This window comes from Punica granatum, chromosome 5, assembly GCF_007655135.1.
Source record: "Punica granatum isolate Tunisia-2019 chromosome 5, ASM765513v2, whole genome shotgun sequence".
NCBI classification, from domain to species: Eukaryota; Viridiplantae; Streptophyta; class Magnoliopsida; order Myrtales; family Lythraceae; genus Punica; species Punica granatum.
Window position 1 is genome coordinate 30,219,195 of NC_045131.1, and position 68,607 is coordinate 30,287,801.

At 36.9% G+C, this 68,607-nt stretch overlaps 6 protein-coding genes and 1 non-coding gene across 10 annotated transcripts; 4 read left to right on the forward strand and 3 right to left on the reverse strand.

The window, feature by feature from the left end:
- Nucleotides 1-23,554: 23,554 nt before the first annotated feature.
- Nucleotides 23,555-25,969, forward strand: LOC116208438 (mitochondrial pyruvate carrier 4). The gene is made up of 5 exons (XM_031541885.1): nucleotides 23,555-23,713; nucleotides 24,481-24,579; nucleotides 24,821-24,873; nucleotides 25,432-25,505; nucleotides 25,691-25,969. The coding sequence occupies exons 1-5, from the start codon at nucleotides 23,659-23,661 to the stop codon at nucleotides 25,734-25,736; spliced, it is 327 nt and encodes a 108-aa protein (XP_031397745.1). The 5' UTR covers nucleotides 23,555-23,658; the 3' UTR covers nucleotides 25,737-25,969.
- Nucleotides 25,970-26,050: 81 nt separating this feature from the next.
- LOC116208437 lies at nucleotides 26,051-29,603 on the reverse strand. Its single transcript, XM_031541884.1, has 3 exons — nucleotides 29,015-29,603; nucleotides 26,917-27,084; nucleotides 26,051-26,385 (listed from the first exon to the last, which is right to left on the reverse strand). Exons 1-3 carry the CDS (start codon nucleotides 29,402-29,404, stop codon nucleotides 26,323-26,325), a joined length of 621 nt encoding a protein of 206 aa, XP_031397744.1. The 5' UTR covers nucleotides 29,405-29,603; the 3' UTR covers nucleotides 26,051-26,322.
- A 3,447-nt stretch (nucleotides 29,604-33,050) lies between these two features.
- LOC116209733 lies at nucleotides 33,051-33,158 on the forward strand. Its single transcript, XR_004157324.1, has one exon. It is a non-coding gene; the product is annotated as a small nucleolar RNA snoR109 (small nucleolar RNA).
- An 8,872-nt stretch (nucleotides 33,159-42,030) lies between these two features.
- LOC116209151 lies at nucleotides 42,031-42,794 on the reverse strand. The gene is made up of 2 exons (XM_031542707.1): nucleotides 42,536-42,794; nucleotides 42,031-42,368 (listed from the first exon to the last, which is right to left on the reverse strand). Exons 1-2 carry the CDS (start codon nucleotides 42,792-42,794, stop codon nucleotides 42,031-42,033), a joined length of 597 nt encoding a protein of 198 aa, XP_031398567.1.
- Nucleotides 42,795-44,055: 1,261 nt separating this feature from the next.
- Nucleotides 44,056-47,250, forward strand: LOC116208695 (alkaline ceramidase). Of its 3 annotated transcripts, XM_031542239.1 has the most exons (4): nucleotides 44,057-44,307; nucleotides 44,568-44,645; nucleotides 45,618-45,887; nucleotides 46,474-47,250. In XM_031542239.1, the coding sequence occupies exons 3-4, from the start codon at nucleotides 45,634-45,636 to the stop codon at nucleotides 46,985-46,987; spliced, it is 768 nt and encodes a 255-aa protein (XP_031398099.1). In that variant the 5' UTR covers nucleotides 44,057-44,307; nucleotides 44,568-44,645; nucleotides 45,618-45,633; the 3' UTR covers nucleotides 46,988-47,250. The 3 variants fall into 3 exon arrangements, with proteins under 3 accessions (XP_031398102.1, XP_031398099.1, XP_031398101.1); XM_031542242.1 differs by lacking the exon at nucleotides 44,568-44,645 and having other exon boundaries at nucleotides 44,056-44,307; XM_031542241.1 differs by lacking the exon at nucleotides 44,057-44,307 and having other exon boundaries at nucleotides 44,566-44,645.
- Nucleotides 47,251-47,793: 543 nt separating this feature from the next.
- Nucleotides 47,794-51,815, reverse strand: LOC116208734 (phosphatidate cytidylyltransferase 2). Of its 2 annotated transcripts, none has more exons than XM_031542285.1 (12): nucleotides 51,573-51,815; nucleotides 50,693-50,828; nucleotides 50,360-50,613; nucleotides 50,090-50,241; nucleotides 49,852-49,993; nucleotides 49,511-49,667; nucleotides 49,345-49,392; nucleotides 49,165-49,251; nucleotides 48,897-49,025; nucleotides 48,745-48,801; nucleotides 48,450-48,533; nucleotides 47,794-48,344 (listed from the first exon to the last, which is right to left on the reverse strand). In XM_031542285.1, exons 2-12 carry the CDS (start codon nucleotides 50,759-50,761, stop codon nucleotides 48,255-48,257), a joined length of 1,269 nt encoding a protein of 422 aa, XP_031398145.1. In that variant the 5' UTR covers nucleotides 50,762-50,828; nucleotides 51,573-51,815; the 3' UTR covers nucleotides 47,794-48,254. The 2 variants fall into 2 exon arrangements, with proteins under 2 accessions (XP_031398145.1, XP_031398144.1); XM_031542284.1 differs by having other exon boundaries at nucleotides 51,654-51,812.
- A 2,119-nt stretch (nucleotides 51,816-53,934) lies between these two features.
- Nucleotides 53,935-54,477, forward strand: LOC116209152 (axoneme-associated protein mst101(1)-like). The gene is made up of 2 exons (XM_031542708.1): nucleotides 53,935-54,160; nucleotides 54,248-54,477. Exons 1-2 carry the CDS (start codon nucleotides 53,935-53,937, stop codon nucleotides 54,475-54,477), a joined length of 456 nt encoding a protein of 151 aa, XP_031398568.1.
- The last annotated feature ends 14,130 nt before the right edge of the window (nucleotides 54,478-68,607 follow it).

Here is a 68,607-nt window from a genome sequence, read left to right on the forward strand (position 1 = left end):
ATGAATTAAGAATAAATTATAAGCTTCCTACTTTAATTTATTTGAAAAGCAATATTACTAATTATATGAAACACTCTCGTCACATGCGAGGCAGAATTCCATGTTTTGGAATATTGAAAGTGAGACAAAAAGCCCTTATTAGCCTTTACAGTTTACAGTAGTAGGTCAAGTTTGTTTATTTCCCAAATCTAGCATGATCATCTCACAAAAATACATCAACTTTCATTTCCATCTCAAATTTGGCTTTCGTCAGTTTTTTTTTTCGGCTGGCGTGGCAACGAAATGCTAACATGGCATTCAAATAAAATAAAAAATGCATAAAAAATTCCAAAAAAACCTAAAATATAGAAAAATAAAAAAATTTACAAGTTTTCAAAAAAATTATGATAATATAAATATAAAAACTAAAATTTAAAAATTTAATCTATAAATTCAGGAAAAATGAAAAAGAAATTGACAAAAATTAGGAAATTTTACAAATGTTTAAAATATAAGAAAATAAAAAAATTCAGAAAATAAGAAAAAAATTAGGTGAAAAATGGATTGCCAGCATACATACCTTTTCGAATTATTCATTGATGTATATATGGGGTTGCCTTCCAATAACAATGATATTGTTCTCTTTAAATGCGTGATGATGTTACTTCTCACGTAAATTCTATTATAATATATAACTGCAAGACGTAGTGCGTGGATAAATCTTTGTTAGCCAAAAATGTGAAATTGTTAAACACATAGTTAATCATTAAGCGATTTTTCACTTACGGATTAGAGATTATTTCGTACATAAAATATGTAGAAAAGAAAGAAAATTGTAAATCCATAATTGGACAAAGCAAATAAAATAATTTATTAAGAAATTGCTAGATATATTTGATGAAAATAATTTATCATGAACTTATTATATTGCTTTCTTCGTGTTTAGCGTGATAGTGGTATCTGTCAAGGAACGTCCCAAAAGCCACGTGAGGGGAAGCCTATGAACACGGACAACCGAGGTTGTGAAGACTGGACAGGGTGCTAGTGGTGTGGCCGGAGGAGACATCAATGGCTTAAAAGAAATTGCGTGTGTGATCGACGGAGCGAAAATGGATTGCCAGCATACATAACTTTTCGAATTATTCATTGATGTATATATGGTGTTGGCCTCCAATAAGAGTGATATTGTTATCATTAAAAGCGTGATGATTTTACTTCTGACATCGATCTATTGTAATATATAACAGCAAGGCGTAGTGCGTGGATAAATGTTTGTTAGTCAAATACGTGAAATTGTTAAACCCATAGTTAATCATTAGAGATTGCTTCATGCATGAAATATGTGGAAAAGAAAGAAAATCGTAAATCCATAATTGGACAAAGTTTATGTTTTTTGAAAATTTTCAAAAGCCTGTGCTAGAAAGGATACAAATTGCAAAGTTTGTACTTTTTTTGAAAATTAACCCTAATATATATGTATGAGCGCATGTGTATGATAGTATTATGGAAGAAAGTATCTCATGAAATAAGCAAAGATATATTTCTTCTTTACTTAAAAGTTCGAGCTGATAAGTTATGAGATCCAATCCCATATAAATCACTCTATTTTTTTTTATACTTCCGATGTAGGATTAACTTTTCCAATCCCATATAAATCACTCTATTTTCTTTTATGCTTCCGATGTATGATTAACTTTTCCCAATTGATTTTTTTATGCCTACACGGTGCCACGTGAACCTTAACTGTCCTCCATCAAGAACTTACCTTCGAGTCGGTCTCTCATCTCTTCCAGACTCGGGCCTTAACTGCCTCGAGGTGGGCTACTTCTTCCACACTCGGGCGAGGGGGATCAACAACTATGAGCCGGGCTTCTACTTCCGATCTCAGACTTTACTGGCGTGGTGTGGGCTCCTGCGCATACGCGCCCACAGGATCATTACCATGGGCTCTGGGCTTGGACTCAACTTTTAACTTAAAAGTTCAAGTTGATAAGTTGTGAGATCCAATCCTATATAAATCACTCTATTTTCTTTTATATTTCCGATGTGGGATTAACTTTTCCCAATTGATTTTTTTATATTCCCAACAAACAGTATATCAAATTCACTTAATTAGAAAATTGATATCACCTAAATATATATATATATATATATATATATAAAAGTTGGGAGCGCACTTATAAAGAAGAGTCACGACTCCGCTTTTTCTAAGCCCATAAGTCATGCTTTATCAACCTTTGAACTACCCGAGTAATTTATTCACGACGAAAAAATTCATGTATTGATTCTTTCACATCTTTTTTTTTTCAGTAGTAGATGGGCCTTAACTCTTGTACAATAAAAAGAAGAATCCCATCTATTTAATTCCCATATATCTTGGATATCGAGAGGGCTCGATGCATTTTCCAAGGAGATCGGAGATTACAATGTATCACATTAACAACTTAAATTGATAATGGAATTATCTTATTCACTCTGCTTCTCGTGGTCTTGGGGCTGGCATCTCCAAGGATGGGCAGACCGTGAGCACACTCTCCTTGCCTTTACCCTTGGTGTCAATTACAAATGATCTGCTGCTGTTTGAAGGTACAGAATATCATCATATTATATGAGCTGTTCATGTTAAGAATCTTTAAGATCTCAATTCACTACTAAAAATACCTTTATCAGCGAGGGCAGGATCCCTCAAGGAATTAGCAAGGGATAATGATCCCTCGCTAATATTTGAGAGGGATTAGCAAGGGATTAACGAGGGATTAGCGAGGTCCCTTTCCCACGCTACTAGCGAGAAATAAAAATAAAAAATTTTATTCTGCCTAAAGGGTTAGCGAGAACAATATCCCTCGCAAAGGCCGAGATTGAAATTCTTGCATGGGATTACCGAGGGACATTTCATCGCTAATCCCTCGCTAAAGGCTTTCAAAAAATCAAAATAAATTTGATCCGCCTTTATTGCCCCTCTGTTCTTTTGTCATTCCTTGTTTCAAACTCGAGACCTCCCACACCCTCACCTATCCGCCCCTCACCCATTTATGGCAATCTCCTTAACAGTTGAGAATTATCGAATTTCACTTGTCATTCTTCTACACTTAATTATATTTATATTACTTATACTTTTACATTTATATTAATATTATTTATTTTTATTTCCCTAAATACCAAAAACATTTCTTGCTACAAACCAAGCATACAACCTTCCACATTAATACAATATCCACTCACAAACCATTATCCACATGCAAACCAAGTCTACCGATCAATTAAAAACCAAATATACAAACCATTATCCACATTATCCACATACAAACCATTATCCACTTAACACATATTCAAAAGAAACCGACCAACTCACCACCACCACCACCATCATCATCTCCATAATCCTCGTCGTCCTCCTTGCCATAGGCACTATCATTGCAAGTTTGCTTCCCGCTAGAGGTATTAGGAATGAATTTCCCGTCTGTTCAACCATGCAATACACAATCAATTTCAGAAGTTGTTGATGCTCCCGAAATTCCGCAGTCAAACTGCTTAATTTATTGGTCATTTCCTCATAACGAGCATCACTCATCCTCTCCGTGCCAGATGGTCCACATTCAGTAGGTAGTGAGCTACTGGAATTGAGGCGATACTAGTTCATCCCATGTGTACGACCCTTCTTACTCGTCTCAACCGTCTCCACCCAAAGCTTGGAAGCGTCCTCATTAGAAAGGTTGGGGCCAATAGACTGGGACGCCTGAGTGAACTTCTCCTATTAAGATAATGAAAAGAAGAAGAAGAAGAAGATATCCACAAATCAATGACATTTAATAACCAACAAGCCAAAGTTCTCGTTAAGTATAAAAAAGCAATTCCTTTCAATCTTAATTAGACAAGTACCATCCTTTCTCCTTTGATGGTTTCTTTCATAGAGATCCACGAGAGTGACCTGTCTTCTTTCTTTCTTCGACTTGCAAAAAAAAAATGATGAATTCATGACCAATGATTAGTTAAACCATATATTGAATTGTTGAAAATGTTAAACCATAATGTTGTCCTTCGTCTTATCCTTGATGTCCATGACGATGTTGAAGATATTGTCTACCACATTCTTCTCAATATGCATGACATCTAAATTGTGACAATTGCAATGATCTTTCTAGTATGGCAACTCCCAAAATGATATTATGCTTTACGAAATTGTGATTTCTCCCATAACCATCAGGATTGACCTTTGCCCCCTCTTCAGTAACTTTCTTCACATTATCATTAAGCCAATATAAGATTTCTTCACCACTAGACTTCGAAGGCGGAGGGTCTAAGTTCTAGGAATTTCTTTGATATGAACGCGATTCAAGCAAGAACATTCTATGACAATCGAACCAACATCACTTACGATCATTCCTGAGGTAGAGCGCTTTGCTATAACTCATGCAGTGACAGCAAGCCAATTTCCCTTACGTTACCCAACCAAACAACATTTCGAAAGCTAGGAAATCATTTATGGTCCGCATCAAAGCTGCCCTCATGATGAGATTTTCGTTTGTCGAAGCATCTTAAGTAAGCACTCCAATGTTCCACAATTGGTTCAATTCATCGATCAGTGGCTGTAAGTAACCATCTATCATTGTCTTTGGATTTTTGGAATTTGGGATGATACATTTCAACAGTATATATTCCGCCATCATACACATCTGTGGAGGCAAGTTGTATGGAGTCACAATAACAGGCCAATAGGAGTACGACTCTTTCCCTCTAACAAATGGAGTGAACCCGTGTGCACACAAATTGAGTCGAATGTTATGAGGCTCACGCATCCAATCTTTGTGCGCGCTGTCAAAGTCCTTCCAAGCTTTTCCATCGGACGAATGATGCATAACCTTTTTTGGTCGACAATTCTCATAGTGTCATCTCATTTTGGACGTTGACCTTGTTGAAGCGTACAACCTTTTCAATCTCGGAATGAGAGGCATATAATGTTTTTTTTTTTTTGCTCACCACCTCCTTCGGATTACCGTGCTTGTCTAAATCTTGCTTGTATCTGGACTCTTCACAAAATTTGCAACAGCTGAAATCGAAATCCTGCTTGTAGTACAACATGTAACCCTTCGGGCAACAATCAATTTTGATTGAGATCAGACCGAGAGATGACAATAACTTCTTCGCCTCATAGAAATTCTTGGGGACATTATTCATCTCTGGAGCCAGCTCATTTCGTAGTAAGCCGAGAAGGACATCCACGCTGGCCTGCGGCACATTATAGTCTCATTTCGCGCTAAGATATCTCGCGGCAATTGAAAGGGAGGAATGCCGCTTGCAGCCATGCCATATAGGCTGGTTATAATTATCCGAAAGCTTGTAGAATTTCATAGCCTCCGAATTAGGATCTTCAACACGCGTTTCATGGCCATAATACTGTCCCATCGCATCTTAGACCATGTCTCTGCCAAATTCGCAACGTTATAACAAATAACGTGCCCTGAATAGAATGTTGACAGTATGATAGATTTGAGACGTTACCTTAAATGTTGGACTGCCTCATGTCATTTTTGAAGGTTAGGATAAAATTTAGAAAAATAAAATCGTTAGGATATTTGGTGCAATTAACCCTTTTATAATTTTTTGTGTATAAACATTGATTCACACCGGTTAAAGAAAGATTTTATTATTTTTATCATTAAATAGTAAAATTAATAAAAAAAAAAATGCAGAGAGGAAAGTGGCGACGGAAGAAAGAGAGAGGACGGAGAAAGGATGAGACGGAGAGCGAGAAAAAAATAATGTGAGAAGTGAGGATGTCCATATGGCGGTTAATGTAAATCTGATATCAAACTATCTCTTTAACTTTTCATAATTTAACTAGTCAATGCGCAGGGTTTTTATTTTTATAAATTTTAATTAATATTTTATTTATTATAAATTAGGAATATAATAAATTGATAGTTTGTAGCAAGTTTATTTTATTGTTCGATGAGACTATTTGGATTTTCAACAAATGGAGACTTGAGCATTAACTGTAAAGTCATTTAATATGGTCTATCTATATATTAATAAGGGACGTAAATCGAAGATCATCCACGAGCTGAGGCATTGCTTTTGCAAACTCCTTGCAACTCGAATTGAATGCTTTTCGAAGTTACTCATTGCTCGAATGGGAGGCTCTCGATAGAGTACTTTAAATTACTATATGTTGATTGGTTATTGGCTTTGTATGTGATGAATTTTTAGGACAAAAAAATTACTTCAACAACCTTATTTTTTCAATTTGTAATATATATATAAAAGACAAAGTCGACGCCAACAATTCACGATTTGCTCTCATACCGTTTAGTAGACGTTGTTTTATGAAAAATATATATATAAGTAAATAACATTTAAAATTGGATTATTGGAGCAAAATTTGGAATTGTAAATTGAATGGTGCTTACTATACTTAATTTACAAAAGTTCTTATAAAACTGAGTATCATTTTAAGTAAATGTATAAATTTGTATCAATTTTCTAGGATATGTATACGGTATTTTCTGAAAAAGTGCAGGGTTTGCGACTAATTTAATGTTAAACTTATAAACTCCTCATAAATTATAAAGATCCAATAAAATTTAATGCTTTTTTGAAAGCAATATCACTTATATGATTTTCTTATATTAATATAATTTAATGTTCTTTTTCCTGTTAACAAATTATAAATTTTGTTAACATTATTTAGATAAAATCATGCAGAAAAAAATGTATAAACTAATTAATCTTTTCAAAAGTATTAAAAACAAGTTTTAAAGAAAATATCCACGGATAACAACTTGAAGAAACTAGTAAATTCATGAGAAACATATAAATAAACCTGCAAAAAAAGAAGGGAAAATTACAAAAAAAACCCAAATTTTGTAAAAAGTCTCAGTTTTGTCATAAATTTTGTTTTGTAACAAAAACCATAAGTTTTCTAAAATGTCTCAAAAATGACCTCCGTTATAACTTCCGTCAATTTTTGCCTACGTGTGACCTACGTGAACTGTTAAAGGGACCCACCAACCTACGTGTGACCTACATGAACTGTTAAAGGGACCCACCATCAACAGCAAAAATTGACGGAAGTTATAACGGAAGTCATTTTTGAGACATTTTAGAAAACTTATGGTTTTTTCTGTTACAAAACAAAATTTAGGACAAAATTGAGACATTTTACAAAACTTGGGTTTTTTTTTGTAATTTACCCAAAAAAGAAAAAGAAAAGATAAATAGAATAATGTTCCCAAGTAGGATAGTAAAATATATAGTATTCTTCTTCAGTAATGATTATCCAACTGGCAAGTGCAATGGCTGGTTTGTAATAATATTATGAAAAAAACCTGTCACTAAATTCCTCATTATAAGGGGAAAAAAATATCTCAACGAAGTAAATTGTTATCTAGATAGACTATGTGGAAATAATAAATAAATAATTGCATATGATATCTGAAAAGTAGACCTATCATAGGATACCATGGTCTTTCTCTTCAGTTACATTAAGATTGTGGGAGGCATTATACTCGTACATCATGGAGATCGAGCATTAAAAGTCACACACACACACTCTCTCTCTATGTGCTTTCCAATACTCAAGCTCATGTTCCCCTTCTTACGTTGATTGAAATTGCTTACCATTTAATCAACACTTTGTTGGTTAGGATGCAGCAATCTTATTTTCCAAATGCAGTTGGGTGTAACATTACAAAGTCAAAAGAAGTTAGCGGTTTTCCATTGCATTAAATCTAAGTTCTGTGGCTTGAATGGAATAATAAAAAGAGTTGCGTAACCAAATTCATATCATAAATCATAAATCATAAATCAAAATCATAAATAAAATTAAACTCTTGTTTGCCGTCGGATGGAGGTGGCAAGTAGGATGAGTTTTCTTATCCTCAGCCACCTATCCCTCTTCTTTTTTAAAATATTTTTAATTTTTATTGAATTTAACTATACAAATCTCTTTTTCCGGTGTGGTATACTACTTGATATTCAGAAGTCTACTATATCCGATTAATCTAAGTTCGAGCAGCGTCGACCCACTAAGGGATAAACTTCTCCCGATCAAAAATTTTCTCCAATCACAAGATTCATAACGAAGGCCTTACTTAATGATAACAAGAGTCGACCCACCTATAACTAACCCACGCTGATAAAAAAAACTATTTTAATTCGTCACCAATTTAAGTAGCATCTTTTAATTTTTTACTGTGGAAAAGTCATTATTTTTATAGTGAAAAATGCAATATTAAACTTACATATTAATTAGGATAATTATTGTTTGGGTATTAACTCGGCCTCGGCCATGATATGGTTTTAATATATAGAACCTACTACAAGAAAGTTAAGCCGATTTTATTGAGATCATGATAATGTTATTAAAAAAATTTAAAATTCAAATTAAGATTATCCTAGAGAAATGTTAGCTTTTATACCATATAAACACTAATTAGTATAGTCTTTCGAAAATTCTTGATCATTTACTATCAATCGAGTGTTTATAATTTTTACACATAAATAACTTTATAATTAGTTTTACTTAAACTACATATTAGTTATTACACAAATTACTATTACAAATTAAAAAATTCATGAATTTTTTTTTCCCATCAGTGGCACTGCGCAGGTGCAATACCCAAGTTATTAAGATAGTATCAATCAAAAGGGATATGATTCTATAGGGCCTGTGAGCTCATTTTGTTAGAGCTTGTTTGCCCCATCAGTGGTCCAACTGATATTGAACTTCTGAGAATGGAATAAGAGCACATACTGATATGGGTTGAAGAACACAAAATAATCTCAAGATATGGTGTTATTGGCAAACTGTAAAAAGTTGGTGAATTTTACCTGGAGCACTATGGACTTGAAATTTGGTGGGATCATCTTGTAATTGGTATGCATCTGGGTGGACATTAATCTTCGTTAATAAGTTGAAAGCACCTTATATTTTTATTGAAAATAAAATCTAGCCATTTTCTTCTACTTTTCCATTCATATTTTGAGAAAAAAAAAAGAGTTAATTACACTTGTGGTTCAAAAAGTTTTAATAACGTATTAGTTTGGTCCAAAATGTTTTTTTTGCTACTCAACGGTACAAAATCTTTCAAAGTTGTAACATGATAGTACAAACCGTCATCTCGTCATTGACGCAGCCAAGCCGACGCAGATGGTACGAAATCAATTTTTATGGGATGTTACATGATAGTACAAAATGTTTTGATAATGTAACTTAAATGGAAAAGCAAAAGAAGCAGAAGATGGTTCGGGCTGGGCAGAGAAAAAAGCACAAGAAAATAAAAGAAGAGGAAAGAAATGAACACGAGGGAAGCAGAGCAATGGAGAACGAATGAACAGAACAAAACATGGGGTCAACCATCTGTTACATATATATATATACATATATTTTGTGGTATGGGCGTTCATCGATAGATAAATCGATTTCTCGAGATCTGTTGATATTTTCGAAATAAAAGTCTTAAAATTGAGAAATTCGGAAAATAGTCGACTCTATGGGAATTTCAATTTGTATAAATAGAGGCCGAGTCTCGATAAAATTGATATTGAATCTCTGATATATGTCGATCGTAATTACTCAATTATTTTCAAATTTCTTGTCTTTTCGAACGAATATCCGAAAAATAATCTAAAAACACTGTAAAAATTCAAGGATCAATATTATATGGAAAAAAAATACTTTTCAATCCCAAGTATCGACTCGAATTTTGAAAAAAATAAAAATTTATGCACGTAAGGTCTGAAATTATTGTCTTTTCAACCAAGTGTCAGGAAAACAATCCGGAATCACCATTGTGTTTAAAAAATTCATGGATTGCTATTATGTAGAAAAATATTTTTCAATCTCGAGTTTTGTTCCACAGTTTGAAATTCGAATTTGACGCACGTAAGGCTTGAAAACATCCCATATAGTATTTTTTTTTCTGAAAAATGTCAAATTAAAGTTACATTAAAAAAATGTTCCTATTTTAAGAGGCGTGAATTTTTGGGCAATTAATAAAAAATACTTTCCTCCGATAGATGACTGAAATGACGATTTTGCCCGCCATGGAGCCGCTGGACCAAAACGGAGTGCTGACAACAACCCATTTCTAGTATTGATGAGGCAGACTAGAATGGTATTGGTGGTAGGAACATAAATGATATCTTTGTAATTAAGATTTTCATTTAATGTGGTAGAAACAATCGAACCGGGATGGAAGGTAAAAGATATTTCAGAATATAGAAGACTCGCCATGTCATCCACTATTAGCCATATAAGCGCCGTTAGATATGCACGATAGAGGAATCCGTCAAAACTCCCGTTAGAGGTCACTGCGTGTTAGATGTGATGCAAAACTAATTGTTTGTGCTTTTTTTTTTTATAATTTCTAAAAGATCGTGCTAGAAAGGATACAAACTACAAAGTTTTTTTTTTGAATATTTTCAAAAGTTCATTCTTAAAAGGATACAAATGGTAACATTTGTGCTTTTTTTTTTTTAGAATTAACCCTATATATATGTGTGTGTGTGTGTGCGAATGAATGTGTGTGGTAGTACTATGGAAGAAAATATCTCTGGAAATAAGCAAAGGTATATTTCTTCTCTACTATTATGAAGGCTGATTCGTTTTCAAAAATAAATTTAGTGAATTATATCCAAAAGTTTTTTTTTTAAGCCCATAGCTCATGCTTTATCGACCTTTGAACTACTCGAGTAATTTAATTCATGATGAAAAGATTCATGTATTGATCCTTTCACATTTTTTTATTTTTTTTGTGTAGTAGACATGGCTGTAGCCCTAATACAATAAAAAGAATAATCACATCTATTTAAATCCAAAATCTCTAGGATATCGAGAGGGCTCGATGCATTTTCCAAGTAGACAACCGGAGATTACAATGTGTCGCTTTAACAACTTAAATAGATGATGGAATTATCTTATTGACTCCGCTTCTCGTGGTTTCGGGGCTGGTTACCTCCAAGGATGGGCAGATCACACTCTCCTTGTCTTTAACCTTTGTGTCAAGCAAATGATCTGCTGCTGTATGAAATCATCGATATGGTTACTTCTCCCATGAAATTATTGCCAGCCAAGCCTTGCAATATGGATCTCAATATGGTCAGTTTCTGTTTCAACTATATTGTCGTCGGAAGACAAAAATGCGCGTGGGTTGCAACTCCACCTCAAAAGGTGCCTACCCACCCATCCTCCCGGCCACATCCACTATATGTAGCCCGTTCCTCCGCCCAATCGATCCCACAACCGCCACCGCTCCATCTGCCATTGCCTTGCTCTACTGCGTTAGCTATTAATTCATTTCCCCGTTAAAAATTTCTATTGGCGCCAAACCATGACAGCTAACTTGTCTAGGACCACAGTGATAATGTTCATCGTGGCCCTCATGGTAACGGCCCCTCTTTCATCGGTGCAGGCAGGCAAGGCCATCAACTACGGGGCGATCAGCCGCGATGGCACCACCTGCAGAGGAACGTCCCACAAGCCCTGCTTGGGGAAGCCTGTGAACGGGTACACCCGAGGCTGTGAAGAGTTGACACATTGCCATCGATATACTGATTAGGGAAAATCATGTATGGCCGAGGGAGTCATCAAAGTATGGCTTAAGAGAAATTGCGCGTACGATGGAAGGAGCGAAATTGGATCGACAACATATGTAACCTTTTGTTATTATTTATTGATGTGTACTGTTGCCCACAAATAACAACGATATTATTATTATCTTTAAATATGTGCTAATTTTACTTCTCATATAACGGCAAGGCGTAATGCAAGGATAAACGACCTTTGGCCAAACATATGAAACTTGTTAAACCCACAGTCAATCATTAATCGACTTTCCACATACTTATTAGAGATAGCTTCGTACATATAAAAAAAATGTGGAAAATAAAGAAAATTGTAAATTCATAATTGGACAAAGCAAAATAAAATAATTTTATTAAGAAATTTGTAAACATATTCGATGACACTAATTTATCATAAGCTTAGTATATTTCGTTATTCGTGTTTGGTAAATCACCATCTAGCAACTTTACGATACCTCCCCATTTGCTTCAAATATTTTGTGCTTTAAAGTATTCACTATAAATATTTGTGGGCGTGGGCGTTCGTATTCGTACTATGGATGAAAAGTGTCTCACCAAGTGAACATAGGTATTTATATAACATCTATGCTTGATCAATGCATTCCAAAGTTCAATATGGCCAAATGTCTAAAAAGACAATAAGGTGTATGGTATGTTATATATCTATATATTTTATATATAATATATAATGACAAAACCCAAGAGAATAAGATAAATCGTTTATGTGTTTTTGACACACTCTCAACTCCTCATTCACCGATTCTTTGCATTACTTGAAATTTGTATTTGATTCCACCTGCAATTAATTAATTTCTTGAAAATATAATAGATATTTCCAAAATTAAAAAAACATCAATTTTTATGTAAATTTAAAGAGACTTTCCCAGACCCGCACTATGTGCAAAGTTATTTAATAAATAATATTTTTGTTAATTATGGAGTCAATTCTTGAATTTTATAAATTATTATTAACTTCAAAATAGAGCATGTACAATATTTTTAAGAAGTGGTACTTTTTTATTAGAGTTATAATAATAATAATAATATAATAATAATAATAATAATAATCATAATAACAACAACAACAAAGAATAATCTATATATATATATAAATTAATTTAGTCTATTTTCAAGAAAATTTTATCGTTCGTGCAACAAAGGCTTTCCACAGAAGCGTATTGAACTCATGAAGTTCCTCTATTCTTATCTCTCAGCTCGTGGTGAGTCGTCTTCGAGTCTCCCGCCATTAATATAAACTTGGAAATTTTTCAATTTTTTACAAAGTTTCATAATATATTTAAAATTTTATTGTATGTTCACAATGAGACTTTTTACAAATTATTTAGAGATACAAGTTACTATAGCTATTGCCAATATTTTTTTATTTATTTCTAATAATTGTATTATAAAATTCGTAATATCAATAATGTAAACAAACGTCCTAGGAATGCGCGGGTTTTTAGACTGGTAAAATTAATACAAATATAGAGATGTGAATTGGTCAAATGTTAGTGGTAGTTACTTTTTGTCATTTTACTTAAGGATTATTAGGGAAAATTTTGAATTATAAATTAAATGGTGTTTACTATATTTAATTTATAAAAGTTCTTATAAATTTGATTATCATTTTAAGTATTTTCCTTTTGCCACAAATAATCGCTTTAAGTTGATATGGATAAATTTGTATTAATTCTCTAGGAATTGTATACGATATTTATGGTAAAAAGCAATGGTTGCTATGAATCTATTATAAAACATAAAAGCTAAAGTGCGATATGTGAAAGCTCTATTTGATAACTCTTAGCTCGTAGTTGATTGCGGTGCGAGTCGTGAGATCTCCAATTGTTAACCCTCGGCTTGGAGTTAAGTACTTTCTCGACTACTCAGATAATTAGTTTTCTCAAAAAAAGACTCATGTATTTGAATATTTAAAATTTGATAGAATCATAACAATTTATTTTATTTTGAAAATTGTGAAAAAATATTAAAACATTTTCTATAAAGTTAGAAAGTATTTTTAATTTTACAATGAATATTAAAAAAATTTCTAAAAAAATTATAATGTGCTCTCGACAAATTATTATATATATCAAATAATTATATGTTATTTATTTATTTTAAAAGTACCTGTACAACGCGCCGAATCGTACCTAGTGTAATGTTAAAACTTATAAGCTCCTCGTAAATGAGAAAGATCCAATAAAACTTAATGATCTTTTAAAAGGAATATCACTTATATGATTTTCTTATATTAATAAAATTTAATGCTCTTTTTCTTGTAAAAAACTATTACAATAGAGCTAACTCAACTTATAAATTTTGTAAACATCGTTTAGATAAATCATGCAGAAAAGGAAAACTTGGGTGTTGTACAGGTAATTATAGAAACATAAACTAATTAATATTTTCAAAAGTATGACAAATGAGTTTTGAAGAAAATGTCTACGTAACAACAAATTGAAGAAACAGTAAATTTACGAAAAACATATAAATATAATCGGATGGTAAAATATCAAGAATTTGTCTTCAGTGATAATTCCTTCCAACTCGTAGGTGTAATGGTTAGTTTGTAATAATAGTACGAAAAGAACAATTATTAAATTCCTCCTTATAAGAAAAAAAAAAGGAAAGGATCTCAATGAAATAAATTGTTATATAGATAGGCTACAGGGAATTAATAAATAAATAAGTAGTCATCTAACATGTGCATTGCGCGAAATTTTTTGCAATTTTTATTTTATATTGATATTATTATAGTTAAGAATTTTATAATAACAAAAGATTGAAATAAATAATCTCCTCGAAAATATATAATATATAAATACATTGTGGAAATTCGAAAAGAAATTAACTATGAAAATGTGAAAAAATCTATGTGTTTATTAATGTACAGAAGATGCGAATGGTTGATCATTTAGGAGTTGAGGGTCACGAATTGAAACTCCTCATTAATCGAATGAAGAGCTCTCAGTTTAAAGTACCTAATATATAGATTTCATATGATATCTAAAAAGTATATCTAGACCAATCATGGGGTGCAAGGTCTTTCTTTTCAGTTATATTAAGATTGTGGAATTATTGAGTTAATTAAGATGTTGTCGAATGCTTTAAATTTGCGGGTTCCAAGCCGTCGAGCCGGCCATTGATGGACCGTTCGATAAAAGCCTCAACGCCCGACCTTTTTGAAATTAAAAACGATTTTAATCCCGAGTTTGCATAATTAATTCGATTTGTGTGAGGTTTAATAAAAAATGCATAACATTCCAAAGCACAAGAACATGGGCACAACAATCACAACAAAATTTAATTTGTCGGTTTATGCTCAAGTGATCAATTAAGCCGGTTTTGGTGTGCTTAGTCGATTTTATCCCTTTGAAGCCGAGTGAGTATGAAATTAATTCGTGTGAGTTCCTTCTCGTTTCAAACAACCGGTTTTAAAGCCGATACTTAAAATGCAAGTTCGTGCTGACATGGGTTTTTTATTACACATCCCGATTTTTAAATGTCGAGTTTGTATTAACAAGCCGGTTCATGCTGTCTCCGCCAAAACACGCATTTCACCTAAGCCTCACTCATGCAAACATCGGATTAACGGAAAATAAGAGCCCTATGCATGATACTAAGCACGAGCTTCATACCTCTCCCTAGCTAATGCCGGGAGGAACTTATTGGAGCTTCAGGAATCCGCAAAAACCGAATTTCAAGCTAACCAAACAAGTCACCACAGCCACGAGGAAGCAGCAGCACCTGATCTCATCGCACTTGGGGACCTCGGACCTGCAAAAGAAGGGAAAACCGAGCAGCAAAACAAGCAGAAGGCAGGGTCGGACAGAGCAGAAAACAAGGGAAAAGAGAGGAGGCGTGACTTAAGTCGGCTCGGAGCTCGGCAGAGAGGCAACTGTGGAGGGAAGGAAACCAGCAGCTCAGGAGCTCGGATGGGGGCTTGGCAGGCAGCAGCAATGATGATCAGGCTCAGGGGGGTGTTGGACGATCCTCAAGACATCAAAAGGCATCTCGAGGAGCTCTAGGAAGGCAGTAAAGTAGTGTGTGCAGAAGGGAAGGGCAGCAACTTAGCCTAGGGAGGAAAAGGATGAGAGAGAGAGAGGCTGAAGGAGAGGTCCGTGAGGCTGAGCTGAGAGGTTCCTGAGCCGAGGGAGAGGTTCCTGAGCTGTGAGGATCGAGAATGAGAGGGAAGCCGGGAGAATCCAGCTGAGGGATGGAAAGGGTGAGTTGTCTGAGCTGTGGGAGTGAGAGAAGTCGAGCTGAGAGTGAACTGGATAGTGAGGGAGTGAGAGAAGTCGAGCTAAAGAGAGAGTTCTGGGGGAGTCGGCGGAGGGAGAGAGCTGTGAGGTGAGCTGAGGGGAAAGGGAGCTGGAGTAGTGAGCTGAGGGAGAGAGAGAGAGAGAGGGACGTGAGCTGAGGGGGAATGAAGCCGGGTGAGCTGTGACGACGTCCTCCTCTCTCCTCCGTCTGTTCTGTCTGTTTTTTCTGTTCTGTCTGTTTCTTCTGTTCTGTCTGCTATCTCTGTTCGGACTGAGGGGGAAAAGAGAGTTGCAGGTTTCATCTGAAAGGGAAGAGGAGGGGAAGAGCTGTAGCCAGCAGAAATCGCAGAGAGAAGCTGCAGGTTGCACCCCAAGAGAAGAAATTGCTGGCTCGGGTATAACAGAGTAAGAGCTGAACCGGTCAGAGTAAGAGCTGACCACGCGGGGCTGCAGAGGAGAAACTGAAATGGAAATGGAAAAGGAGCAGAAGATGGTTCGGGCTGGGCAGACAAAAAGCACAAGAGAATAAAAGAAGAGGAAAGAAATGAACCCGAGGGAAGCAGAGCAATGGAGAACGAATGAACAGAACAAAACATGGGGTCAACCATCTGTTACATATATATACACACATATATTTTGTGGTACGGGCGTTCATCGATCGATAAATCGATTTCTCGAGATCTGTTGATATTTTCGAAATAAAAGTTTTTAAATCGAGAAATTCAGAAAATAGTCGACTCTATGGGAATTTCAATTTGTATCAATAGAGGCCGAGTCTCGATAAAATTGATATTGAACCTCTGACATATATCGATCGTAATTACTCGATTATTCTCAAATTTCTTGTCTTTTCGAACGAATATCCGAAAAATAATCTAAAAATTCAAGGATCGATATTATATGGAAAAAAAATGCTTTTCAATCCCAAGTATCGACTCGAATTTTGAAAAAAATAAAAATTTCTGCACGTAAGGTCTAAAATTATTGTCTTTTCAACCAAGCGTCAAGAAAACAATCCGGAACCACCATTGTGTTTTGTTCCACAGTTTGAAATTCGAATTTGACGCACATAAGGCTTGAAAACGTCCCGTATAGTATTTTTTTTTTCTGAAAAATGTCAAATTAAAGTTACATTAAAAAAATGTTCCTATTTTAAGAGGCATGAATTTTTGGGCAATTAATAAAAAATACTTTTCTCCGATGGATGACTGAAATGACGATTTTGCCCTTCCATGGAGTCGTTGGACCAAAACGGAGTGCTGACAGCAACCCATTTCTAGTATTGATGAGGCAGACTAGAATGGTATTGGTGGTAGAAACATGAATGATATCTTTGTAATTAAGATTTTCATTTAATGTGGTAGAAACAATCGAACCGAGATGGAAGGTAAGAGATATTTCAGAATATAGAAGACTCGCCATGTCATCCACTATTAGCCATATAAGCGCCGTTAGATATGCACGATAGAGGAATCCGTCAAAACTCCCGTTAGAGGTCACTGCGTGCTAGATGTGATGCAAAACTAATTGTTTGTGCTTTTTTTATAATTTCTAAAAGATCGTGCTAGAAAGGATACAAACTACAAAGTTTGTATTTTTTTGAAAATTTTCAAAAGTTCATTCTTAAAAGGATACAAATTGTAACATTTGTGCTTTTTTTTAAGAATTAACCCTATATATATAAGTGTGTGTGGTAGTATTATGGAAGAAAGTATCTCTGGAAATGAGCAAAGGTAAATTTCTTCTCTACAATTATGAAGGCTGATTCGTTTTCCAAAAATAAGTTTAGTGAATTATATCCAAATTTTTTTTTTTAAGCCCATAGCTCATGCTTTATCGACCTTTGAACTACTCGAGTAATTTAATTCATGATGAAAAGATTCATGTATTGATCCTTTCACATCCTTTTTTCGTGTGTGTGTAGTAGACGGGCTATCGAGAGGGCTCGATGCATTTTCCAAGTAGACAACCGGAGATTACAATGTGTCGCTTTAACAACTTAAATAGATGATGGAATTATCTTATTGACTCCGCTTCTCGTGGTTTCGGGGCTGGTTACCTCCAAGGATGGGCAGAGCACACTCTCCTTGTCTTTAACCTTTGTGTCAAGCAAATGATCTGCTGCTGTATGAAATCATCGATATGGTTACTTCTCCCATGAAATTATTGCCAGCCAAGCCTTGCAATATGGATCTCAATATGGTCAGTTTCTGTTTCAACTATATTGTCGTCGGAAGACAAAAATGCGCGTTGGTTGCAACTCCACCTCAAAAGGTGCCTACCCACCCATCCTCCCAGCCACATCCACTATATGTAACCCGTTCCTCCGCCCAATCGATCCCACAACCGCCACCGCTCCATCTGCCATTGCCTTGCTCTACTGCGTTAGCTATTAATTCATTTCCCCGTTAAAAATCCCTATTGGCGCCAAACCATGACAGCTAACTTGTCTAGGACCACAGTGATAATGTTCATCGTGGCCCTCATGGTAACGGCCCCTCTTTCCTCGGTGCAGGCAGGCAAGGCCATCAACTACGGGGCGATCAGCCGCGATGGCACCACCTGCGGAGGAACGTCCCACAAGCCCTGCTTGGGGAAGCCTGTGAACGGGTACACCCGAGGCTGTGAAGAGTTGACACATTGCCATCGATATACTGATTAGGGAAAATCGTGTATGGCCGAGGGAGTCATCAAAGTATGGCTTAAGAGAAATTGCGCGTACGATGGAAGGAGCGAAATTGGATCGACAACATATGTAACCTTTTGTTATTATTTATTGATGTGTACTGTTGCCCACCAATAACAACGATATTATTATTATCTTTAAATATGTGCTAATTTTACTTCTCATATAACGGCAAGGCGTAATGCATGGATAAACGACCTTTGGCCAAACATATGAAACTTGTTAAACCCACAGTCAATCATTAATCGACTTTCCACTTACTTATTAGAGATAGCTTCGCACATATAAAAAAAATGTGGAAAATAAAGAAAATTGTAAATTCATAATTGGACAAAGCAAAATAAAATAATTTTATTAAGAAATTTGGAGACATATTCGATGACACTAATTTATCATAAGCTCAGTATATTTCGTTATTTGTGTTTGGTAAATCACATCTAGCAACTTTACGATTCCTCCCCAGTTGCTCCAAAAATTTTGTGCTTTGAAGTATTCGCTATAAATATTTGTGGGCGTGGGCATTTGTATTCGTACTATGGATGAAAAGTGTCTCACCAAATGAACATAGGTATTTATATAACATCTATGCTTGATCAATGCATTCCAAAGTTGAATATGGCCAAATGTCTAGAAAGACAATAAGGTGTATGGTATGTTATATATTTATATACTTTATATATAATATATAATGACAAAACCCAAGAGAATAAGATAAATCATTTGTGTTTTTGACACACTCTCAACTCCTCATTCACCGATTCTTTGCATTACTTGAAATTTGTATTTGATTCCACCTGCAATTAATTAGTTTCTTGAAAATATAATAGATATTTCCAAAATTAAAAAAACATCAATTTTTATGTAAATTTAAAGAGATTTTCCCAGACCCTCACTATGTGCAAAGTTATTTAATAAATAATATTTTTGTTAATTATGGAGTCAATTCTTGAATTTTATAAATTTAAATATTATATATTATTTTAGACTAGAATTAAATTATTATTAATTTCGAAATAGAGTATGTACAATGGTTTTATTTGCAAGAGCTATTACGTTAGACTAGTCTTCTTATACTTGTTCGTGATATGATTGTCGTGCTTATAGAATGTAACATAAGACAATTGTTTTGTTGGACTTGTTTTGCTTTGAATTACTCTAATAATTAACGTTATGCTGTGTGACTTTATTTTTATTTTGTTAGCATTATAGCTTGTTGAAATGAAAATTTTAAGCTCGACTTATTACCCTGAGAACCCATTAGTGATTGGTTTTCTTTCACCTTTAATTGTTCTCAAGTGGGTTTTTAAGACTTGTAAAAATTGTCCCGGAAAAATCAACGGATAGGGGGGTAAAAAAAAGGTTTCGACCTGACCATTTATACTGCTCGTTGGACCCATTAGCTCTAGGATCTTGAATCCGCCCCTGTATTCTTCCTATTTGATTTTCTACTTTAGAGTAAAGCAAGAAAAATAAAAAGAAAAGAAGACGTTCATGCAAAACATGAGTCAGGTCAAATAATAGCTATGTCTTCTATTGTTTCACGTGATCTATCATGCTTAATATTATGGTGGACCAATTACATAAAGAGTAAGGTCATGCTTTGACCGTAAGGCATTATGGTATTTCAATCACTAACATTTTGGACAAAAAATTGATCTTCTGATAATATCACATTTCGTTTTGATACTATAGTTGTTAGCTCAAGCATTGAAGAGGCCAATCATATAGTTATATATTATGTATAACGACAACACGTAGTATGTGGACAAACATCCTTTAGCAAATGTGTGAAATTGTAAACACTCTGCTTATTTTTAAGCGACTTTTTGCTTACTGGTTACAGGGTACTTCATTAAAAAAAACTGTAAACTCATAATTAGACAAAGAAACATGACACAACTTTAATAAGAAAATTCGAGAAATATTCGATGGCACTGATTTATTGTAAACTTATATTATGTTCTTCGTAGTTGATAAATCACCATATTAGATATAGAGCTCCACGACACTTTTCTTTTTAATTTTTCATAATTTAATTGGTTATTGAAGTTGTTTGTGATGGATTTTTAGAAATAAAAGGTTACTCCTACTACTTTCTTCTTCAATTTATAATATATATAAAAGATAAAAATTAATACCAAAAATTCATGATTTCCTCTCATTCCATTTAATTAGCAGCCATTGTGTTACCATAATAAAATAATTTTCAAAGCCTCGCCATGTGGTCCAGTCAGGTCACTAAACGTGTTGGGGGTATTTTTGTAAATTACAAAGCAACGTGATATTAGTGAAACCCTAGAAGAACAGCGTCGCTTTTTTCACAGCAAACAGATTCTGATTCTGAGCTTGTGAATAAGTAGATTCTATACGTAGTTGTGCATGGCGCTACATTATTTAGATTTTGTGGCTGGCTATCTCTTAGAATCTGAGTAATGACGACGTCGTATTCGAATCTCAACTATATCAGAATCTAAGCGGTCACGACGCCATCTCTGAGTCGCGGTTACTGAGCAGTTACAGATCGAGGAGATAAAAATTATCCAAGGTGGACTGAGTCAAAGCTCTGGATAATTATCACGTGGGGATAATATTACAGTTAATGGCAGTTGGATAATAATGAACCCACGTTCTCAAAGGATTATAGAGGAGATTTGTCACCACCAAGGTGGGAGGAAAATCTATAAATACCATAAGACCCGCAGGATTTCAATACCAACATCTTATTCGACAGACAGAATCTTTGCAGATTTTTTAGCTCGTACGAGCTTTTATCCTTAGGAGTAAGAGTAATTTAGATATCTCGAGCTTGTAGCGGCATGGTAATTCCCTCGATGATTCAAGTTCACAAGTCTGTGGCGGCAGGTTCATATCCTCAACGAGACATTTACGGCTCCATCAGCTTGTCGACCCTATCCCATGGCCCCTTGCTTAGAGTGTCTCAACGTGGTTGCATTCTTTCTATTTCATCTATAGGCGATCTCACACCTGAGTTCAGAGCCTAAACTACCTACCTCAATGGAAAGCATAGTAGGCCATCATCTGTGATTTTGGATTAAGTTGTTTATAGCTCTTTTTGTTCATTGTAATTCCATCAGTATATCTTTTATCTTCAATTAATGAAGTGCTTTTCCTCGATGATTATCTACTTTTATTGAGTGAGTCTCTTTAATATACATAATCCTTCTACGGAAGGCATCACCAAAAGAATTCACCTATGATTTGGACGGAAAACAGGTTCTCTAGTTTTCTTTGTATAAAGAGATTGGAAATCGCCTTTCCCCCTTCACCAAAATTTGAAAACACACTGTTTCATGAAAATAATACAAAAATTATGAAAAATATTAGCAAGCAACAAGAAAAAGTAGATTATTGGAGCAAAAATTTTGAATTAAAAATTAAATGGTGGTTATATCTAATTTATAAAAGTTCTAATTGATTATCATTTTTAAGTTGAAATGTATAAATTTTTAGGTGCAATTTATTTAATTTTCTAGGAAATGTATACGGGTATTTCCGAGAAAATGCTGTTGTTTTTATGAATTCAATGTAAAACTTATAAGCTTCTCCTAAATTTTTTAAAAAACCAATAATTCACTTAATTTCTTCTAAAAGCAATATCTCTTATATGATTTCCTTATATGAACAAAATTTGAAACATTTTAATAGAGCTAAGTCAACATGATAAATTTTTTAAACATCATTTAGAGAAAATTACGCGAAAAAAGAAAGGAAAACTTGTATGTGTCTTAAAGAATAATATATAAACATAAATTAATTAATATTTTCAAATTTTAGGCAAACAAGTTAAAATAGAAAATGTCTATGGAATAACAAATTCAAGAAACTCGTAAGTTTATGAGAAACATATAAATATGATCAGGCTCCCAAGTTGATCTAGTATTTTGTCTTCAATAATAATTAATTCCACGCTACACGCGGGGTAAAATGTCTAATTTTGTAGTAGTAATAAGGGAAAAAAAAGCCTCCCATTAAGTTACTCATTATTAAAAAAAAACTGAGGAGAAGGATCTCAACGAAATAAATTATTTGTAGATAGATTACATGAAAAAATAATAATATTTGCATATGATATCTGAAAAGTAAGTTTAGACCTATCATAGGATAAAACAGCCGCTATTTTTTTTCGATTACGTTAAGATTATGAGAGATAGTGTTCTAACAATATCGAAAATATAGTGTTAAAAGTGTTATCTCTACAAGTGTGTTTCTCGATACTCGAACTTGTTTTTTTCCTTTTTATGGTAGTTGAAATTGTTCATCACTCAACCTAGGGGCGGAGCCACATTAATGGGAGTGGGGCAATTGCTCCCCTGGATGTTCAATATCTTTACAATTGACCCCAAAGAACTATGACTTTTAAAAAATTTACCATTTAATATGTAAATTAGATTATTATTTGCCCCCACTGGAATGTATTATATACGTCAAGTCGTTATTTTACCCCTACTGAAAGAAAATTTTGGTTCTGCCCCTAACTCAACCAACACTTTGTTAGTTAGTATACAACAATCTTCCTTTCCGAATGCAGCTGGGAGTAATATTACAAGGTCGAAAGAAGTTAGAGGTTTTTCATTGCATTAAATCTAAGTTTAATGGCTTGAATGGAATAATGACGAGTTAGGGAACAAAATACTATTACTAAAGATATTGCTCCGTTTGGATTCAAAGTGAGATTTTAAAATCTTAATTTAATTTAATTTTATCAATAACAAAATAAAATAACTCATACAAAATCAAAAGGTTAACCCCATTTATAACACTATTTTTCAAAATCAAAATCATATAATTCATACAAAGTCAAAGGGTGAGCTCCATACATAACTATTTATACAACTCTATTTCAAAATCAAAATCTGATTTTAAAATATTACTTATAAATCAAACACGGCATTAATATCCTTAAAAAAATAGAAGATATTTAATTTCCATCAAAAGGAGATATGATTCGATAGAGAGGGCTTAGCAGAGGATCTGTGGGCTCACTATGTATGGTTGACACGTGGCACGACACAAATGCTCCGACGCGAAGTCGAGGACAGATGGTCTACGGAGCTGGTGGTTGAATCCTTCGAAGTCTACCGTCGGAATTTCGAGCAGAGTGGGGGCGGAGTCAGAATCGGATTCCTCATGGCGGCTTCGAAGCTTCAAGCGCTCTGGAACCACCCAGCAGGTCCCAAGACCAGTGAGCCCCCATCCCTTTTCTCGAGATTTCCCTCCTCCTCAATGTTTTCCATCAGATTCAGTTCGATCTGCAATCGCGAGTTTTTACGTTGAGGGTTGTCGCTTCGTGTGATTCTTGATTCTGGGATGATATGAAAGTTCAAGATTTGTCTTGTCTCCTTGTCTCTGGGCTCGTTGTTCTCTTGATTCTTGTTATGCCCATGTAGCCATTTAGCACATTTCTGCTGGGTTGGGAAGAGAGAATGATGAAGAAGAAGGAGATGGATACAATCTGCAGTCGTGACTTTTTATTTCGCTTCGAGTGATTCTTGATTCTGGATTTAATTCCATTTGAATTTTGTCTCTGTCTCCCTGTGTCGGGTTCCTTGTTCTCTTGATTATTGTCATGTCCGTGGAGCTGTTTAGAACATATCTGTTTGGTTGGAAAGAAAGAAGGTCAGAAGTGGATATGTACATAGTTCTCGGGATGAAAGCTGTCTGACTGTATGCAATGAACCTCCCAGGAACGGCCTTATAGCATTAGGAAGCAAAGAACATCAGCTGTTTAACATTTATTGCTCTATGAGTTTCGGAGAGGCTTTTGTTGAGCTGAAGTTTTGGATTTTCATCATTTGAGTATTTGAAGCAGCTGGCTATGTCGGTTGGTCATGTTGCCACTAGTATCGTAAGGTCCTATTTGGCAAATCTCACAACTGTCCTGTGAAATGTGAATGCTTCTGAAGATGCCCGACTCGTGGTTGTGTGTAGCTGATGTTTTGTTTGTTTCAGTTCACTTCTGGGCACCAACTTTCAAGTGGGGGATCAGCATAGCCAATGTTGCCGACTTTGCGAAACCTCCGGAAAAGCTATCCTATCCTCAACAAATTGGTATCATCCCATTCTATTGATTCTTATCATGTTAGAAACTGTGCGCAGTGTCTCTTTCTTCTTTCTTGAAATTCACCAGCTCCAGCATTCACACTGACTCAGTTGCAACAGCTGTGATTTATCCGTTTGAAAGAATCATATCACGCTTTATCCCGCTGCCAGTATATCCTGGGTTCTTAATGGACCTGATATAGGGGTATAAATTGTTTGCTGAGTCTGAGCTACTCTCTGTTTTCTGCAGCTGTTACAGCCACTGGGCTTGTCTGGTCCCGCTACAGCACGGTTATTACGCCGGTAAGCATTGTTGAAGGAATATTTCTATCAAATGGTATCTATTATTCTTAGTTCTGTATAAGATCAGAAATATTAGGATTCTAATGGCTTTTTTGGTATAATGGAACGGGAAGGAAAGGGAATAGATTAAAGTAGAAATTATAATGTCCTGGAACTGCATTCCCATTCCATTTCAATGGATCAAATGGACCATTAGATTAATCAGATCACATCGTGCTCGACTCAAGTCAGCATGAATTTTGCTCTGATTTAAAATAAAAAAACAAGTAATCACTGGAAAATGCTTTCTTCTTCTGCATTGTTTTCATATATTAAATTTTTAGGCGCTTTGTGGCACCATTTTACACCGTCTGTACTTAGCATTATCAGGATTTGCATACTGATAAACCAAAGACTACTGAATTCTAGATGTATATAGTTGCTTCAGTTGTATGAAAAACTATGGATCTTGACGACTACAGCAAGAGGACTTCGTTACTTGAAGTTGCTTTCTTACATATCAGCTTTGGTGCAAGACTGCCTTGCTTCTGAACCAGATTATTGTTCCACTGGTTGCAGAAAAACTGGAATCTCTTTAGCGTGAATGTTGCGATGGCTGGAACTGGATTCTACCAGCTGAGTCGGAAAATACGGTAAGTTTAGTGGACTATCTAACACCTGTACCATAGGAATTCTGAAAACACAGGATCATGGCTTTAGGCTAGACTTCCGAGCATATTTCATAAGATTACTCATTGTCTAGTCTTCTGGACTTTTCTCTTGGCGAGGGTTTTTAAGTTTTGATACGCAGCCTCACTTGTTAGCTTGAACTTTACAGGTATGACTACTTCTCGGATGCTAAACCAGAAGTTGCAAAAGAATGACACGGATGATGATGATAATGATTTTCCGCATGCAACGTATTGCTTTTCTTCATGATCAACTCAGAACAGATCCTGCTGTTACTGCTTTTTGATCATAATAATCGTTTATTTGACCCATTCTGAATTGTTCAGCTTCGTACTTTGGTTGACGGCTTTCAATTGTTGAAGCAGTGGATTGGTGGATGGTAGAAGTTCTCAAATAGAAATGCTCTATCATGTTGATTCTTTTGATATATCGAAGTAAAAAACTGAGACATTAAGAATATGAATAAAAAGATTTGAGGGAAAAGAACCCAGTAATAGGCATTAATGACTACTGAGGCAATTCCTTCCACAATTCATTGTCCTGAAATCGGATAAAATTTAATGGTTGTTTTACAATGTAATGAATAGTCTCAAATGGAAAAGTTGGTATAATCGACAATCAGATCCCGAGAAGGCCAAATCCAATGAATACTACGAATACATGAATAAGCCCGTAGCAACACAAAGTAAGCTCAAACCGACTATCCTTCTCTGTTAAAATGTCTCTTTGCAAATGGATCCCCCTCTAGTTTTACTTGTTATGAATCAGAAATTCGTACTCCTAGCCCAAGCTCAGGTCCAGGGTGCTCTCATTAAGATCTTGCCGTATCGACTGATTATTTTCCTGAATATACATGGGAAAGAGAGTTACATAATATACAACGTAGATCAGGAGGGATCAATATTATTTACATCCCAATGTTGGGTTCGAAATAATTTCCTTTTTTTCTCGAGTCAAAATAGCAACTGTCTTTGTCCCTTAACTTCTCATCAATGAGAAGCGATAACTCATTTACATCCCAGCACTGGGTTCAAATACTTTCCTTTTTTCTCGGAGTCAAAATAGCAACTAACCGTCTTTGTCCCTTAACTTCTCATCAATGAGAAGTGATAACAAGTTTTGATGCCTAAATTGAAACACATATCATCTGAAGAGCCAAAACTATCAATTTCACCTTATCTTTCTGTGAGGAAAATAAAAGGGAAAACTGGTTTGTTTTCCAGAACCAAACTGTTTTTAATGTTTTCCATGGAAAAATCATCCTTGTCGGCAAATATTAAAAGAAGAAATACGGATTGCAATACTTATTGAATAAAAACTGCTACAAAGTATAGAAATGCTCCAGCAACAAATGGCTCAGAGATGCTTTTTTACCTGATTCTCTTCCATCGGCACATCATTAATGTCAGGTTTTTCGCTAAGAGCATTACTTTTTGAGTTCAGCTCAGCACTACCAGGCTCCATATCGCTTGGCTTAGCTTCCTCATCATCATTATTCTCGTTTTCTAGGTCCTCGTTTTTCAGCTCATCCAGAACTGCAATCTGTCTTGTCAATGAAACCCAAGATATGTTATATATCCCTTTCTCAACTGTCTGAATCCAAATATTTCAGAGCACTTTTCCAGTACTCCAAAAAGTTTATTGAACAAGAGGATAACATAAAATTGTTGCATTGATTTTAAAGGTTGACATAGAGGAGTTTTCCTCATTTTCACCGATTTTCAGGAAAAGAAAATGTAAAAGCTGGAAACTGGGAATAGTTCCCCATTACCAGACAGACCAAGAAACAAAGTGCCCTCTGCTTACACATTACTGGAATCACATATATATTAAACAAGAAGGGCACATATATCCAAGACTAATATGTCATTCCATTCAGTCAATTTACTTAGACAATCAGTGAAATATCAACAGTACGCTTTTATGAGCAGGGAATGGTACAAGGTCCAAAGTTTGGCTTTAAGTCCAATGTGAAGTTACAAAAGCATGTAATGTCCAACAAGTATAGGGGCATCAGCTCTCAATAATGCAACCACTACATGCAACCTCCACATGCTACCCACTCTAATAGAAGGAATTCATATATATGTGTGTATATATATATATATGTACATAGGAAATATCCGGTCCACCGATTTGGCCATACGTAGAAAGACATTTATTGGATTCCCCTCATTATCATGACCATATATAATATGGCTATCCCCTCATTTTGTTGCACTTCTACGGTTATCCCTTCCATGCAGTATCGCTATAATGCATGCTAGGTTTGTCAATAATCCACTACCCTGACCCCGTGGGCCTTCCTGAGTAACTGCTTATTTTTATTATAAGGGTGAAGAACAATATTTCTTACAGAGAGAAAAAAAATAAGCTCAAAAGTGGAGAAAATCAAGAAACTCCTGATTAAGGTGTACATATGTTCCTAGTCCTTTAATAGCAAAATTTCAGATGCATTTTTTTTTTAAAAAAAAGTTTACATGGCAAAATGCAGCATCAATGCCTAAAAGGACAATCCTTTTATCCTATAGCAATTTAACAACGCATTCACTTCGGAACAATTTCAAGGATTTCCGAGGCCGCTGGTGATGGAAAAATATCAACAATAATAACAAAGCTGAACAAACTCAAGAAGCAAACTTTTCCCTAGGCATTTTTCCAAGTTAAAAGACTAAAAAGTCTATTCATTGGGAAAGGCTCCTCAACCGCACTAATCAATCCCTTTTTAAAGCAGATTGAGCTGATGCATGAATTCCAAAAACTAGCAAAATAAAACCAAAAGTCCATGAGAACTAATCACTAGAGAAGGCAAGGAAAAGACTGCAACGGTTTACTAAGTTTAGAAACCAACGACCCTCAAGATCAAATCACCGAGCTTTCAAACCAACAGTGAGGAACTTAAAGCTGTGAATGCAGAAAGCTATATCAAAAAATCAGCCAGAGATTTCTTCTCATGCTTATAAAGCCACATTTCAGTTTTGTAGACAAACAACACAGGGAAGATTGCAATGGCCTCTATATCACCACACCATAGAAAACCGACCCGCAGTCGAAATAAAAAAAGAAAAACTAGACCAATAAAAACTTCCTTTCTTCTCAAAATTCTGAATATATTCATTATTCCCATTCTAGACCTTCAATCAAATTCAAGGATCTCCCATACTGTTTGATGTGTACTGCTCTTTGTTTCTGTTAATTCTGCCACTTGGACTCAATTTCGCCGATATGGATAGTTCATCCCTCCAAAGATGTAACCCTGTCCGTGTTTTCTCCAATAAACCCGACAGTATCTTTGAAGAAGAAAATCCAAAGCCTATAACCCCAAGTGCCCTAATTATGGAAGATCATCAATTTCCCCATAGAATCACCTCTGAAATCCCTAAAACCCTACAAACTATCATCAATTGATTTGCACGTAAGCCTTTCGTACAGGAAAACTGATTTGGCAGCTCAAAATTTACAATTTACTCACCGGAACGAACTTGAATCTGCGCTTCGGCGGCTCCTCTGCGGCAGCTGAGCTATCGTCCCCGTTGCTGACGGCGTCGCCGCCCCGGCCATTGCCATTGCCATTGCCGTTGCCATTGCTGCTCTGTGACAGCGGGGTCCACTTGTAGAGGAGGAGATGGGAGCCGTTGTTGCTGCCGTTAGACGAGACGGAGGAGCCGTTGAGGCTCCGAATCTGGGAGTGGTTACTGCCGCCGTTGGCGGTGCCGTGCTTGGCGTTGCCGGAGGGATCGGGAGCGGAGGAGGGTGAGACGTGCACCCACCGCTTCTTCCACTTCCTGACCCGGCCGGTGAACACCACGGCGGGGCCGTACCGAGTCGACGAACGACCGAGCCGCGCCCCGACCCCCTCCATTACTCGGCCGCTGCCCCGATCCGTTAATATCTTCGGAGGATTAGTCGGAATCTATCAAATTTTTATTTTTATTAAAAATTTAAAATTGGTTGAAAATTGAGTCCGGCTGCTCCGTGAGACGACGGACAGAGAGAGAACGCAGCTCAGCTTAGCAGAGGTTTGAGGAGCCTCCTTCTTTCCTCTCTCTTCTTTCTATTGAGAAAGAGGAAAACTGTTTTTCTTATTTTATGCACATTTACCGAAGAGAAAATTAAAAATTGATTTGGAAATTCGGATTTCCTTTCCTAAATAATAATGGAGTTCCTATTTCTTGAATTAGAAAAGGTTAATTACCTAAAAAATATACACTTTTCATATTTTATCATTTTTAACACTAATTTTTTTTAATTTAAAAATATTCAAATTATCAAATTGACATTAATATTAGCACAGCGTCATTTTTTTTATCGATGAGACCTCAACAGAGGTCACCGTCCCTCAATCGAGGTCGTCTGTGACACGTATGTTGTCGTCGACCCCAATTGCGGGGTGGTGACCTGCATGGGGCTCCCGCCTCCTACCCCTCTTCCTTTCCATTCTTGAATTTGCTCTTTTTTTTCCTTTCAAATTTGGGCAATAAGGGCCTCATCGAAGGCTACCGCCGCCCCTGTAGAGTCGACGATAACTACTAAGGTCATTGGCTACCCTGATCAAACGTGGTGCCCAACAATTCCCATTTAAATTAATGAAAAGGTGGGCGTATAAATATTGATGTCAAATTGATAGTTTGTATATTTTTAGGTCAAAAAAAAAGTTCGTACTGAAATTGATGAAATTTGAAAAGTTTTTTTTTTAAGTAAATTGTTATCCCATTAAGAGGCCTCAATAATTGTTAGCAGGCTTTCGAAATTACCACAACTACCACTTTTTAAAAAAATTTGGAGCACTTTTTTAATTCATAAATTTTCTTTTTTCAATACAATTATGATGGGTCTTAATTTATTAGCTAAGAGTCTGATAATTCGTTTGGAATAGTGATGAGAGGTTGAATAAGCACTTTTCCAATTGGTAAACATTTTGCAAAATCATCATTTTAACTGATTTTAATTATTGCAAACATTATTTTTTCTTTAAAAGGTTAATAACTGTTTATGAAAATACCTTATGTTTATTCTCTTTTTCAAAACACAAATTTTAATAACAACAGTTTTTAATTAGTTATTAGAATTTGAAAATACACAACACTATCCTCAACTTATGTTTGGCTTCTACCAAGAAAAATTAGTTATTCTTGACTTGTATTGAGATATCCAAGTTTGCAAGCCTTTATGTTCACCTTTTATATCTAAGACTACTCTAGCTACTAGAAGATTGAGTCGCAAACAAAACTTCGACTGACTAGAGCAATTGACCCTTGGCGATGACAATGGTCAATAATAGGCGAATCTATAACATGTGAGGTTGTCGGCAGTCTATAAAGATGATGGAAAAGTTGGTTGGTGGTGCGAGTAAAATTAGTAGTTTTGATTTTTCTGAGAAAAAATACTTTTGAAAAAATACTTTTCGAAATAACTGTACTTATAAGTAACTTTTATTTAGTGTATGTAAAAGGGATAGATGAGGACAAACCCTCATGATGTGTAGGAGTGTAAAATAAAATCTTTTGATAATTCTACCAGAAAAATATGACATGAGGAAATACTAATTGAATTGCAAAGGGATAATTATTCTTAATTGGAATGTTCTTGCCGATTCTTCCTAATCACATTGTTATGAGGTATGACCTTATAAATTTTTTCCCAAAAATAGACAAAGACAAAGGCCTTTGAATTTATGTCGCACAAAACCAATTCATCAATCCTCAATTGGAAATATTTTTATCCTCAAATCGATGATATTATTGAATGAACGTCATAAACTTGCTAGGATATAAATTTAAGAGTAGACTACCATTGTCAACTTTTACTTATTAAATTGTCACAACTTTTACAACTGACATATTTTTGCCACCAATTAGTTATAAAAGTTGCCATTCCGTTTAACATTTATATCCCTCTATTAATCTCCATGACGGAAAAGTGACATGGTATCCAAAATGAAGATAACACCGTCGATAATATTTTATGTAATGGGAGTTAATAGAAGGATATAAATGTTAGACGGAATGGAAACTTTTAGAACTAATTAGTGATAAAAATATGTCAATAGTAAAAGTTATGGCAATTTAATAAGTGGAAAGTGACAGTGGTAATCTATCTGAATTTAAAATCATTCTTTTAGAAAGTTTGAGATCCCTACCTTATAAGTACTTTTAATTAAATGTTATCCGATGAAAATTGAGGGTAGACAGTTTTCCAATAGAGGATTAGTGAATTGCTTTTGCTTTAGTGAAAGGGAAAACGGAAAGGCCAAGAAAGGGAAAAATGAGAAACTGTTTTTGCCGTCTGAAAGAAGGAAAAACTTCTGCAATTTAATGGGTTTTGGGAATTGCGTCGTAGAGAAAGTATCTTTGCCGTACGATGGCGGAAGGAAAAAACCTATTCCTTGCTCTCTTTTTTTTGAAAATTGACCTAATATGTTGAATTTTTAGAATATGTATGTATGATCCCACATCGAATAAAGATGATATTTATTCACTAAGAGGGAGATACAATTCACTAATTTCACGGTTGATTTCTCTCTAATTTTACTTTTTATCTTTTCAAATAATTTTCCATTGATTTCATCCCGTTACTTATAAATATGATTTGAGACTCGCTGCATATGCTAATCATGCCTAATGTAGATCCAAGACTAAGGAGCGATAAGGACTCCTTCATCGAATTGAGCAGCTCCAACAATGTCTCCTACTTAGGGACCTCATGTAAAACGGAGGCGTCTATGTAGAGTTCGGTTTGCTGACCAATTAAAAAAAAAAAGCATATCAATGAAACATATACTATTGCTTTGAACATAACAATTTTTTTTTTCGGTGTGTACCTTGGTATCCATAACTCAATGAGATCTGACTAATTCAGTCGGGAGATCGAACATTAAAAGTTATTCTCTCTCCTAACAAGTGCGCTTCCCGGGATTCGAACTTGTATTCTCTTTCTTACGGGAGTGAGCTGCTTATCATTCAACCAACACTTTTGTTGGTAACATAACAATATTTTCCTTCAAACAGTTTGGACGGAAAATCCTCCGACATCTCTCTGTCGATGAAAATGCCTTTTGTATTTCATTTGTTAACAAAATTGCCATCTCGGCGTAGATAGCTCCTCTCTTGTGTTCCAAAAGATGGATGGAACTTGGGAGAGAAACCCCGACGAGCAGACACCCGATCACAACGGAATGCAAGTCCCGTCACGTAGAGGACCGATATATGGGCCAGTGATTTCAATCGAGCCCAACAGATATGGGCCGGCCCATTGAGTAGATCAGACCTACGGCGGAGATCGGTGATCTTTCATTCTCCACCCTTCTATAAATCCGATGCTAAATCTAGGGTTTCAGTGACAATCCGCTGACATACCTTTCTTCTCCGACCTATCTATCTATCTAAGAGAGATTCATCGTCGCCATGGAAGCTTCTTGGCAGGTGAGGTAATCTTATGAGTTTGAGGCTACATGTACCAAGGGAAGGGATTACGATTAATCAGTGCCCTTGATCTTGAATCTGCCGAAGCGGCTGTAGCCAGATCGAACGGATCAGACGAGAAGTTAACTGGCCGGTAGCCGTGAGGAATCAGATTTTCTCCCGTCGGCTTATCTGCTTACCGAACTTCTCACATTTCAAAATCGAAGTTCTCCACCTCTTTTTCCAGGGAAAAAAAAAAACATTTTCCGTTCCGATTCGGATGTGGAAAACTGCGAACGCCGGAGAAGGGGGAGAAGAAGGAAGCGGCGGAAAACTTAGCCGTTTCAAGAGACCCTTCTCTCACATTAAATAAAATTCGTTTTTCCGGTCACCTTCCAGGCGAGCCGCTTTGACTTTCCGGCGGTTGGCGTCAATCGGTGACCATATTTAAATTGCTTTCATGGATTTTCATTGTGAATTAATTTAATCTGGTTAATTATAAATAGAAAAGGCCCTTTTAACCCCACTCTTACTAATATAGATTATATGTGAAATGAAGTACTTAAATAAAAAAATTTTGCTTCGCCTGAAAAAATAACATTTTGTTTTCAGATAAATCCAATGAATTTAGCAAAATTTCAAATATTTTCGGTGCGCATTGAGTTCTTAGATAATTAGATATTTTTATCAGTGTTATTAGAATTGGATCGGATGATGAACAAGAAAGGGTTTATGGGTTTATGGGTTTAATCGAGGATTCGATGGGTTAGACCACACGTTTAATTAAAATAAAATAAATATTGATATTATTAAAAAAATTATGATAATTAAGATAGAATTATGATGATTTCAAAGAAATATAAGAATAGTGTAAGAAAATATATATATTTAATATTTCTATATATATATTTAATATTTCTTACTTCAAAATAAATATTAAATTTTAATAAGTACTTAAAATTAGAGTTTAAAAAGCAAGAAAATAATGGTGACTTAATTGGTAGTATGTTAGTAGTTTAAAAAACAAGAAAGTAATGGTGGCTTAATTGGTAGTATGTTAGTATGTGAAGTATGAGTTTAAATCTTACACAACCAAACAATTTTTATACTAAATAAAAGATTGAGTAAACTAACAATTTGGTCCTTGATGTTTGGATCGGTCATCAATTTTGTCCTCCGTGTATGCTGGCCATCAAACACATCTCGGATGTTTGCATTCCGTCCATCACTTTCATCCAACCATCCAACCCCCATTACTGCAGTTATGACGTCTTCCATCAAAAAACTGAAATTATTTTTTTTTTAAAAGAAAGAAACAAAACGATGACTCACCTAAGACACTACTGACTAAAACCCTACTTTATTGAAATCAATTCCTAAATCAACATTCCCTCCTTTTACCCTTCTTTACTCTTCGATACCCAAATCCTTAAATAATCCTTGTACCAATCTACCATTTTTTATTCTAAAGACAAGGAAGAGTGCCGCTATGTTTGATTCCTGCTTCTGCCATGATTGAATCGAGAAACCCTGTTCCAATTTCTTGACGAGGTAAGGAAGATGAATTATTAGGCGAAAATTTGTAATGGTCAGTTCGGTAGCCCCCTTCTTTTTCATTGATTGATACTAGCACCTGGAGCATTGGCTAGTTTAGATTTTGGATACGAGGCTAAATATTTGGAATTACGTTAAGCTGCTCATGTTTAGGGCCTTTATGTGGGCATAAGAAGAGAACAAATACAATTAGGTAGGACTACTTAGCTAGATGTTTTATCAGAAATGGTAAACTTTTAGTATATGAGAACACCTAAGTTTTGTTCAGTTCTTTCTTTGTTTGCTTTTAACCAAAAGGAAAATTCTTTTGTTTGTTGTTGTGTGATGCGATGACTGTTTATTCTTTTGCAAATGCGTTGCATGAACTTCATAACCTTCGGTCATCAAATTAAGCAGATCAAACACAAGTGAAGAATCTCTGGAGTCTTCTGATAAGTAGAACTTGATATACATTCTCAGTTTTGGTTGTTGCTTATAAGTTAGAATAAGCAAACCTTCAGTATGTAACTTATATTATGGAAAAATGATTTGAATATGCTCTTTTTTATTGATTTATGTAAAACTATCAATGGTCATATGAGTATGATACTTTTCTTTTGAGTAAATATGCATAAGATTTGGCTGCAGCTTTTGGGTTGTAAACTGTTATATACTCTTTTCTTTATGAGTTCTTCTAGTTTGACAATTGAAACAATGCATAAGATTAGGCTTGGCCTTTTTTTCGATAAGTGACAAGACTTTGTTCAATATAACTTTCTATGGACAAGGAGAGGAATATGTAGCAATAAGAAAACCACAATAGCAACAATATAAAGCTCATTGCAACAGCAATAGCAGAACTTAAAAAAAAATTCAGCAACTCATTCATTTAGTTCTAGTGCAAATTTTGCAAGTTATCGTGGGCATTCAATTGCTTGTCTTGTATAGAGGAAAAAGTTAAAAGAGAAAAGTCAATCAATCGAAATAATTCCAAGTAGATCAAAGAGGAGGTATTATAGTATTTATAATTGCTTCTTGATTACATGAGATGGGTATATACAACGATAAAGTACAAAATCAACAACTTATTCACTTTCTACTACAACAAACAAATGCACCACCACACCATTCTAATGGAAGCCTGGTAAGTCCTATTCTTCTACAGTTCGACATCATCATTTGCCTTGAGAATAGCAACATTTGCAACCTTGCTGCTTGGCTGCTCCCTTCCCCCTACAGCAAACACAAAGCTTGTAACTAGATAAAAGGAAAGGTCTCTCTTTGTCACCCTCGGTGCCCCATCAATGGCCTTGCAAAGAGTCACCGTTCTTCTGAAGCTCTGTTTCAATGGGTAGAAGGAAATTCAAATTGAGTGCCAAAAACTAAAGGACTTGGGGTTGGTGGTCGGCAAATTGGAATCAAACTAAGGTATATGGGGATTGAAGAAAGAATAAATGAGAGAGAAGCAATTGGGATTTGCAATTTGATTTCAGTTGCAACCCTAAGAACTCATGGAGCCTTGTCGAAATCTCTAAATTTCAGCGACCAAACCACAAACAACTTCCCGCTTTTCCCCTTCTTGCTTGTGCACTTTTCACCTTCTTCACTTGCTCCCCACCGGAGCCTTGATGAGTGAGAGTTGAGAGCGGCGGTGGGTTTCTATTGGCAGTGGGTTTCTACTAATGTTGGGCTGGGATTTCAACTATGTATGAAGCGATATCATTTTAAGTCAATTTTCCCCTTTTTTTCTTTATTTTCAGCGACTTAATTTCTTTATTTTCAGCGATTTAATGGACAGTGTTAAGTCTTCTGTAATAGCAAGAAAATGGTTGGACCAAAATGATGGACGGAGTACAAACGTTGGGGGTAAAAATGATGGCCACGAAACATTAGGGACGAAATTGATGGCCGGTCCAAACATCAAGGACCAAATTGTTTGTTTACTCTAAAAAATTCATAAAACTGACCGGTTCAATGGAATTTTGCTCAAAACAGACTGGTTTAATGGGTCCGGCGATTCAAATATGCAATTTGATTTTTTAGGCGAACCAGACCGGACATGGTGCTAGTTCTCGATCTGACTGTTCGAACCAACCGGTTCGGTCCGGTTTTGATAACAATGATTTTTACTATAATATAATTTAAAAGATAAAAAAGAAAATTAGAAATGAATGCGCGTCCAAACTACAAGAGGAAAAAGAAGGTGGTAAGGACTAAGAAGTGAAGTGGAGAGTGAGAGAGTGTAGATAAAAAAAAGATTATTAAGTAGTTATTATAATATATTTATATTTTTAATTTTTAATTTAATGGTTGTTATTAATTATAATATAAATAATTGATAATAATCATTGAATTATAGATATATAAATATAAATATATTTAAAGAATTACATAATAAATTCTATTTTTCTCATCCACTCTTTTGCTACATTTTTTTTATCTTTCTACTTTCTCTTTCCTGTTTGACCGTCCATACGCTTCTAATTTTTATTTTTGTTTCTTTTAAGATCAATTATGTTTTTCTTATCACTCTTTTGCTACATTTTTAATCTTTCTAATTTCTCTTTCCTCCTTACTGTTTTACCGTCCATCCACTTCTAATTTTTATTTTTATTCCTTTTAAAATTATATAAAATAGATCTAATTAATTTTATCAAAATAATTAGTCTAAGATTTTTTTAGGTTTGCTAAGTCCTTTGGAGTTTCTTAGAAATAAAATTAATTTCGCATTATATATTTGATGTCACTTTTAATCTATTTGTAATCATTCCGTGGTTTGCGAAATCGAATTGTTGGTATATATGATTATTAATTGAACAAAGCGGTACTAAGGCTTTGCGCGATAATATTTTATCAATTCTTTTGTAACTAAATAAATAATCAATACATATGATGCAAATGAATAAAAATTTAAAAATAAAGATAAACACTTTCTATAATTTTTTTAAGAATGCGAATAATATTATCTAACTTAAAGAAATATCATGTAAGAGTAAAAGTCCAAAAAATTAATGTAAATAAAAGATATATACGTATAAGAGGAGTTTTCAGGTCCACTATTTATAGGATTTTTGTTGTATTAGATTTGAAAAAGTATCTCATATATCGATGAGTTTTTTAAATAATCGAGAAAATTTGTAATTTTTTAAAAGGGCTCATAATTATATATCTATTCTATACATACAAATAGACATATATCTACATTTCGTTGAATGTGATACATAGAATAAAATTTGGCAAAAAGTTCATTTAATCGGAATTTGAAAAGGCAAATACACGAATCCCTCCATTCGAAATTAAAGTATTCGAGCAGTGCAAAAGATAATTAATCAAGAGTTAAGGATTTTAAAATAACGACCCGTCGTAAGTACTTATTGGCTTTTATATATTATAATAAATTGGCCAAAATGTGCACTCCATCTTCCAACATTAGACTTAAAAAAAATGAAAAGAAAGCAAACACCTTTTTATTACAAGAATTAAGATTTAGTTAAATAAAGTAATAAACCATAATTTGATAAAATCAAGTGGAAGACGATAAATAAAGGGCAAATTTCATCATATAACATGATATTTTGAATCTTTTCGCCATATAACACATATCGTGTTAATTTCACAAAATTGCACAAAATTTTGATTTTTTTTCATGACATAGCATGACGTCATTTTTCCATCAATTACCTAACGGAGGGTTGATGTGGCCAACATTCTACCCTGGCCTAGCTGCACATCTAGGGTTATCCCCCTTCCTCCCCTACACAAGGCAATGAGGGCGATGCTGGATCGAGTGTCCCAGTTGAGTGGAGTCCTAGCCCAGTCCGTGTTTCCTACAATGAGATTCCAAAAGATTAGATTACGCATTGTAGAGATATCAATCTGAAAAGCATCAAATTAAGCATCACGGACAACTGAAAAACATCTGCACCTCGAACGTAACAACAGAGTCGATTTCGTGACTGTATTACGTGATGTTAAACATAGAAGCTGATGAGGAGAGAAGGATAAGTCCCGTTCTTACCGGGAAGAAGAGCAGAGAAGCTCCTAGTGGACATGTAGTCATAGACAAGGAGGTTCTTGTCCCTGTTGAAGTAATAAGCCCTCAATGGAACCAAGTTCTCATGCACTTCTCCAATCTCCTCCGAGACCACCCCGTCCTTCAACCTCTTCGCCGAGACGATCATACCTCCCATCTCTAGTGGTGTCTTGTAAGTCATCCCGAACGTCTCCTTTTCATCTATGAAGGGTCAGAAAAAGGTTTGAATATGCTATTGGATAATTGTTTTCATAAATATGCAATCTTTTTTTTATATATAAATAATGAGTAAATTATAAAATGTTCACATGTATTTTAAAGAACTAAAAATTATTACGGTAGACTGGGCGCAACACAAGTATACCTCTTATGTACAATTATCCACAAAAAAATATCTCAAATAGGAAATGTACGGATCCCTGTGCAAAACTGATTTTTATGGACAATTAGGGAACTTCAGGTGCAGAGAGCTTGAGTTGTAGTTTAGGGACAGTCAAAATCCTCTTGAAATGAACATTTTTTTTCCTAGTACCTAAGAAGGAGCTCACTTATCCACTAAATTCTAGATTCGAAGCGCCTCAGAGCCACCGAAACACTTTTAACATGATTACCCGTTCTGTTCACCGCCAGGAATTCACGTAGCCCCTTGGATTAGTCGGACAAAACTCGACACCCTGGGTTAAAAAAGAAAAAAAAAAGAAAAAGAGCAGCTTCATTAGAATGAGGAGCTCCAAATCTACTTATTATCATATTCAAAAAAGTTATGATCCCACCAACATGGATTGGTTCACGCGATTTGGCATTTATTCCCCTTAAGCAAAATATTGGGTTCGGGTCATGTGAATATAAAAAATACATGCTATAAGGGCTTCATCCTCTTAGCGGGTTGACCCAACTTGAACTGAATTAGTCGGAGCATGTTGAGTTTTCGAATACTAGAGTACAAAAAAAAATATATATATATATATATATATATATGATCCCAAGATTCAACTACTTCATCATAGAATAGAATATGAACAGTTCATAATCAATAAGACCTCCTTGGACAGCCTCTTAATTTCGCAGAAAAGTCTATCCAAGATGGCTAATCAAGGTACAAAAGAAGCCCCATAAGAGTGAACAGTTTGAAATGAGAAAACTCTATGCCAAGATACCTTCTCCTATTTTGGTTGTTATTTTTTTCGGTAGGAGGATAGAGCCTGTACATTGCAGAAACAAACAAAACATTAACAAATACAACGACGGGGTATGAAGGCCCCGACACAATCACCAAACAAGGATGGGCTAATGCCAGGCCGAGGAGAACCAAAAAACCGCGATACCAAGGGAAATTGCAGAGACCAGCGGGCCATCTAATCCTAGCACGAGTTAGCTTCCCGGTAACAATGATGCAACAAAACCTCCCCCTCTCTCCCAGTGACACTCCGGATGTCTCCCACAAGATTCTCCAGCCTCGGGTTACCTTGTCAATTGCCCGCAGCCAGGTTCAGCGCCACTTTGGAATCCACCTCAATCATCAGCTTTCTAACACCCAAGTCCCACGCGTGCTCCAGGAATATAAGGACAGCCACAGTTCCACCATGAGCGATGAGGCCCAGCCAACATTATGGACAAACCCCGAGATCCATTTACCACGCTCGTCCCGGAGCATTCCTCCAAAACCTGCCCTCCCTAGATTACCTCGAGATGCACCATCTGTATTGAGTTTGATCCACCCAGGGTCAGGAGGACACCATTTGATCCACCTCCAGATTTTCTCAGGTCCAGCAACTTTCGGGATGCGCACAGCAGCTTGCTGAAAAGCTGAGGCGACCCTCAAAATCGTGGCCCCCTCATTGGGCGGTCTGCTGAAATTAGCCTCGAACAACTCTCATTCCGCCAAGACCAAAACAGCCAACACCCGATTGCAAATAACATAAAACGGCTGTCCTATATTGGTTATTAGAGGTTTAAAAGAACTAGACTTCCAAACGTTAGCATTCGACAAGAGGCTATCTGTAATAGCTTTCTTAACAGATGTAGTGACCAGATTGATGACTATGATAATTTCCGAACGCATACTTCTTCGCCAATTTACAAAAAATAGATAGAACTGAGATTATTACGAGGTTTGATGGAAGGGGTGCTTGGTTCGCTGATTTGAACCCACTTTCTCAGGAAAGTTTTGATTTTTCATTGCCCATTACGGTGTTTGTGTGTAAAGTGAATTGTTGTAATTGCTTTCTCAGATTAAAATTTTATGAGCATGGTTGGTAAAATGATTATGTCTAAAATACTTGGTCTTCTCATATTACGATCATAAATCCAACCTCTTATCTCGATAAAAATATAAATAAAAAATTATATTACTTACCCACATTCTCAGTAATTTAACATATTTACGAAAAGGAACAATCTCAAATTTCGATTTATAACTGAGATAAAGTGAGCACATAGTTTGATTTTCCTCATAATCTTGACTTTTCAAGTAATATGAGAATCGGCAACGAAACGGCCTGAAATGGAACATTGGGATGCCCCTGGAGTAATGATCAATTAGGGGACCTTCAGAAGCTTTATTTTGTACTAGTACTACTCAATTGAGATAGCTCTCCGTTGTACTATAAGAAGCTCACATTCGGGCATGCCCATGAATATCAAGGGGAAGCAAACTATGGTCCGCTGCCGGACTTCGCGATATGTTAAGTATCATGGTGTGTTAGGTATCATAGTGTGTTAAATATCGACAGTGCCTACATCTGCAATGCAATATTTGAGCAGCTTTCTAGTGAATATATAGTAATGTCATATTTGTATACATACGGAAATCTGCCAAGTCAAAAATTAAATGAATATTGGATGGGAATCATAGGGAAGATAGATGTAATACAAAAAGTTATATACTTATTAAATCTATCAAACTTTAGAAACCTCAAGCAAAAGAGAGGAAAGAAAACGTGCTATCCAATGTGGAAAAAGCTCTATAGTAATTTGGCCCACTCGTTATTTTTCCTGAAAGAAGAACTAATTGTAATGCAACTGAACTTTTTATGAAATTGACGTTAAATGCAGCGCCTTCAAATCGATCAACATTTCTACGTATCACTAGAAATTCCTCAAATAATATATACACTTGTGGACCCATATATAATAAGTACATGAGACACCGGAGTCGGATACATCTTCCGGTCGCTAGACTAACGTAGGTACGAGAGCAGCAACGGGGTGATATACATTTGAGTTATAAACTTCTACTATTTCTTGGGGCGCCCCGTATAATAATATCATTTGGATTTCTAAATCCAAGCGAGAGACCTAATATGAAGTTGAATTTATCAATTCCTTTTAACGAATCGCCAAAGCCATTCTCTAAACTTGACTGCTCTGGCAAAATGTCGCCATCAATTGCCCGATTCTCAACCTATTGCTACCCGAGCAGTCGTCTCGGCAATGATAAGAAACCATAGGCAAAGCCGTGAAACCAATCGACTTCTTCACGAGCGAGCCCTCTTCGTGGATGTTCCCCAAAAAGCTATCCCTCTAGGTATTGTTGGTAGTCCGCTTGTAGGACCCGAACCACTTGGATTGCATATACTCACTCCTCCACGGAGGCATCGAGAGCTCCGATCTCTTCATGGACTGTTTCATGGCGTCACTCATCACCCTCACCAGCTTCTTCAGCTCCTCGCGCTGACCTACGAAGATCAAGGGGAAGAGTCCCAACATTGAAGTGAACTGCTCCCTCGGTCGGGCTATCTTGAAGATGGCTGCTAAATGGACCGCAACAATGTAGCGTTGTCCATTAGCATTGATAACATCTATGTCCTGGTAGTCTCCTGCCGGTCGTTGCCCCGTTTTCTCCCAGCGAGATTTGCACACTGTGCATAATCAAGTCAGACGGATCGAAATGAGATGATATTATTACGACTTTTTTTTTTTGGGGGATAAACATTACGACTAGCTAGTTAAGGGCAATTCTAAATGATCTTTTCTCACAATTTTTTTCTGGAATGTATTGTAAAATGACTGCAGATGACTCACCAGCATGAGCTCACGCTTGAAATCATCTCCTTCGCGTCATCTCTCACAATGTTGTATCCTAGAAGATCCCTCAACGTGTCCATAGTCTTGGCATCGGAAACCTTGGAGAAGTCCTCAATGTTACACTTCTCAATCTCCTCGTCTACTAGAAACAATTCAATGCCTTCCCCTTCTTTCTCCATGAACGAGGCCACAAGATCGGACAGGTTGTCAGGGCTTATCTCTTCTGTTGCTGAGTGCTCGCTGCCACTGCTCTCGCACATCCCCCGGCCCTGAGCCACCTCATCGAAGGCTGCCGCCACCCTCTTGGACCTCACCGGATTCTACACCATGATTTGTTTTTCCTTGATTATTCAAGTGTTTCTCTCTAGTAATTTTGTTCTTTGGGAGAGTGATTGAAGTTAGCAATTTATATAAGAGGGAATTTGGGATGCAGATATGGCCAACTTCATTTTTTTTTGTCCTCATCCAAAAAAAAAAATCAATTTTCTTAAATTAATTTTTCTCCTTTTTAGCGTAATTTTCAAAGAATTATAGCGTGTTTTCTAAAATAAGTAAATACTCTCTTTGCATGAGACCTGGTGTTATGTTTATCAATATGCCTTGGTACATGAGCTTAATTTTGACTTCCTTGGATCAATCTGACCATTTTCACGGCCACCTCCATGCTTGAGGCAAAACATTATTAGTTTGCTGCTGTTAAATCCCACTTAACTTTTAGTTTGCTGCTGTTAAATCCCACTTATCTTTATCATTTTTCTGTGTGTACATGGTATTCGGAAGCCTAATAAGTCCCCGGCTAATCCAATTATCTTTATTTGTTTAGAAATTCGACTTTGCGTGCCTAATTAATGTTAATTTTTTTGGATAAGTCTAATTATTTTTATTCTCCTTATTAGATAACATTCTAATTTTCAAATGGAAAAAATATGTTCAGCTATATTTAACACTAGAAAAAGAACATGTCCTACGTGCAGAATTTTAAGATAAAAAAAAATGAATTATACTATTAGCAAAATTACATCGATTCATATATAGTCCTATTCATGATTTAATAATTTTTATTGGATAGGGCCTAACTTAATATTCTGTTTATGAAAAATTACATTGATTCATCTTCGCATTAATTCAAAAATTATATTAATTCATTTTCAAACAAAGTGAACTAGTGTTATTATCCCTAGAAAAAATCACTGGATGTAATTTGTCTCAAGGTTAAACCACAAGAGTATTTTTTTTTTTTTTGTACTTTTTCCAAAATGAAATTCCGGGTAAGTTTAGTGGCTCGAGTGGGGGCCACTAATAAGAAAAGGGACACTAAATTTAATTTCGATCCTTGAACTAAAAGGTCCGAGATTTCTTTTGAGCCAACCGGCCCAAAAAAGCATGGGCCCAGGAAGATTTGAGGCCCAATTACTCGACTCTGACTGTAGGCCCAATTATGTCCTTATATGGGCTTTGTGGTCGACGTAAAAGACCATCGGAAGTCAACACGACCTTCCCCGCAGCGCAGCACACGTCGCGACTTGAGAAACCCGCAGGAAAGAAATGAAACATCTCTCTCTCTCTCTCTCTCTCTCTCTCTCTCTGTAATTTGTCCCATAAAAAAAAAAGGGATTTTTAATGATATATAAATTGATGTCTCCCTCGTAGCCTCGGTGCTTGAATAGAGAGAAAAAGGAGATGCTCGATTTCTGAAACTCGGTTTTGCATCCCTCCCCTCGCACTGAGAGCACAGCCGAAGAATTTGAAGCCGAAGGGGATCGGAAAAAAAAGGTGATGTCTTTCCCCTCTCTGAGTCCCGAGCACGCATCAATCTCTCTTCCATTCTTCATCATCTGTGATGGGTCGTGTTTTTCTTTTGAGTTTGGGCAACTTTCGTCGTTCGGCGAGGAAATCAATTTCTTGGCAGCCGGCGTGCGGAGTGGGTCGGTTCAGATTGGATCTCTGAGCAGTTCCCCAGTACTTTTTTTTATTTGATGCAAGTTATGGTTAACTTTTTAGTAAATTAAGGTTGCTTTGTTAATCTCGTCCAGCGGATTTTCGTCACCTGCGATCTGGGGCGTGGAAGGAATTGTGGGGTTGCTTTGTTTTGCGTCCGTAGTTAGATTCAGGTAATGCCCGAGTTACGCCAGAGATTGTTCGGGTTTTCTGGGCTTAAAGTTTTGGAATGCTCTGTATATGATGAACTACTTGTTCTAAAGCATATATATGGGCTCTCTACTGCGCTGTCTGGTTGCCAGTGGACAGCTTCTTGTTTGTCCTTCTGGTAGAATGAAATTGTTAAGTGGTGAATTCACCTCATTGTACGCTGTTGGTAACTTGGTGTTTATGTTCCCTGTTCATATGGTTGCTCAGGTCTCTCGCGACTTGTTCTAGGATATCACAGAAACAGGATTTTAGTCAGAAAACTGCTGGAGCCTCTGTTGGTTCGGGATAATTTATTACAAAAGCAATTTATCACTTTATATCTATAGATGGTGTCGAGTAGAAATTAAGAGTCTGCTCTTACGACAATCGGTTGACGTGAATCATATGAAGTTCTTGGTTACATTCTTTATCCTACCTAATTGCTTCCTGCGGGGTTAAATAGGGGGCCCTGCTGTTTCCATTATTGCATTATATGTGGCAATATGTACTGGGCCTGTCCAGTATGTAGAGATTCATTCAAGCCCAAGTAGTGGTTATTCTAGAAGGATATGTAGATTTTATTTCGTAATTTAACTTAAATTTCGAAGCAGCTAGAGATAGGATAGTTATTAGTTTAAATTATCGAATCTAAATCTTTTAGATAAGGTTTATCATACGTCAAGTCTTTTAGAATCTTAGGTAGGATTCTGTTCTTATCTTTAGTAGGAGTAATATCCGATTAGGATCCTATAGATAAACCATGGTGCTCTACGTTGTAGATTGTTGCTATACATAAACCAGTTTGCTTTTGCATTAGTTTTGTATCTCTTGAGCATACTATTCCTTGTACTTGGCGTGGCCTTCCAAGGTGGTGATTTGGAAGTGCCTTCGATCTTCCAATATCGAGCAACCCATACCATCCCAGTATCACTAATGCTTGCGCTACCTGTTTGCAGGGTTTCTGATAATAGAATGGCTGATGGTATTTCGAGCTTTTGGGGTCCGGTCACATCCACGATTGAATGTTGCGAGAAGAACTACGCCTATTCTTCTTATGTGGCAGAATTCTACAACACCATATCAAACATCCCTTGCATCCTTTTGGCTTTTATCGGTCTCATAAATGCCCTGAGACAACGCTTTGAGAAGAGATTCAGCATTCTTCACATATCTAACATGACACTCGCCATCGGGAGCATGCTATATCATGCCACATTGCAACGCGTGTAAGTTTTAAAGTCCTACTTTTATGCAGTGCACTGCTTTTTGGTCATATGACGAGGAATTACAATGATGGGGATTGGTGATTTTGTGTGGTTGAAATGGATGCAATTAGAATCTATTGAACAATGAAATACATTTATCTAGATTTGGTAAATACATTTATGTCATTGTTCGGTATGGAGACTAGGTTCTCCGATAAGAAGGATCAGAAAGGAACTCATGCTCCATAACACATGTGGCTTTGATGTTGCTGTCGTTATTTCAGAGGAAAATTTTCTTCTGATTATTTGGGACAATGGATTTTCTTAGAAAGTTTAACCATTAGCGATCGCATGATTTGTCTTTTTCCCCTGCCGATATGTTAACACTTTCATTGTTTCCAAGCTTTTACGGTTTTGTGATTTCGATATTTAATGTTTTGTGGCATACTTCCTCTGTAAATAGTAGTTATGACTATGAGAACTCCAGTCTGCATACTATTCTGAAGAAATCCTTTTGGCTTCGATCTAAACAGGAATCTGCTATTATGATGAGTTTGTCTGACAGTGATTACAGCTCTTTAACCTGGTTTTGCCATAACATATCCAGGCAACAGCAGGGTGATGAGACCCCGATGGTGTGGGAGGTGCTTCTGTATATATACATACTTTATTCCCCAGACTGGCACTATCGGAGCACGATGCCCACGTTCCTCTTCCTCTACGGCGCCATATTTGCAGTCTCACACTCTATCTTCCGCTTCGGGCTTGGCTTCAAGCTACACTATGCAGCCCTCTGCCTCCTCTGTGTGCCTCGGATGTACAAGTACTACATTTACACAGCTGATCCCGCAGCCAAACGGATTGCCAAGCTCTATTTGCTGACCCTTATCCTTGGGAGTTTGTGTGGGCTCCTCGACCGAGTCTTCTGCAAGTATGTGTCAAGTTGGCCCGTGAACCCTCAGGGACACGCCCTGTGGCACGTCTTCATGGGCTTCAACTCCTACTACGCAAACACATTCTTGATGTTCTGTCGGGCCCAGCAACGGGGATGGAACCCGAAGGTAATTCACATGCTGGGCGTATTGCCCTATGTGAAGATTGAGAAACCGAAAGCCCAATGAAACACGTTAGGAGCTATCGGAATTCCTTTTTGTTCAGAATTTTGGTTGTGGTTATTAGGGGTCGCTTGAGATTTTTTTGCGGGGCACAACTAGATGCTCGGGACTATTTTATTGGTTTTGTTTTTGCCCTATCTTGATAAGTTATTCATTAGACCGACTAGTCTTGTCTACTAGAAGTTGTAATAGTACAAAAATGTGACATAGTCGATATATTTATGTTCATTTTTTCGGTGATATGAAAGGTCTTGTGCTTTACTAGCAAACACTAATGCACCTTGACTCAGAATTCAAACTCGGAAATCTGTGGATACGTTTCTTTTTTCCTTTTTTTTCCTGCCAAATTGTAGAACTGGAAACAAAATAGAACACGATATAGATTTAACCCTATACTGGTTTTGTTTCATGTTGGCAATTGGTTAAACTAATGAAAAGATTTCAATCAATTGAATTTGTGGCTCTCCGCTCTTCAGATTCTTAGAAAACCTGTTGGAGTGTACAGATAGAGATGACAAAGTTAAGGTAGCCGATGATCTTTCACAATGAAATGTAATCCGGACTTTACAATTTGCCAACGGAAGGTATACTATACGAAGCTCGTAGAGACTTCATATGCTGGAAACATATAAATGGTAATTTAAAATTTTAAATAGACATCCCATTTAACAGAAGAAACTCAAAAAGGAGATGATCATGTGCTGCACGAGCCAAAGAGAATCTACTGATCAGAAAACACGAAAAGTCATACTACTAGTGCTTGTGAATAAAGGTGAAAACACGAAAAATCAGATAACAAAGTGCTCGCGAATAAAGGCGAAAACGCTAAGAATCATACAACTAAGTGCTCGTGAATAAAGGCGAGCGAGAATCTGATTATTGTCAGAAGACAATGCGAAGAATCATACAGGTAAAGTGCTTGTGACAAATTTAACAAAAAGGTATTATTCCTCCATAAAACCCCCTGCAGGAAAGCAATCAGAATCAAACTACTTGCTAGCTAAGAAAATCAATGCCACGCCATTCTCGATACAAGATATCGGCTAGTGTTACTATACAGAACATGAAGCGAAACACCTAGATCAAATATGCCACCAACCTAAAAAGATTTGAGCATAGCTACTAGCACTTCTAAGAGGAAAAACATATACAGATCGTGTCTTTTCCTTCCTTGCTGAGCCAATATGATCAACTCTGATTTCGAGGCCAAAGATGACGAGCTGCTGCAGAAATGGACCCAACCAAACTGAGCCTTTCATGAGATGTAGATTTCCTACGACTTCCCGACTGTCCTCTCCCGGAGAATTTGCCCCAGCTTCATAAAGAGCGCTTGCTGCTCCTCAAAACTAAGGCTCATCATTATCTGCACCCAAAACAAATCAAACACCGGAAGTCTCTCTTCTTAGAATCATATCTGAGGGGAAAAGGATGAACTTGTGCAAATAGTGCATATGTGATCACTTTTTACCTGATCCAAGATCATCTCGACTGAATAACTCTGGGGCACAATAAATGACTGGTGGTAGATGTACGCAAACACCGCCATCACCATCTACATCAGAAAGAAAAAGTAAATAGATGCAATAATAGTTGCAAACCTTCAGCAAAACATCGAATTTCTACTTCGAAAGTGCATTATTCTGTAAACGAAGTAAAGGATGATCCAGATTCCTGGTACAGATAGCTATTGTTTGGCTCCCTCTACAGCCTTGTTTTTAGCCACAAAAGAGATAACGTTAGGGAAACCTAATGAGGTAGCTCACCTGACAATCCATTCTATCTGTTATACCACCATGCCCAGGGATGCTATCGCCGAAATCCTGTTGGAAAAAAGGCGAATTTCCAAGGATCAGGTCCTGAAGTTTATCAGGTATATATCCCATATCAGAGACAACAGAATCATTTATCAGCAAACCTTGATCTTGAAAGCTCGCTTGAAACCGCTGGCAAAGAATCCACCAAAAGGTGCTATTATTGATGCAAATAGACCAAGGCAGAGCGCATGCCATTGAACTGGTAAAATAGAAATTTCTTTCCAAGGAAACTGCGTGATGACAGAACAATGAAGCAATAAAGTCGTGTGAATGGAATTGACTAAAAGACAACACAAAATTGAGTAAACGCACACAGATGAATGCAAAGATTTGAAGTACTCTTGATTTGCTTGAATACTTAATACTTACCCAGTCAGGAACCAATCCCTGAAGAGAAAAATACTCTGGCGTGAACAATGGACCAGGATCGCAGTGAAGCCAACCGGTTGATAGATCCTGTAAGGTTTCAATTGTTTGATGACATAAGCTACTTAACCAGGCCTAGGACTTGATTTATACATTGACACAAGTGGGTGCATTATCTATTACCTTCCTCGGACATGTCAGCCACTGGGAACGACCCATAATATTGGCAAGCTGCATAAAAAGTATCAAAAATTAGATTGCAGTAAAGAACTATTTACTTAATAATCAATAATCACTTGATCTTCCAATGAAAATATTTGCACGGTGAAAAATGTTCTCTCAAGCTCACCACAAAAGCAGATATGATAGTCGAGAATGATGCTCCTATGAATCCCTCCCAAGTTTTCTTTGGAGACAACTTGATCAATGGGGTTCTTCCAAAAAAGAAGCCAAAGATATAGGCAGCAATGTCGTTTATAACAATCAGTGTTGCTGGAAGAAGAAACCTGCATCAAGACCACCCCATCATTGGCAGAAGAAACAATAAGCAGGGAAAACGCGCTTCCATATGGGGGGTGTGTTTAATTGAGAAGCTCCATCGAAACCCCTTTAAACAACTAAGATGCAGGTAGCAATATTTATAGCAACGTTATCCCATACAAGATTTGTTTTCTAGTGAAGATGAATTACCAGAATATTCCCTCAAAAATGCTTGCAACTGTGAAGGAGGATTGAACAAACACCACAATCAGAATCATATGTGTCCACGCATATTGGCCAAACTGATACTTGTACATCTTCTTCTTCAAAGTAAGAATGAACCACATAAAACCTGATTGCGGCAACAAGATCAATATAAGCACTCTCACTCTCTACCATGATCACGGTTGCTTGAGTACTAAGGAACAAAACATTTTGTCCAACAAACCTGTGATGTACAAGGAATAGCATATGACTGTATGATACTTGATCAGATTGCTCACGAGCCGATATAAAACTTTATCAGGTGTTACAGTATTCGCAAGCCGCTGACTTAGTATGCGTCCATACACGAAGAGCATCGCAGTGAAGAAAAAGTGCCTTCATGCAGAGAGAATGGTATGACGACAAAGAATAACCGCTACAGTTCAACAAGTAGGAAAGCAGACGAAAAGAAAATCTGAATGTACGTATTTAGATAGTAAAGTCCTACTCTTACCAGTTCAGCATCCTAAATCCTGGGAGTTGTCTATCTTCATGGGATCTCCTCAACAGACTGAAAAGCTCTCTTGCCATGAAGATTTGGATAACAAATATCATGGCTGTAATGTACAGGTGGCCCATGTAGATAATTAAAGCGAATGATCCAATCATCCATACTGTAGAGCGAGCACGTATTATCATGCTCCGATACTTGTTTTGATCATCAACGAGTAAATTGCCTCCATTTGCTCTACTAGAGTCTGGAACAACCTGGCAACATGAAAAGAATAAGAAGGGAGTCGTTCATTTATGTTAGAAAACAGCTTTGACACATGTTCCGCTGACCAACCTCATTTGAGCGTCTTCGGTGCCGGAGCCTTGGCGTGTTCGGCGCATTGGTATTATTATCCCGTTGCATAGCTCTTCTATCTGTAGATGCTACTCAAGAGGAAGTGCACATCAATTTGGAGTGAGCTATCCAATACCTGAGAAGTCACAAGACCCTTTGAATAGTTATCACCCCAGCCTTAATTCACTCGTTTCATTGAAGAAAGAGAATCGCTATAACCATAACAAAAGATTTCCTAAAAGATATCCAAATGTCAGGCATCACAAGAGAAACCAACCCAAGTAAAATTAAAAAAGAAAAAAGAAAAAGAAAAACTGCAGATTCCTGACCCAAGTTCTTCGGTAAGTTTGGCAGTTTGAATCAGGCCAAATTTATTCAGTTCAAATACATCAACCATAATGATAGAAGAACGAATTTTTTCGAAAAGAGGTTCAGAACCGATGGCCCGCTATTCATGTCATATCCCGACTTCTTGACACTGCACCCCGGATTCTTACAGTATTATCATCAGATTGCTCTGGCCTCAAAAACTAGAGTGTGCTTTAACGGGAAAGTGCTGGCATTTACTACCCCAGTGCACGCAATAAACACAAATCATGAAAGCGATCGAAAATAGAGCAGCTCACTAGCTAGTAACTTCGGAGCCATCATCAAACCATTAAAAGCAGACAGATTCCTCAAATCCGCTGCAATCAATTTCATATCTTGTGCTCACTGATGCGCCAAAATAGCACGGAAATGCGCAACCGCGACACAAATTCGAGCTCAAACAATGCCAATACTCGAGCACGTGACACTAAGCAACAAGAATGCGGACAAATTAATCACTCCGAAGCCATTGGAAACCTAGAAGACATTGAAATCGCAAGAGCAAATCTACCAAGATAGAGACGTCCAGACGACGCAAGGGGGGAGAGAGAGAGAGAGAGAGAGAGGGAGGGAGGGAGAGGAGGATTCGGACTTTTGCTTCCGCCTGCGAGGATCGAGAGGAGTGGAGTGGAGGAATCGGAGATGGCAAAGAAGAAGAAGAAGAAGAAGAGGAGGAGGAAGGAGGAGAATAATAATATTACAGAGAAGACGCAAGCAAGCAAAGGAAAGAGAGAATAAGGAACATCGGAGATAGGCAAAGGCGAAGGCTTTCTCATTATTTATTTTTCTTTTTTTTATTTATTTATTTTTTTATTTTGGGAGAAAATCCCAAAAAAATCGAAAATAGTGAAAAAAAAAACATTTTCTTTTAAAAAATCTAAAGTATTAATTAAGTAATTGGTTGAAATATTCCCTGGAACTAGCGGTAACCCGAGTCTCCACGAATCGGGTTTGTAAATAGTTGGGTTTAAATAGTAAAATAAAATCGAAGAATAAACAACAATTGCTCTAAAGATTGAGAATTAGCATTCCAAGCCAAAAAATCCCCCACGAAAGAGGATGAAATTCACCGAAATAACAAAAGAAAAATCATGAAAGTATACTTCACGAAAATCCCTCAGGTGTTTTTGAGGAATGTGAGATGATTCATCTCTCTTTGTTGAATTTCGAAAAAGGAATATATCCGTATAAACAAAAAGAGAAGTCTCGTGCATTATCATAGTTGCATAATTTTGTTCGATGGGCAAAATCGAGCCATCTTTTTATATTAATGTTCCATGCTTTAGTCAATCATGCTAAGATAAAAAAAAAAAAAAGAAGGGACCAAGAGCAATTTCCCCTCATACTTGGCTAGTAAATTTATCTATGTTCCAATTTAATAAATATATAAATTTGGCATGACATCCTATAATTGAATGCGGATAAACTACACGAAAAATTAATAATTTTAAATATACTTTATTTTACATCGATGTAACGATTGATGTCTTTGTTACGGACATATATATAACAATTTAAAAATGAAGTAGTGTGGTATAAAATTTTTTATCTCACGAGGGAAGATGCTAACCCATCTTAGCTATTCTTGAAAAGATGCTTCCGTCGTGTTATCGATTGGGTTGTGCAATGAATCAGGTTGGGACTTGGGCGAGCCATATGGGCATCCGTTTCGACGAGTGGATGAGGTCAGAGGGAACCTAACACGTGGAGAAATCCGGCTACAAAGGAATTTGATATATAAATAATAAATAAAATTAGATTAAATAGGCAATTTGGTCCATGAGTTTGCACGGTTACATCAATTTCGTCCATGACTTATTTTTTGCATCAATTTGGTCCTTGATTTTGTCAAGTTACATCAATTAGGTCCCTCAAAAATCAAAATTGCATCAATGTGGTCCCCGAGACACATTGCCCCATCAGATGGGTCCCATATTACATCAATTAGGTCCCTCAATGTTAGTTGACAACTTTTGGTTGACGGTGGTTGACGTCCGTTAAGTAGAAGAAGCCTAGCTGATGTAACGGACAAGCGTACTGATGTTCCATCTTACGGCACTATGAATAGATTATATCAATATGGTCTCTGGCTTGACATTCTCTCTCTTAATTTTTGTCAACCTATCTTTTCAAGTTTCTCTCCTCTCTCTTCCATTTCCCGCTCATTTCACACTCATATGTTTCTTCCCATTCCTCTTCGTCTCTTTCTCTTAGAAGCCATTTCTCTCTTTCTTCGTCTACATTGTGTGAAGCGTGAAAGAAGCAAAGTTTGTGAAACGATCGAACTGACGGTACCTTTGTCTGCATACTTAGGTAAGTCTTTCTGGCTCTCTAAAATCATATTGTGGTCCCACATGATGAAAAAGATGATCTTTTATGGGTTTCGATCATTGATGACATCTCTGTGGTTGCATGTTGGATAGAGATCTGTCTTTGCCTCTCTATAAGCTCGTTATGGTAGTCTAATGAAAAAGATGAGCTTTTTTTTTTTCCAATCGGATCATACCTTTGTCTGTATGTGGTTGTTTTTTTGGGTTGAAATCCATCGTTGTTGTTGGCTTTGTTGAAAAGGTAAAATTTTACGGTTTATAAAGTAGTTTTTGCTGATTCTTGCAATTTGCACTTGTGGAAGACAATGATGTACATTTTCATCATGGAGGAAGATTTGTAGGGAGTCCTAAGGAGAGTTATGAGGGTAGTGACATATTCACTTTCACAAATATAGATGTAGACACCCTAATTGCTGTTAAAATTTATGAATTGGTGCCTAAGAATTATGGAGTACACCTACAGCCTGTCATTATAGAGACTCCACATTTAGAAACTTTGATTTGGCCATAAACCCATTCCTAATAGACCATGATGCCAGATACATGATTACTGTCTTACAAGATCAGAGTGAGTTGCGCTTGTACTATGAGCATGACTATGTAGATAACCTTATACAACTCACTAAAGGGAAGATTAGGGATTTGGAGAATATTGAAGCTGAAAGGAGGGAACGTGAAGCTGCAGAGAAGAGGGAGCATGAAGAGCTTCAGAGGAGGGAACAAGAAGCTGCACGGGCAAGGGAAAGAGAATTTATTGAAGGGATGGCCAGTCAATGCTTTGGTATCGAGCCACCTGGAGTTATGGAGTAGGATGAGGAAGATGATGACATTCATTCTTAACAATCCACTGGGATAGGACCTAGTACCGTGTACTATGGAAATGCAAGTCAAGTAAGGGTAAGGAAAAAATCACTTGCTGTGAAAACAAAGAAGAAAAAGGATAAAGGTAATGACAAGAAATGTGCTGACAAGAAGAAGAAGAGTAATGACAAGAAGAGGAAAAGTACTGAAGAGAATGAATCTGTTAAGAGGAGGCCAAATTACAAGAGTAAGGATAGATTCAATGCTACACCACATGCTGAATGAGCTCAGATGGAGATGCAGCATGCTGCTCGTTCTGCTTATGATCATGATGTAGCACTTGCATTTTCTAAAGCTCCACCAGCAAATGCAGCTCCTCTAGGTCAGGAAGAAAAAAAGAAGTTGTTTGATGGACATTAGTACTGACTTTACTCCACCTCAACCATCACAGCCCTCTCAGACATCACAGCCATGTGAAGCACAACCTTCACAGCTACTTTTCCTTTCTTTTTATAGAATTTATAATATGTATGTCTAATTGAAAAATAATGAATTTTCTTTTATTAATTTGCTGTATGCACAGACTCGTGAGATACCCCCCCCCCCCCAAAAGTCAGGGCTCCTTCTTATACTCCAATGACAGCAAAGACCATGGGAACTGCCAACTCTAGAACTGCTGCAAGATTTGCAGCTTACTTCCATCCAAGGGGGTCTTCTCATCCTCACATCCTCAGTAAATTGAACCTGGAAGAAGCTGACTGTGATACTTTTTTGTGCATTTGATCAATGACATATCAAATTGTTCTAGTTATATTAAGTTGAATGTGATACTTTTTGGGTTATATTTAGGTTTGAGCTATCTGTGTAAGTAGAAGATAGCAATATATGCGATGGTGGACAACGCTCTAATATCATACATGTTACTCCGTCAAAGTAATTTATGCTCTCTTTTGTAAAGGTACTTTGGTAAAGTAACGTGCACTCTCTTTGCGAACATTTGGTAACTTGTTAATGCATCTATTTTGGTCATGTTAAGTTATTTTGCAAAGTTGAAGGTAATGCAATTGACAGACATAACTCTATCATGCCTAAAAACAATAAAAGGACCAATTTGATGTAACGTTACATCAATGTTGTCACCTAGAGAACATGCTCCTTACGGTCCAAATTGATGTAACGTCCAAACTAAACCTTCCAAACTTACCAAATTTAGTAGAATTATAAGAAGGACAAATTTGATGCAACATTTCACAAAATTGAAGTAACAATAACCCCTCATTCAACTGCGTGACCACCTTAAGTTAACAAAATGCCTTTGAGGACCTAAATTATGTCATCAAGGACCAATTTGATGTAATCTAATGTCCTATTTGATGCAAAATGCTAAAGTGAAGGATACAACTGATGTAACAAGGACCACATTGATGCAATTTTGATTTTTGAGGTACCTAATTGATGTAACAATGACCAAATTGAAGTAACTTGATAAAGTCAATGACCAAACTGATGCAAAAAATAAGTCAGGGATAAAATTGATGCAATCGTACAAAGTTGGGGACCAAATTGTCTATTTACGCATAAAATTAATAAAACATTCCATTATTGAAACAATTATATTCAATAAGTTCAAAGCAACTCGAGATTGGGCTCCGTTATTTACAATTAAAAAAAAAACAAAGTTCAAACCATGGGTTATGTCGTAATTGAGTTGTCCTACTGCCCTGATGTTACTTGCAGTAAAAACATTCAAAATTTACCAAAAAACACTTCGTGTTCCGAGCAAATTGAAATCCAAATATAAGGATCGGTTTGAACGTGTGTATGTGTGTATATATATATATATCTAGACACCTCATTGTTTCACAAGATATATAGAAATATATTAATGATGGTAATAGACGAGATGCCATGCCCTTTGACCTAAATTTGATATATAATTGATATCCGCGTGTTAAGAGAAAAAAATTGTCAAGTTTTATATGACTGAAATTAGATAATATTTGACACATATGATATACAAAAAAATATAAATATAAAGAAAATGTATGATAAAAAGATAAAGGGTCAAAATAAATACTAAAAATTATAAAAGAAGTATATATTATAATGGCAAACAAGTACATAATTTAGTCATATGGAATGTAAATAACGTATGTATAGAAAGTCAATAGTCCTATAATATGACCGCAATAAGATTAGCCTATTGCAAAAAATAATAATATTGAAATAAGCATTGGTGCAAAAAAAAAAGTGTGATTGTTCATGAGTTAGGATATTGGAAAAATTATACCGGTAAAAGATTATTAAAAAAATGAATTTCCGTCTCGTATTTATAGGAAATTTGGTACATTTAACTAAAAAAATGATACATATCTCGATGAGTTATTTTAAATTATCCAAGAAAACCTTTTAATTTTTTCTTAAAAATCAATTTTTTATTATTACATACAAATAATATAGATGAATAACTTAAATACGCCGAATATGGCCACAAACAAAACATAGTAAAAATCCAGTGAATGAAATCAAAAGGTCAATTCAATGTAGAACTGCGAGTTTCGTAATAAAATGTTAAGTCACTCAACTTGGGGCAAAGGGTTTGCTAACCGAGCTTAGATAGTATGTCCGCTTCAACTTTTATCTACTACTACTAATTGGAGAAAGAAGTTAGTTTGTCTAACTTTCATTTTCGAAAGATACCCATAAAAAAATAATAAGGCTAATTGACAACCATTAAATAAATAGAAGTTAAAAGGTAATAATGTAATAATTTGATGTCTAAGTCCTGACTAATCCAAGTTCAAGCTGGGTCTTGTCCATGAAGGTGTAAAACTCTTCCAATCGTGAATTTTCTCCATTACAAAATTCGAAACCGAGACTTTATTCAAGATCAATTGGTGTAGAGCCACATGAACTAACCCATGTTAGGGATTAGTGTGCAGTTTATGTAGTATATTTGTTTTCAATATTTTCTAATAGGAGGCATGGTTTCTTAAGTATCAAGCCCATGCTGGAACGGAGATTAATTAATCTCAACTCATAGACTCAGTGACACTAAAAAGGATATAGCCAAAAGAAGAAAGAAATGAAATGTAGAAGAAAAAGACTCAAATCTGGCTCGTAAAGATGGGAATAGAAAAACAAATGATACGAAAGCAATGGCGGCTCGCCACCTCGGGCAAGGCCACCTGAGGCCAAATTCCACAAATCACCCTATGGTTTTCATAAATGGATCGATGGAAAAGAACAGAGAAGTCTGGCTCACAAACAACGAAGATGGAGGAGAGAAAAGAGGGATGAACCCATATAAGTGGTTCTCTATGCCAGCCGTACGCTTATTGGTTAAGGAAGACAAACCAGTCGATGTTCTTCGCTATGAGCAAATTGTACGAAGTCCTATAGTAACAAAGCGCAGAGCAAAATCCCTTCAAGAAGAGCCCTAAACCCCAAAATTAAAAGCTCTCTCCGACGCTCCTTTTTGCCCTCTTCGAATCTGCTATCGATCGATTCCGAATGGATGACTTTTGAATGGGGGCTCCGAATGAGACTCTAAATGACTTCCTAATGGTGATCTCTAATCTGACAAGAGCAGCTTCAAGTGTAGGAGTAGTCCGTAATGCGGGGGGCTACGATCAATACCCTTCATTTCTGCCACATTTTCCATTGGAAATCCGCAAATCGGACTTTACAATATGTAATCAGGTGAAGATTACATCGGGGCAAATTAAAATTCAGGACACATGTACCATATGATCAGTAACATCAATCCTATATTGTCCTTTTCGATATAGAACAGTACCGATTACCCCTACTTTTTCCAATTGAGGTCACTGTAGGTGTCCCCGATTTTTCTCATTAGCAAACAAAAAAAGGACATGCAAGTGGGAAAAATTATTAGCTAGAAAATTTCTTTAAATTGGGACAAAAACACAATAATTGAAGTAGCTCAAGAGAGGATTCGAAAGTTCAGAGACCTCAAGGGGAGATATGACGTACTCTCGGGGGAAACTGAGGAAACATTTTTCCATTTTCTGCTTGCTTCTTCCATTGCTGATAAACCCTCATCTTCTTCGATCCTCTTCAGTCGCAGAAACCGAGCGCGTCACCAGAGGTTGGGTCCCTACGTGCAATGGCTCGATAGCAAAATATTGCAGCAACTCCGCCGAAGAACTGTTTGTCGATCCATGGAGCAGCAAATATACAGACGGTAAAATCGGTTATGGAGCTCTAAAAGGCGATCAGGCAATCTGTGGAGGTAAGGGCATGGCCTACTCCAAGCCCCCCTGTATCCCTCCTAGTTCAAACCCTCATAATCCTAAAGGTTGTTACAAGATATATGATTGTAGGGGTGGTCAGTGACTGCTCCGGGTTTAGCTGCTCGTTGTATTACTAATATGTATCGTTCTCATAACGTTAAGATATATGCATGCAACAACGAGCAAATATTGGGTGAGTAATACACAATCATTTGGTTGTATAAAACTCCATGACACGTTTAAAATAAGAAAGAGAAAGTTATATAATGAGACATTAATCATTTAGGAGTAGAGTTTGAAACAGCCAAGTGATTATGTCCTCCTGGAGCAACTAATAGTTTCTATACAACTAAGTCCTCCTGGAGAGATTTGGAGTGAGAAAGCATACTTGATTATGTTGGTAGTTGTAATATTAATTTATTGTAAAACAGTTCGTATTTTCTGCAACAGCTAAGTCCTCCTCGAGAGATTTGCAGTGAGAAAGCAGACTTGATTATGTTGATAGTTGTAATATTAATTTATTGTAAAACGGTTTGTATCTTTTTTAGTTATATGGGAGACTCATAGGCGTAATACAATGAAATTGAAATCCTAAATATCTAATAAAGGGGGCGCGAATAGTCCCAACTGAGTATCAAACTTGGAACCTCTCGATCACCAAGCGAGGGTGTGCATTACTGTGCTACAACCTCTTTGATCAAATAGTTTGTATTTTAACTAACACGGATTGGTTCAAGAGGTTCGACGCTTGTTCCATTAAGTAAAATCTTGAGTTCAAGTCTTGTGATTGAAGAAAATTTATGCTGAGACCTGACTTGAGCTCAATTAATAAGAGTCCATTGAGTTTTAAAAAATCAGGTACATAACTAAAAAAATAAAAAAAGAGTTCGTATTGAGGGAAGTTTTCTCTCTTTTTTTCTTTCATTATATATATCTACCTGCCTCTTTACTTCTCCGTCTTCGATATTCTGTGGCTGCCGTTTTCTTTCTTTCCGCAAATAATGTAATCCCTGTTTTTCTTTATATATAGAGTACCTGCTGTAAATTATTTTCTTGAAAATGACTAAGTGAGGAAGAGGTTTTCGGTAGGGCGACAGTCTTTCAAGTTTGATTATTATCAGTAGGACTTATCATGTTCGTATATTTTGTCCTTTTTTTCAATTTTTGTATGTGGTCCATGATCTTCCTTATAGTCGAAAATAACTATTCTCTAAAATTATATATGACCAGAATTTGTAAATTAGGGTTTTTTGAAATTGTCAAAAATAACTCATTTTAAGTTTAGTGAAAATTCCCCAGCGTATGTATGAGATGGTTTGATCTATAACATATAACCTTAAAATTTTTTTTATCTAAACATGAAATCATTCACTTGTAATAAATCCAATGAAAGTTTAATATAACTATAGCAATATCAGGTGTTTAGAACAGAAAATTTAATAAACTATACCATTCCCTTGTAAAATGATAAATTTCAAAGTAGTTACCTTTCTTTGCCCAGATAAAAAATACTTCTGATTGTTGAGTTTCTGTGCCGGTCCAAACAAAAAGCTGGTTCACAACTCGTTTTCTTGGAAAATTGTTTTCCTGAAAGCCCATTCTTATGGAGCCCCAAATGACAGTCCATGCCGATTATCTGAGGATAGAATTAGTACAATCCCTCTGCATCAGTTGGCAACGAATTTACATATTTCTACGGAACAACCAGTCTATGTTACCAAATTATTGAAATCCCTATCCCTTAGCCATGTAAGGTAGGCCAGACAAGAAGTGGGATAGACTTTTTAAAAGCCTAAATCCCTGTTTGGCGACGATGGGATAGGGATTCAATAAGATGCAACTGTTAAGGAGTTAATCCCATTTAAGGGTGGATTGACAATTTAAAATATCATTTATGCAAAAAGACTGACATACCCCTGCACTTGACTTGAACTTTCAAAAAATGCCATTATAAATTTAGAGTATTAAAAGAAGTGAAAGAGGGGAGTCGGGCCCCCACTGTCCTAGTGAAAAGAGAGAGAGAGACCGAGAGTCGGCCTATGGGCTCGACTCCAGCCACCATAATCCTAATTGGGGTTATCGATGATTTTTGTGACCATTGGCAACCTTGATTGGAGCTGTGATGGTCGAAATCATCCACAACAGTCCTCTCATTCATCTCTCTTTCTTCGAGAGAGAGACAACAATGGGCGGATGGGAGCCGAAGATGGCTGTCACCACCCTAGGTGAGGTCGTCGGCGACCCTTGAGTCCATCGAATACCTTGCCGGAGGCAGTGACGACCGACATCGGGGTCTCCACTGCCCCTCTCCTGCATTTTGCGAATCTACGATGTTACTGTGCTTTTTTTTAATTCCAATTTTTTGTTTCTGTTATAAGGAAGTTTCATGAACCTTGTATAATAAATAGAAATTCTAAATATTTAATAAATTGGCATTGGTAGTTTCACAAGAATATCGAACTTGGAACCTCTTGATTATCAGGCAAGAGCGTGCACCACCGTGCTACATCATTTTTGATAATTTAAGCTTTTTTTAATTTAAGGAATTTTAAGATAATTATTTATGCCCGTATCTTTATCATTCTCCTTTTATATCCAATTCCAAACCTTGTTATACTCGAGACACATTATTTCGATATTGCATATTCTTGGCATTTCAAATTCCAACTCATTTAATCCTCATCTATATCCCTAATTTGACGATCAAATATAATCTTTGTAAATTAATTTGGCTCGAACCTGAATTAGCTAGACATGACACATTTATCTCTTCAATATGCAAACCAAAGAAAGAAACCAAGCCGAAAGGGACACTGCACAACTCTTACACTATTACATCATGCATGTTCTCGTTTGTTTAGGAAAAGCTCCATCGAGCTCTGAAGAATTTCACCGTCGATGTGCATTTCACCTGACATTTCGTGATTTAATATAGCTTTGTGTTCCTAGTGAAAATGCATTAACCTTTCTTTATTAATACTCTTTGTCGCTGCCTAGTCTACTGAAGAGTTTCACTACCATGGCAACCCCTACTGAAAGTACCTAGTCTACTAATGTCACTCTCTCTATAGAAACCCCATTTCGCAAATCCTTTGGTAACAAGCTTGATGTCCTCTATGAGGTATCTTACCTCAACAAGGACGATAAGATCTCCGCTACCGACTTGCCTCTCATATATCCCATACACTGCCTTCTCTAAACTGACTATTTTCTCTCCCATAAGAAGCATTCAACATCTCATCCACCAGTCCACTCGCCTCATCAAGGAGTATGTTCAATCTACGAGGTTTGTTCAACATCCAATCTAGGCCTCTGAGGCTGAACAGTTCGTCACCCTATAGATCCCATCGAAGTTTCCTCGCCATTGGATTTCTCAAGGATATGCCCATCTTCACCTTGGAGCAATTAGACTAGCCCTTAGCTACCATGGCAGAAACAATAAGGATTACCCTTAATGCGGGGATAGTCTTTGTCACTCTTTTACGAACTTCAACATGGCTCTCTTAGTTCCCAAGTTACTTATGGCCCTGAAGGTCCTGCTCCATATTATTAAAGCCCCCAAATTCAAGATTCTGTTGCGGCCACTTGCACTATCAAATGGCCTACAGAGTCAAGAACCATGCACTAGATCTTTCTCTTCCAGGATATGAAAAAGCTCTCATAATTTCGGTGGACTCAATTCATGCACCCACGTGTGTTCACGTTCCCCGCCAAATCTTGAGACAAGACCTCGTCAAATTGCTCCCAAACAAGTGGATAACCAACTGTGAGCACCTGCACCAAAATGCTCCGCCATCCAATCCTCAGAGCCTAAGTTTGGAAGGATGCCTGACAGGAAGATTGTGATCACTTTTGAGCACAAGCCTATCCGAAACCCAAAACCGTCTGCCCCCTATGTTCCAAACGATGATGATGACGCAGCCAGATGAAGAACAGTTGCAAGACAACCTTAGGAACCATAAGCATATGCTCTCGATTCACTTGTTTAACAGTAAGGGAAAGCTAGTGTATTTTTTCCGAGAACCCAGAGGAAGACACTGCTATTGGGATGTCTGCGACTGTGGAGACTATGATGACTGCTACCAGCAAGAGCAAGATAAAAATAAGAAACCTTCTTGGTTTGAGGAGGCCTTAAAAGACACATATTCCAAACCGGATCCTTTAGAGCCAAATGCAGTAAATGGTTTATTGATCCAAAAAAAGAAGAAGGTCATGCCCTGCTATAAGCCCATTCTTAAATGGGTTAAGAAGCAGAAGTGGAAAAATTCCGAAAAAATTCGGGAATATCTCAAAGATTCATAAAAGGAATAGAGCAAAAGGGACAAGTAGTTGAGGTCCTTCAAGTGGCTCATGCCTGCATGTTCCATCCTACTTCACCAAGTTACGACCAAGAGTTCCCCTAGTTGGGGCAATTCGCAAATGACGAGGGAAGGCATACCCATGCCTTTAAAGTCCAAAATCCTACTAGTCGTGATGAAAATGGGAACCCTCAAAAGATCACCTCTGGGGAAGATGTCCCTAACTCGTAGTTGGAAAACGCGGCAGCCCAAAACCGCGTCCTTTCATCAATTGGGGCCTAGACTTTCTCGCTACACAAGTCAACGAACTGGACCACAAGATTCACTGCCATCACTAGGAGACCCATTCACTCCTCCTAGAACTCCAACGAAGACTCAAGGAGATCCAAGAGGCCCCTCCTGTTTCTTATTTCCATATCAATCTGGATAGAAAGGAAGAAGAAATCCACAAATTGGGAAACTAGATTGTGGCCCTTTCTGGACTCCCTGAATTAGTACCATTTCCGTCGTCACCAACCTCCAGTCTTTTCAATTTTTTTGGAAAGACCTTCCATCAATAGGTCCTCGTCGTATTTCCCTTTAGCAAGAGAATAATGGAAACCCTTCGAAGCAAGCATAGTGGACCTGAAAAACAGAATCAAAGAAGCAGAGCGTAAGAAAAAAGATAATAAGAAGGAAGTAGAAGAAACGCCTTCTAGTGAGGTCCCTTCTACCTCTGTGCCCAATTCTGAAGAAGGAAAGACCAGTGAAGCCTTCATGGTTTCTTTCAAAGAGAATTTGATAAGCTTTTTCTTCAAGAAGAGATGTCAAGCTGACCAGATGGTCGTCTCCAGAGGCAATGAGACCAAAACTCTTCCGATCAATTGAAGAAGAAGAAGGGGAGGGTGAGACATTAAAAGCTTCATCATGGGTAACGAATGATTCAGAAGACTCCCTTCCATCCTTGAGGATGATGGACTCGGGGCCAAGAGTTGAAGAACCCGAAGAAGATTACCAGTCTGAGGTCTCTGACCATCAACGAACAACAACATCGCAGCCAAGGGGAGGAAATATTGTCTTTACTTTGGACAATATCCCCTACTCAAAGTGGTCGGACAGATTCTAGGAGTTTCTGGCCTACCGCTATCAAAGAGCACTTGTTACGTAGGATAATCATGACATTCTGGCAGATTTCATTGCTCGATTTTCTGGGACACTCCGAAATTGGTGGACCATCATGGCAGAAGCAAATCAGATCTATTTTCTTTGTCAGAATCCCGGTGAAGCCATTAAGTTGATGCATATAGTATTCATCGGGAACCATAACAATCTCAAGGAGCTCAAAAGAAGAGAGTTCCTTGAGAGGAGATGTTGCTCCTACAAAAGGAAGTATCTAGACCTCCATTTCAAGTAAATGGTCAGTCTCTTCTACAAGCTCGACACAAATATCTCTCTTAAACAGGCCTTCCTCTCCTCTATCCTAGCTTTGCTAGTAGGTACCACTAAAATAGCCTTGCAAGCAAGGACAAGAAGGGTCATCGACTGTACCATCGGTGAGATCAAACAAGAAGTCCATTTAGCTCTCGAAGACATATGCAGGAAAAAATAGGCTCTTAGAGAGTATATGAAGGGAGACAAGGCTATGGATCGAGCATGTGTAAAGCCAGAGTTATGCATCAACTACTCTTCATGAGATAGAAGTTGTAGCTGCCCCTCTAAAAAAAAGAAGCATTAGAAGAAGTGAAACATATCCAAAGCCAAATCCATAATGTATTCTGGAAAGAAATAGAAGCACCTGAGGAAAAAGAAGAGAATTGGCAGAAGGTTCAAATCCTCCAGGTGTTATATTTGCAATCGACCAGGCCACTTTGCAAAAAACTATCCAAGTACCCCAAAGCGAGGAGTTAAGCTGGTACAACAGCTGAAAAATGCAACCGGCATCTCTTTAGAGAAAGATGATGTAGAATCTCTTTTCTTCTTAGATGGAGAAGTTGGACCCACTTCAATTGCGATACTAGAAGTTCTCACAGATTCTGACTTTGATTTCTCAGAGCCTGAGTCTTATACCTATTACATGGCAGCAGACGTGACAGTAGAAGTTATCTTGGTGACTTCAGTTCCTCATCAGTCTCATTTTATTCTTCAAAATATGCAAAGCCAATCAATATTATTGCATTCGTAGATACTGGAGCTGCCCAGACCATCATGAACCGAGATTCTCCCCAAGGAGTGTTGGAAGCCCCATACCAAGCACTTCGACACTACCTCCAGTGAAGTATTCTCGGTCCACCTCATCAGCAAGCCAATCAAAATTTAGTTCTTTCTCGAATGTTCTCTTATTACCAAGGTGTTTGGATCAACCTTGCCCAGGAGACACATTGTGGTTGGCTGGGACATAGTAACCCGAACGGCTAAGCTCAAGATGACGCCTGAAGGAGTTCGATTCAAGCAGTACTTTCAACTATACGTGCAAACCCCTCGACTCTTTTTGGTACAATAGGCGAGATCGAGCAACTGTCTAAGGCCTTAAGTAGAAGTCTTGTGCGGACTCTCACTAAGATTTCTTCCAGAAGTATTCTCATCCGTAAATGAGCAGTTCTTTCTCAAACTGCCTTTTTAGAAGAATAAGGATAGTAATCCCACTAAGGCCATCCATTTCGGAATGAGTCCAGAGCACAAATAACTTACCTCCTTTGAATGTGAAAATTTTTTGTAACGGGACCTCATTGAGCCCTCCAGTTCGCCATGGCGTGTGAGGCTTTTTATGTTAACAAAAGATCGGAGCAGATTCGAAGTAAGCTTAGGCTGGTAATCAACTATCAGACGCTAAATCACTTCCTCCAAGATGACAAGTCCCCGTTGCCCAACAAACAAGCCTTGTTCACCAGCCTGTCATAGGTAAAAGTGTTCTCAAAGTTCGAACTGAAAACTGGTTTCTGGCAGCTTGAAATTCATCTCGAAAACAGAGCCAAATTGAGTACTGTATTTTAAATGCTCACTACCAGTGGAAGGTTGTGTCATTTGGGTTTAAGACAACTCCCAACTCCCTCGCTATTTCGGATCTTCAGTCCAATTATGGACTAGATCCTAGTGTTTATCGATGACATTATTCTATTTGGCCCATCAGAAAAGGCCCATGTTAAATTGCTCTAGCAGTTCTCAGACTTGGTATTTAACTATGAAACAAATCTAATTGTTTCTTGAGACGGTGAATTATCTCAGAGATTTCCTTTCTAAGATCGCCCGACTCACTCGCACGCTTGAAAAGATGTTGAAGAAAGATGCCCCAGCATGGAGACTGTCTCACACCAAGGTTCGGGAACTCAAAGCTCAATTGCAGTCCCTAACTCCTCTCCAGATTCCTTCTACAGGAAAACGTATACTCTAGATAGATGCAAGTGATAAGTACTAGGGTGTAATCTTGATAGAAGAGATCAACAGCAACAGCCACATTTGTGGATACCAGAGTGAAAGATTCAAACCGTCTGAACAACACTACCATTCTACGTTCAAAGAAATCCTAGCCATCGTGATTGGAATACGGAAATTTGAGTTTCATTTAATCGGACATAAATTCACAGTTGAGATGGACACGTCTTCCTTCCCAAAGATGATCCAATTCAAGCTTAAACAAGTGCTTCATCCTCAACCGCTTAGATGGGCCGAATGGTTCGCTAAGTATGATTTCTAAGTTAAGCACATCAAGGGAAAACATAACACTCTTGCTGACTTTCTCTCAAGGAAAGAACAATCACTAATTGGGCAGCCACTTCAACTCATCCTTGTCATCTGCATGTTCACAACTGTCCGAGCACAGAACCAAATCGTAAGAGCGCATTGGAGTCCAGGAACATCAATCTTAGGGGTGATATTTCCCCCGAAGTCGCAGAGCTAGTCAGGACCAAGACTTTACTCATCAAGGCCAAAGATCTTATCTGGGAATATCGATACATTCACTCTCCATGTTTTCGGAATGCATCATATGTATCCTTTCCTCCACCCATTTCATCATTCATTCAGCCGTCCATATCCCAAAGATATGAAATAGTTGTTCTAGTATTTATGCCACAACTGTACTATCGAGATCTAGTTTCATCTGGAGTAGATGCTCGACTTCCTCAACCGCAACCTCTCTAATAGGGAGATGCTTAGCTATTCCACTAAAGATGGGAACTCGGACACTCATTTCATTCAGTGTCTAGAGTGGTTTCGACCCATTCATCAGTGGAAGCAACTTTTTGAGGAAGAAGCTCGAAAGGTGCCCTCTCATCCTCTATTGCACAGATACACCATTGTCTTCTTCAAGCAACAATGGAGTATGGTGAACACAGGGAGAACCAATAGGTTTTCAGCAGACATACTCTTCGGAGGTCTGGATAACTCTCACCACGAACATCCTAGATCTCGAAGATCAATACCAAGAATTCCAAAGGGTGATCTGTGAGAAGAATTGTGTGGTTCCCAGAGTAATTCAGCCACATGCAATTGTCCAAGTCGCATGGGACTACCCAGACTACCTGCTGACCAGGCCCATAATCTAACGGGCCGTGAAGACTATAGTAGGGACCATCCAGTCCCTTTATTAGATTCTCAAGATCCAAACTTAGCAGATGCAAATGCACTTTTGCAGCTAGACTTGAATCCACCAACACCAGCTGGCGACCAACTGGGACAAGCTCTCGCCACAATGGGCTACTAGACCCTGCAAATTGGCCTCAACCAACAATGACTAATGAAGAATGGTGGAGCTACGTGACTGAAGAAGACTTATTAACAGCAGCAGAACAGTGATCCTGGAAAAAGTCATGGTGGAACGCACCTAATAGTGACTCTAATGACCCCAACCAGTCGCCATCCCAGGAGCCATTTCGTAAATAATGGAGATTCTCTCTTATCCCCACCAGGCTGCTTGGGTCATGTTGAGTCCTATATTATTGAAGTAATGTCATGTAGTGTCGACCTCTTTTATTATGTTAGGCCATATGTGTATTAGTGTGCTTTGTGTCACGCTTGTGTCAGCCATGTTAAAATATGTTTTTGTTGTCATATGGGAGTCATGCCTATATAATGGCATCTTTGCTTTGTATTCAGCTTCAAGGAATGAAAGATAATTCCGAGTACTCTCATTCTCTCTCAATTATTTTCTAAAGTCTCTCATTTTAGGCTAGTGGTTTAGGACTCCAAGTAGCTTCTTCAATGCCAGGACTGACCTAAGTATGCTATGTGCTTGCCTCTTATGAAAATAGTATACATCAGAACACGGTTGCTCAGATACGATCCAAGGTAATTCTAGGGAGTTAACAATACTAAAAATCAAGTTCTAAGGTGACGATATGGAGCCTGGTGCTTGAGCATTTGCCACAGGAAGGCTATGAAGCTCACTAAAGGGCATGATATCGCCACCCAGGTTTTGGTTGTTAGTATTATTGCACTTCCCTAAGCTCACCCCGAATTTGTATCAAGAAATTATTTCACACAGTAGCTTTGTTCGGTAACAACTCCATTCCTTTCCATTTTTTTTTTCTCAAATTCATATTACTATTTTTTCTTTTTCTCATATTTGATAATAAATTTTCACACATATTTTTATCTAATCATTATTACAATCAATTTTTTTAATAATAATTTCTCTCACTTTACTCCATTATTCCATTAATATAATCATTAATCTTTTATTTTTCTCCTATTTAATAATAAATTCTCACACATATTTTCTTCTAACTATCATTACAATTCTACTTAAATATATACATTAATATTTGGAATGAAGTGGAGTGACGCCATCTTAGTTTTTTTTTTTTTAAATGTTCCCCCTTTTTTTCAATGAATAAAATAAAAAGGAAAGTGATCCCCCTTTGTGTCACGGAAAATGTTCAAGACCG

Bases quoted from the DNA above. Each gene is read 5' to 3' on its own strand.
- LOC116208438 (XM_031541885.1), top strand. From the start codon at position 23,659: ATGGCGGCTTCGAAGCTTCAAGCGCTCTGGAACCACCCAGCAGGTCCC. The intron at 24,874-25,431 runs GTAAGCATTGTT...CACTGGTTGCAG, and splicing joins ACAGCACGGTTATTACGCCG to AAAAACTGGAATCTCTTTAG. The intron at 25,506-25,690 runs GTAAGTTTAGTG...TGAACTTTACAG, and splicing joins CAGCTGAGTCGGAAAATACG to GTATGACTACTTCTCGGATG.
- LOC116208437 (XM_031541884.1), bottom strand. From the start codon at position 29,404: ATGGAGGGGGTCGGGGCGCGGCTCGGTCGTTCGTCGACTCGGTACGGC. The intron at 27,085-29,014 runs GTGAGTAAATTG...TTGACAAGACAG, and splicing joins GCAGATTCAAGTTCGTTCCG to ATTGCAGTTCTGGATGAGCT. The intron at 26,386-26,916 runs GTAAAAAAGCAT...ATGTATATTCAG, and splicing joins TGCCGATGGAAGAGAATCAG to GAAAATAATCAGTCGATACG.
- LOC116209151 (XM_031542707.1), bottom strand. From the start codon at position 42,794: ATGTGCGAGAGCAGTGGCAGCGAGCACTCAGCAACAGAAGAGATAAGC. The intron at 42,369-42,535 runs GCTGGTGAGTCA...GATTATGCACAG, and splicing joins GATTTCAAGCGTGAGCTCAT to TGTGCAAATCTCGCTGGGAG.
- LOC116208695 (XM_031542242.1), top strand. From the start codon at position 45,634: ATGGCTGATGGTATTTCGAGCTTTTGGGGTCCGGTCACATCCACGATT. The intron at 45,888-46,473 runs GTAAGTTTTAAA...TAACATATCCAG, and splicing joins CATGCCACATTGCAACGCGT to GCAACAGCAGGGTGATGAGA.
- LOC116208734 (XM_031542285.1), bottom strand. From the start codon at position 50,761: ATGCAACGGGATAATAATACCAATGCGCCGAACACGCCAAGGCTCCGG. The intron at 50,614-50,692 runs GTTGGTCAGCGG...TCATGTTGCCAG, and splicing joins ACCGAAGACGCTCAAATGAG to GTTGTTCCAGACTCTAGTAG. The intron at 49,252-49,344 runs GTAATAGATAAT...GAAACCTTACAG, and splicing joins GGCTGACATGTCCGAGGAAG to GATCTATCAACCGGTTGGCT.
- LOC116209152 (XM_031542708.1), top strand. From the start codon at position 53,935: ATGATTACTGTCTTACAAGATCAGAGTGAGTTGCGCTTGTACTATGAG. The intron at 54,161-54,247 runs GTCAATGCTTTG...CCACTGGGATAG, and splicing joins ATTTATTGAAGGGATGGCCA to GACCTAGTACCGTGTACTAT.